Genomic DNA, 72089 nt, shown 5'->3' with positions numbered 1-72089 from the left:
GCTGAATTTTTTTAAAAAATGTTGAAGTTTATAGTAGTTCACTTATTTTACAACTTTTACAAACAATTTTTGTAAAAACTATTCCTTGTCGTGTGGGCTTAATGAAATTTATGTTCCCTCAGCTCATGTGGAGCCAATGTATTTACAGAGATTTCTTCTAATATTAGGAGCTTGCAGTTGAGAAAAATCAGATTGGATTTGTGCTGGGTCAAATCTTCATGAATTAGCTAGGTTTGCTCTGGGCCTCGACATCAGCTTGAGGGTGAAAGCTCCAGGTCTTCTCAGGGCTTTTCTGAACATCCATTTTTCTCGTGTGCGCAGGCAACGTGGATGGCTTTCTAAGTGACTCCATATATGTATCTTCTTTTGGATATCCTAATTTACCAATGGGTTTCATTCTAGCCTTTCCTCTGGTTCTTAGATGGTCTATTGTAGGTCTCCATCTGGAATCTCTTGCCTCTGCATCTGTGGGCTTGCAGTTCCCCAATAGCTTAATAAACAGTGCTAGCTGCTTTACCTATCTGCATTCCTGGTTAAACAAGAGATAAACAAAACAGTCCTTCAAGTGCCTCACATCCAGATTTGAACAGAAATGTACAATAAGGTGTACTCTGCTTTCTCCCTCCAGTCAAAGGGGGTACTTGGAGCCAGGTTGCTTCTACTTAAGACCTAGGCTGGTAGCATGCTGTGTAGGTGGTGAGGTGAGGGTAAGCAACACCCCACAACTCTTTCCTGCCATTTGATAATGACTTTTTCTTTATTGAATGTTTCCTCAGGTGCTTTAAATGTTTATTTGTTTGTAATATCTCCTACAAACACAGTTAGTTCAGACAGTTTCTGTTTTTTTTAATGTTTATTTATTTATTTTTGAGAGAGTGAGAGAGAGAGAGAGAGAGAATGACAATTCCAAGTAGGCTTCATGTTGTCAACACAGAGCCTGATGCAGGGCTCAATCTCACAGTGAGATCATAACCCGAGCTGAAATCAAGAGTTGGACGCTTAACTCACTGAACCACCCATGTGCCTCCCACTTCTTTTTTAAAAATGTTCTCATGGGGGACAAAGAAATTGGTGGTTTCTCTATTTTGCTCATGTGACTCTGCGAAGATAAACTCTTTTATCATTATCTCTAATAGTTTGTGTGTGTGAAAAAATATTTCACTAATTGTTTTTAAAATGTTAAGCCAAACTTGCATCCTCACAAAAATCTCACTTATCCATGTTTATAATCCTCTTTATATATTCCTGGACTCAGTTTCTAAGGATTGTGTTAAGGACCCTGTGTGTGTGTGTGTGTGTGTGTGTGTGTGTGTGTGTGTATGTATATGTGTATATATACATATATATGTTTATATACACACACACACACATATAGAGAGAGAGAAGTGATTTCTTTGGGTTTGGGTTTAATCTCAATATATATTGGCTTCATACAATGAATTGGAAAAAATATCCCTTCCTATTCTATTTTTTTTAAAGAGCTTGTGAAAGATTGGTGTTAGCTCTTCTTTTAGTGTTTGGGAGAATACACTAGTGAGGCCATCTGGGCTGGGACTTTCCTTTGTGGAAAGTTTTGAAATTATTATTTCTATTTTTAACTTGAAGTTCTATCCAGAATGTATATTTCTTCTTGAGTTAGTTTTGGAAATTTGTTTCTTTCTTGGAAAGTGTCCATCCCATCAAGATCATTTAAGTTTTTAGCATGCAGTTCTTTACATTATTCTCATAATTTTTAAAATTTCTGTCAGGTTGAGAGTAATATCTCTTCTTTCTTTCTTGATATTAGGAACTTGAATTTTTTTCTTGCTCAGTCTAACTAAAGGTTTGTCAACTTGGTTGATATTTCCAAAGAAACAGCTACTGACTTATAGATACTCTCTATTTTCCTATATTATATTTCATTTATTTCCATTCTAATTTTTATTAGATATTCCTCTTAATTTTACCCTTTCTATTTGTTTTGGTTTCAGTTTGTATTCCTTTCTCTAGTTTATTAAGGTGCATAATTAGATTATCAATTGGAGGTCTTTCTTAATTTTTTAATTATAGGAATTATGACTGAAAACATTGCTTTATTAGCATCTAATAGTATTTGGTATATTGTATTTTTGTTTTCATTCATCTCAAAGTATTTCCTAACTTATCTAGTGCTCTCTTCTTTGTCCATTACTTAAGAGTGTTGTTCAATTTTCACAAGTTTGTGTTTTTCACAAATGTCCTTTTTGTGTTGATTTCTAATTTCAATCCATGGTGGTCAGAGGTTATATTTCACATGATTTCAGTTATCTCAAACTTATTGGAACTTGTTTTATATCCTAACATTTGGTCTATACTAAGAATGTTTCATATGAACTTGTGTGTATTCTGTTCTTGTTGACTAGAGTGTTCTATACATGTGTGCTACATTTTGGTGTAATATACTGTTCAATTCTTATTCCCTTGATTATCTTCTGTATAGTTCTGTGTTGAAAGTGAGGTACTGATATCCCCAACTATAATTGCTAAATTATGTATTTCTCCCTTAAATTCTGTATATATCTATTATCTATCTATTATCTCTCTCTCATCTATTATCTATCTATCATCTATCTATCTACCTATCATCTATGTATGTATGTATGTATGTATGTATCTATCTCTCATCTATCTCTCATCTATTTGTTTATCAATCAACCTATATGTTTAGTTATTATGGGTTTCAGGGCTCTGTTTTAGGTACATATATATTTATAATTGTGTATTCTTGATGAATTCACATTTTATCATTAAAGAATGTCTTTCTTTGTCCGTAGTGACATTTATGTATAAAGTATGTTTTGTCTGATATTAGTATTAGCCACTCCATCTCTCTTAGTTGCATGGCATATAATTTTTCATTCCTTTAATTTCAATCTATTTGAGTCTTTTAGTCTAAGTTATAACGCTTATAGACATATAATTAAGCCAAGGTTTCTGTAAACTCTTTTTATTGGTGTTTCTAATCCATATACATTTGAAGTTATATACCTTAATTAAGGTATATCCATTTTGTTATTTATTCTTATATGTCATCTTTTTTCCATCTTCTCTTCATTATTTTTTTTTCTTTTGGTTAAATAGATATTTGACAGTGAACAATATTTTTCTATATTTTTTGAGTTATTTACTTAGAGATTTCCCTGGTCTTAAAATTTTCATTGTACACATTTTTTACCTCCTTAGTTAAATGTATTCCTAGGTATTTTACTTTTTTGATATCATTTGTAAATGGCATTGTTTTCTTTGTTTCTTTTTCAGATAGTTCATTGTTAGTGTGTAGGAACACAATAGTTTTCTAAGTGTTGGTTTTACACCCTGCAACTTTACTGAATTTAGTAGTTGTAAAGTGTTTTTAAATTTATGTAGAAATGTATTTATTTATTAAATTTATTGAGGTATAATTGAAATACAACATAATATTAGTTTCGGTTGTACAATAGAGTGATTTGATATCTGTATGCATTGTGAAATGATAACCACCATAAGCCTAGTTTCCTCCCATTTGCTACATGAAGTCACATAATATACACTCCAACAACATTGCCTATAGTCATCATGCTGCACATCTTAATAACTTATTTTATGACTAGATGTTTATACCCTTGACCCCCATTTCCCATTTTGTCCTCTGTCTCCTCCCTCAACCACTAATCTGTTCTCTGAGTCTATGAATTCAGTTTTGTTTGTCTTTTTTTTTAGATTCCATATATATACATATATATGTATATATATTCATACAGAATTTGTTTTTCTCTGTATGACATAAGGCACTTAAGGTCCAACTATGTTGCCACAAAAGGGAAACTTTTGTTATTTTTTATGGCTGAATAGTATTCCTTTGTCTATATATACACCATATCTTCTTTATTTATTCATCTTTTGATGGGAACTGGTTGTTTCCATATCTTTGCTATTGTGGTTAGTGCTACAATAAATATAGGGGTTAATATATCTTTTCAAAATAGTGTCTTCATTTTCTTCAGAAAAATACCCAGGGATTGGATTCCTAGATCATATAGTAGTTCTATTTTTAGTTTTTAAAGGAACCTCTATACTGTTTCCCTAGTGGCTGCACCAATTTGCCTTCTCAACAAGTGCATGTGTGTACCCCTTTCTCCACACTATCACCAACACTTGTTATATTGTATTTCTTTGATAATAGCCATTCTGACAGGTGTGAGGTAATATCTCATTGCAGCTTTGATTTGCATTTCCCTGATGATTAGTAGTGTTGAGCATGTTTTCATTTGCCTATTGGTCATGTGCATGTCTTCTTTGGAAAAATGTCTAATTAGGTCCTATGCCCAATTTTCACTGAAATTTGTTTTTTGTTATCGAGTTGCATAAGTACTTTATATATTTTGGATATTACTTCTTATCAGATATATCATTTTCAAATATCTTATCCCAAATATCTTCTTATTTTGTTGACGATTTCCTTTGCTGTGCAGACCTTTTTAGTTTGACATAGTCCCACTTGTTTATTTTTGCTTTTTGAGTCAGATCTAAAAATAATTACCAAAAATAATATCAAAGAGCTTACCACTGTCTTGTTTTATGATTTCTGTTGCTACATTCATTTTGAGTTAATTTTTTGTATGGTGCAAGGTAGTAGTCCAGTTTCATTATTTTGCATGTGACTGTCCAGTTTTCCCAACACCATTTATGAGTGAGACTGTCCTCTCCCCATTGAATATTCTTGCATCCTTTGTTGTATATTAATTGAACATATATGTGTGGGTTTATTTCTGGGCTCTCTACTCTAACCCATTGATTTATGAGTCTTTTTTTATGCCAATACTTTACTGTTTGGATTACTGAAGCATTAAGATATAGTTTGAAATGAGGGAGTGTGATGTCTCCCTCCCGCTTTTTATTTTTCACTATTGCTTTGGTTATTTGGGATCTTTTGTGGTTCCACTGAATTATACAATAAATTGTTATGTTTCTGTGAGAAATGCCATCAGAATTTTGATAAAGATTGCACTGAATCTAAAGATTGCTTTGGATAGTACAGAAGTTTTAAAAATATCAATTTGTCAAATCCATGAACATGAACTATCTTTCCATTTATTTGTGTTTTTTTTCTAATTTCTTTAATCACTGTTTTGTACTTTTCAGCATACAGATCTTTTACCTACTTGATTAAATTTACAACTATGTATTTTATTCTTTTTGATGTAATTGTAATTGGGATGGCTTTCTTAATTTCTCTTTCTGATAGTTCATTGTTTATCATAAAAATACAACAAACTTTTGTATATTGATTTTGAATTCTGTCACTATACCGAATTCATTTATGCTAACAGGTGTAATCTTTTTTGATGTAATCTAGGATTTTTCAATTTACAAAATCATGTTGTCCACAAATAGTGACAGTTTTCCTTTTTTTACTTCCAATTTGGAAGTATTTTTTTTTTAATTTCTTTTATTTTATTTCTTTTTATTTTATTTTTTTTTCTTTTTCTTGACTAATTGCTTGAGTTAGGACTTTTTTTTCTTTTTATTTCTTTTTATTGACTAATTTTATTTCTTTTTCTTGACTAATTGCTTGAGTTAGGACTTCCAATATTATGCTGAATGAAAGTGGTGGGAACTAATCTTATTTCTTTTTCTTGACTAATTGCTTGAGTTAGGACTTCCAATATTATGCTGAATGAAAGTGGTGGGAACTAATCTTAGAGGAAAATTTTTCAGCTTTTCACCATTTGAATATGATGTTAATTGTGGACTCGTCATACATGGCTTTTATGTTGAGATATGTTCTTTCTATGCACAATTTTGTAAATTCATAAATGGGCATTGAATTTTGTCAAATGCTTTTTCTGCATTTATTGAGATGATCATATAATTTTTATCCTTCATTTTGTTAATGTGGTGGATTAAATTAATTGATTTGTTGAAGTTGAATCATTCTTTCATTTCTTGAATAAATCCCATTTGATCCTGGTATATAATTTTTCTAATGAATTGTTAAATTTGGTTGGCTAATTTTTTTTGAGGATTTTTGCATGTATGTCCATCAGGAATAAGACTGTAATTCTGTGTGTGTGTGTGTGTGTGTGTGTGTGTGTGTGTGTTTGTGAATGCAGTGTCCTGGTTTTGGTGAATGTAATGTTGGCCTTGTAAAATGAGTTTGGAAGAATTCCCTTCATTCATATTTTTGGAAGAGTTTGGGAAGGATAGCTATTATATATTTTTGAAACGTTATGTAGAATTTAAGGGTGAAACCATCTGGTCCTGAACTTATGTTGAATGGAGGCTTATGATTATTGAATCACCCTCCTTGCTGGTAATCAATCTTAAGATTTTCTATTTATTTATTTAATCTTTTAATTAGATTTTTTTTAAATTTACATCCAAATTAGCATATAGTGCAACAAAGATTTCAGGAGTAGATTCTTAATGTCCCTTACCCATTTAGCCCATCCCCCCTCCCACACCCCTCCAGTAACCCTCTGTTTGTTCTCCATATTTAAGAGTCTTTTATGTTTTGTCCCCCTCCATGTTTTATATTATTTTTCCTTCCCTTCCCTTATGTTCATCTGTTCTGTGTCCTAAAGTCCTCATATGAGTGAAGTCACATGATATTTATCGTTTTCTTACTAATTTTGCTTAGCATAATACCCTCTAGTTCCATCCACGTAGTTGCAAATGGCAAGATTTCATTCATTTTGCTTGCTGAGTAATACTCCATTGTGTGTGGATATATATATATATATATATATATATATATATACCACATCTCCTTTATCCATTCATCCATAGATGGAAATTTGGGTTCTTTCCATACTTTGGCTATTGTTGATGGTGCTGCTATTAACATTGGGGTGCATGCACCCTTTTGAAAGAGCACACTTGTATCCCTTGGATAAATACCTAGTAGTGCAATTGCTGGGTTGTAGGGTAGTTCCATTTTTAGTTTTTTGAGGAACCTCCATACTGTTTTCCAGAGTGGCTGCACCGGCTTACATTCCCGCCAGCAGTGCAGAAGAGATCCTCTTTCTCTGCATCCTTGCCAAAATCTGTTGCCTGAATTGTTAATGTTAGCCATTCTGACAGGTGTAAGGTGGTATCTCATTGTGGTTTTGATTTGTATGTCCCTGATGATGAGTGATGTTGAGCATTTTTTTTCATGTGTTGGTCAGCCATCTGGATGTCTTTGGAGAAGTGTCTATTCATGTCTTTTGCCCATTTCTTCACTGGATTATTTGTTTTTTTGGGTGTTGAGTTTGATAAGTTCTTTATAGATTTTGGATACTGACCCTTTATCTGATACGTCGTTTGCAAATATCTTCTCCCATTCTGTTGGCTGAATTTAAGCTTTGCTGATTGTTTCCTTTGCTGCGCAGAAGGTTTTTATTTTGATGAGGTCCCAGTAGTTCACTTTTGCTTTTGTTTCCCTTGCCTCCAGAGACGTGTTGAGTAAGAAGTTGCCACAGCCAAGGTCAAAGAGGTTTTTGCCTGCTTTCTCCTCAAGGATTTTGATGGCTTCCTGTCTTACATTGAGGTCTTTCATCCACTTTGAGTTTATTTCTGTGTATGGTGTAAGAAAGTGGTCCAGGTTCATTCTTCTGCATATCGCTGTCCAGTTTTCCCAGCACCACTTGCTAAAGAGACTGTCTTTATGCCATTGGATATTCTTTCCTGCTTTGTCAAAGATTAGCTGGCCATACGTTTGTGGGTCCAATTCTGGGTTCTCTATTCTGTTTCATTTATCTGAGTGTCTGTTTTCCTGCCGGTACCATACTGTCTTGATGATTACAGCTTTGTAGTACAGCTTGAAGTCTGGGATTGTGATGCCTCCTGCTTTGGTTTTCTTTTTAAGATTGCTTTGGCTATTTGGGGTCTTTTCTGGTTCCATAAAAATTTTAGGATTATTTGTTCTAGCTCTGTGAAGAATACTGGTGTTATTTTGGTAGGGGTTGCATTGAATATGTAGTCAATCTTCAGATTTTCTATGTCATCATGATTTAGTCTTGGAAGATTGCATTTTCAAGATTTTTTTTCATGTTCATTAGGTTGTCCAAATTGTTGGTATGTAATTGTTTTTTTTTATTTAAATTCAAGTTAGTTAACATATAGTGTAATAATAGTTTCACGAATGGAATTTAGTGATTCATCACTTACATATAACACCCAGTGCTCATCCCAACAAGTCCCCTCATGAATGCCTCCCTCTCTGTTTTTATCTTATTTTTCCTTCCCTTCCCCTATGTTCAACTGTTTTGTTTCTTAAATTCCATGTATGAGTGAAATCATACGGTGTTTATCTTTCTCTGGCTGACTTATTTCACTTAGCATAGTACATTCTGGTTCCATCCACATTGTTACAAATGGCAAGACTTGATTCTTTTAGATCACAGAGTAGTATTCCATTACATATATATGCATATACACATACATACATACATACATACATATCACATCTTCTTTATCAATTTACAGTCAATGGACATTTGGACTCTTTCCATAATCTGGCTATTATTGATAGCACTATTATAAACATTGGGGTGCATGTGCACCTTCAAATAGCATTTTTGTATCTTTTGGATAAATACCTAGTAGTGTAATTGCTGGGTCATAGGGTAGTTCTATTTTTAGGTTTTCGAGGAACCTTTTTTTTTTTTTTTTTTTTTAATTTTTTTTAACGTTTATTTATTTTTGAGACAGAGAGAGACAGAGCATGAACGGGGGAGGGTCAGAGAGAGAGGGGGACACAGAATCTGAAACAGGCTCCAGGCTCTGAGCGGTCAGCACAGAGCCCAACACGGGGCTCGAACTCACGGACCGCGAGATCATGACCTGAGCTGAAGTCAGACGTTTAACCAACTGAGCCACCCAGGCGCCCCTCGAGGAGCCTTTATACTGTTTTCCAGATTGGCTGTACCAGTTTGAATTCCAACCCACAGTTCAAAAGTGTTTCCTTTTCTCTGTGTTTCCTTTTCCTTTTCTCATCACCACATCTGTTGTTTCCTGAGTTGTTCACTTTAGTCATTCTGACAGGTGTGAGGTGGTACCTATTGTGGTTTTGATTTGATTTCCCTGATGATGAGTGATGGTGAGCATCTTTTCATGTCTGTTAGCGACCTGGAGGTCTTCTTTGAAAAAGTGTCTATTAATGTCTTCTGCCCATTTATTAACTGTATTATTTGTTTTATGGGTGTTGAGCTTGGTAAGTTCTTTACAGATTTTGTGTACTAACCCTTTATCCAATATGTCACTTGCAAATATCTTCCCCCATTCTATCGGTGCCTTATAGTTTTGTTAATTGTTTCTTTCACTGTGCAGATGGTTTTTACCTTGGTAAGGTCCCAATAGTTCATTTTTTCTAGTTCCTTTAGGTGTGAAGTTAGATTGTTTATTTGAGATTTTCTTGTCATCTTGTGGTTTGCATGTATCACTATAAACTTTCTTATTAGAAGTGCTTTCGGTGTACTCCATAGATTTTGGAATATTATATTTTTATTTTCATTCGTTTCAAGTTTTTTTTTTTATATTTTTTTCCATCAATTTCTCTGTTGGTCTTTGGTTGTGCTGTAGCATGTTGTTTAACCTTCACATATTTGTGATTTTTCCAGTTTTCTTTCTAAGACGACTGATTTACAGTTTCATACCATTGTGGTCTGAAAAAGTGTTGGTGATTTCAATATTCTTAAATTTATTAAAACTTGTTTTTTGGCCTAATACATGGTCTGTTTTTTGTGCACTTGAAAATAATGTGTACTCTGCTTTTAGATAGAATATTTTGTATATATCTATCAAGTCCATCTGGTCTAATGTGTTGGTTAAGGCTATGCTTCCTTTTATTTTCTGTCTGGATAAACTATCCATTGATGTAAGTCAGGATAAGTCCCCCACTAACATTGTATTGCTGTCAATTTCCTTCTTTAGTTTTGTTAATATTTGCTTTATATATTTAGGTTCTCCTATGTTGGGTGCATACATATTTACAAATGTTATATCTTCTTGCTGGTTTGACTCCTTTTCATTATGCAATGCTCATCTTTGTCTTTTTAAAATAATTTTTAAATGAAATTTATTGTCAAATTAGTTTCCATACAACACCCAGTGCTCATCCCAACAGGTGCCCTCCTCAATGCCCATCACCCACTTTCCCCTCCTTCCCACCCCCTATCAACTCTCAGTTTATTCTCAGTTTTTAAGAGTCTCTTATGATTTGGCTTCCTCCCTCTCTAACTTTTTTTTTTCCCTCCCCTCCCCCATGGTCTTCTGATAAGTCATCTTTGTCTTTTATTACAGTTTTTATTTTAAAGATCATTTTGTCTGATATGAGTACAGCTACACCAGATTTCTTTTCATTTTCACTTATATGAAACAACTTTTTCGTTCCTTTACTTTCATTTTATGTGTGTCCTCGCAATATCTTGTAGGCACTGTATTGATTCATCTTTTATTATTATTATTGTTGTTATTATTATTATCATTATTATTATTAAATCCACTTAACTATCCTCTGTTTTGATTGGATTAAAAAGGCCCTCAACAGCCAAACAATCTTGAGAAAAAAGAACAAAGCTGAAAGTATTACAATCCCATATTTAAAGATACATTACAAAACTCTAGTAATTAAAACAGTATAGTACTAGCACAAACATAGACACACAGATCAATAGAACAGAACAGAGAGCCCAGGAATAAACCTATGCTTATATGGTCAATATGTATATGACAAAGGAAGAAAGAATATACAATGAGGAAAAATATCACTTCAACAAATGGTGTTGGGACAACTGACCACTTTCTTAAAAACACTTTCTTAAAACATGCACAAAAAGAAACCTGAAATGGATTAAAGACTTAAATTTTGACCTGAAGTCATAAAACCCCAAGGAGAAAACAAAGGCAGTAATCTCTTTGACATCAGACATAGCAACATTTTTCTAGATATGTCTCCTCAGGTAAGGGAAATAAAAGCAAAATTAAACTGACAATACATCAAAATAAAATGCTTTTGCACAGCGAAGGAAACCAGCAACAAAACAAAAATACAACCATTGAACGGGAGAAGATATTTTCAAATGATATATCGGTAAGAGGTTTATATCCAAAATACATGAAAAATGTATGAAACTCAACACCAAAGGGAGAAAAACAAGGCAGAGGACTTGAATGTACATTTTTCAGAAGAAGACATACACATGGCTAATAGACATATGAAAAGATGCTCAACATTATTCATCATAAAAAATGAAAACAAAAAACAATGAGATATCATCTCACACTAGTCAGAATGGCTATAATCAAAAAAGCAAGAAATAAATGTTGGCAAGGATGTGGAGAAAAAGGAATCCTCATGCACTGTTGGTGGGAATGCATACTGGTGCAGCCACCATAGAAAGCAGTATAGAGGTTCTGCAAAAAATTAAAAATAATATTACCATGTGATTCAGTCATTCCACTACTATTTACCCAAAGAATATGAAAACACTAATTCAATAGATATATGCTTTCCTATATTTATTGCATCATTGTTTACAATAACCAAGATATGGAAACAATCCAAGTATCCACCAATAGATGAATGGATAAAGATGTGGTATATTTAGAGACAATGGAATATTACTCAGCCATAAATATGAATGAAATATTGCCATTCACAACAAATCTGATGGACATAGAAGGTAAAATGCTAAGTAAAATAAGTCAGACAGAGAAAAATACCATATAATTCCAGTCATATGTAGAATTTAAGAAGGAAACGAAATGAACAAAGAAAAAAAAGATAAACTAAAAACCACACTTAAATACAGAGAACTGGTGGACGCTAAAGGGGAGGTGAATGGGGGAATGGATAAAATAGATAAAGGGAATTAAGAGTACTGTTATCATGATGAGCACTGGGTAATGTATAGAATTCTTGAATCATTATATTGTATACCTGAAACTAATATAACACTGTATGTTAATTATACTTCAATAATATAAATAAATAAATAAATACATACATACATACATAAAATCTAGAAAAAAAATAGGTGGGTTGTTTTTCAGTCTGCTGTCTTTGCAATGTCCTGGGGTGGTAGCTTTTCAAGAACACTTTCTCCCATTGGGCCCAGAAGCACAAGCTGGCCACCAGTGCCAGGTGTTTAAAGTATACCTGTTGTGTGGACTACATTCACTTACTATATTTTGTGGGGCCATGGAGTGCTTTGGGTCAGGACAGAGCTGCAAAGTAGTGCTGAGCTGCATAACATCTGCCAGCCAGTCTTGGTGGGGTCGGGCTTCAGGGAAACTATGCTAGGGCACAGTCTCCTGCTGGGTTTGATAGGAGTGAGGCAACACAGAGAGTACAGGAGTGAGGCAGACAACACAAGGTAGAGGGAGAGCACAAAAAGTGGCCATTGCCAGTTCTCCCATCCCCAGAGAGAGTTCCAATAGATTCCAGCCCCTCTGGCAGATGCTTTAACTTTAACCAATAAATCTTTTTTGTATATGGTTTAAGCACTTTTCCACCTGCTGCTTTTGAGCTGAATATTGGGGTGACTTGGTGCATGAGCTCCAGAGGGGAAGTCTCAGTTTCCTACAGTTTTTCTTTCTCTTTGACATAAGCTCTATTAGTTACCAAGCCAGAGTTTTTTGGGGCTTATCTCTCCAGTGTGCTTGGTGTGGAGCTTGAATCCCTGTTCCTTGGGAATGTACTCTGTATCTGTGAGATCCTTCCACTTGTGGATTAATTCACTAAACGTGAGCTAATGTGGAAGAGCTCAGGAATTAAGAAGTTCAGCTAGTTTTCAGGTCTTTTTCAGAGAGGACTGTTCTGTATGCAGTTACAGATTTGGTGTGTCTGTGGGAGTAGATAAAATCAGGGTCTTCTTTACTGACATCTTGAACTGCCACCTCTTAACAGGTGTTTTCTTTATTTTTCTTTTAGTGGAGTCTTTGGGGTCTTCTATATATATATATATATATAAGATTATATCATCAGCAGTTATAATTTTACTTTTTCCTTTAGTGTTTAAATAGTTCTTACCTCTTTTCTTACTTTATTGCTGTGGCTAGAACTTCTAGTACTGTGTTGAATAGTAGTGGTGACAGTGAGAATATTACCTTGTTTCTGATCTTAGAGGACAAGCTTTCAAATTCTCATTATGGAATATAATGTTAGGTGTAGGGTTATATATAGCTTTCATTATATTGAAGTACATTCCTTTTATATACAATTTCTTGAGAATTTTATCATAAAAGGATATTGAATTTGTTAAATGGATTTTCTGCATCTATGAAGAATATTATATAGGTTTTATCTTTCATTTTATTAATATGGTTTATCACTTTATTGATTTGTAAATGTTGAACCATCTCTGCATCCCAGGGATGAATCCTACTTGATCATGGGGTATAATTGTTTTAATATGCTGTCAAATTCAATTTGCTTGTATTTTACTGAGAATTTTTGCATCTATATTCATCAGGAATATTGGCCTATAGTTTTATTTTCTTGCTTTTTCTTTATCTGTTTTTGGTATCAGGATAATGCTTGGCCTTGTAAAATGAATTTAGGAATGCTTTCTCCTCCTCAATTTCTTGGAAGAGTTTGAAAAAAACTGGTGGTTAATTCTTTAAATGTTTGTTAGAATTCACCAGTAAAATCATTAGATTCTTCCCCTCTTTCTTTCGTCTTTCTTTCTTTCTTTCTTTCTTTCTTTCTTTTTCTTTTCTAATTGTATATCTATATATATTTGTATAATTACTGACCTTTTTATGGTTCCATACAAGCTTTAAGATTGTTCTAGTTCTGTGAAAAATGCTGTTGGTATTTTGATAAGGGTTGCATTAAATGTGTAGATTGCTTTGGGTAGTATAGACATTTTGACAATATTTCTTCTTCCAATTCGTGAGAATAGAATGTTTTTCCATTTCTTTGTGTCCTCTTCATTTTTTTAAATCATTTTTTTGTAGTTTCAGAGTACAGATCTTTTACCTGTTTGTAAAGGTTTATTCCTAGGTATCTTATGGTTTTTGGTGCAATTATGGGTTTTGTGAAATTGTAATGGGATTATTTTCTTAATTTCCCTTTCTGTTGTTTCATAATTAGTATACAGAAATGCAACAGACTCTATATATGAATTTTGTATCCTGAGACTTTACTGAACTCATTTGAGATACCATTTTCATCTACTTAATTGTTCAAAAAATTAATTGGTTATTTTAATGATGAGAGTGTGGGACATTCCATACTCCTTAAACTTTTTTAAAAAAGTTTACTTATTCATTTTTGAGAGAGAGAGAGAGAGAGAGAGAGAGAGAGGTGGGGAGAGAGAGAGCAGGAGAGGTGTAGAGAGGTAGGGACACACAGAATCCAAACAGGCTCTGTCCTGTCAGTGAAAAGTCCAAGTGGGGCTCAAACTCATGAAATGTGTGATTATGACCTGAGCTCAAATCAAGACTTAGACGCTGAATTGACTGAGCCACCCATGTGCCCCTCCATATTACTTAAACTTTTAATGAGAATAAAAATTCTTATAACCCATTATGGAAAAAAGTATACTATTTATAACCTACATTGCTAGTTCTAAGAATTTATGTACAGGTACATGTGTGTGAAAACATATGTATAAAATATTAATTTAAACAATGTTTAGCAGCAAAAAATTATAAACAAAATGATAGGATATTCCTATAACAGTATATCATGCAGATATTAAAAAGAATAAAGTGAACTTTTGTGTTTCAATGTCCTGACATATATAAGGAAATAAAAATGGAGATCAATGTGAATATCATCGAACTAATAATGTAGGAAAAGTAAAAGGGAGAGAGAGAGAGAGAGAGAATCTAACATCTATATCTGGAAGAATGTCAACAAGTTGATCATGGTGTCACTTTTATGGAAGAGAATTACGGATAGAAAATCAACTCAATAGGAAAGCACTAAATTCCATTATACATTTAGTTTTGGTTTTTTTGATCATATGCATGAATTACTTTAACATTTTTAAATGGAAAAAAAATAGAGATTCAAGTACTGCATGGAAACATAGGTTGACCTCATTAGCATGCAAAGAAAAAAAATTCTTAGCATTTGTAAAATCCAGTGTGAATTAGTAAAGTACTGTGGTTGTTAAAAATGGATAAAATCTAGATTTCCTTAATAGAAATATCACTTTTATACATATAAGATCATGGGAGGAAGTTTCTTGGCTTTACTTTGTTAGGAGAGCTATGTTCATTTCTGATATATAATGAGAAAAGGAACAGCATAAACATTTCTTAAACCTGGAAACTCATGAAGAGCTACATATACATTTTCTCATTTAATCTGCCCAACAGATTTAGTGGTGAGTACTATTATTTTTATTTTTAAAACGTAGAAATTGTGACACTGAAAATTTAAACAACTTGTTCAAATTCAAAAAGCCAAAGAATGAGGGTTTCTAACCACTTTGCCACACTACCTCCAGAAGATATTGACAAATACTAGTTTTCCAGATGATTGCACTGGAAATAGTGAAGGCTTGGAACCCAGAAATGGTAGTAATGCCATAACGACCTCCTTTTGAATATTGCAAAGGTCATCCTTTGATAGTTGGGCTACATATGCTCTGCTAGATCAAGGGGACAGAATTGGTGCTCATGGGACCCATAGAAATTTTACTGAGATAGAGGACCCCTGAGTTTTGTCAGATTTATCCCTTACCCTCTGATATGCAAATATCTTACCAATAAATCGAGAGAACTTGCAACTTGTTGCTTGTTGGGTCTAATGATCATAATGTAATTAATGTAATGGACCAGTGTGATATCTTGTGGAAGAGAAAGGTGATCAAGATTCTTGCAGAAGAAATTATGGCAAAAGGCTAAAGAGTTGACATATGCCTGACATCAGACAGTGAAGGTGTATTTCTAGTTTGGGCATCTGAAAGCAAACTACTTCCAGTGGTCTATATTAACAGATTTGGAGGAGAAAAAAGCATTTGTCAGAAACAATAGCTGTATACCAAGTATGAGGGGTTGTGTTAATTTGCTCAAGCAATGAAAACACACCTAGTACAGCTGCTGCAATTGGAGTCACCACCTGGTTAAGCTTATGATAATCCACTTTCACTCTCCAAGATCTATTTGTTTTCTGCATGGGTCACATAGGTGAGTTGAATGGGGATGTGGTGAGAATAAAAATTCCTGCATCCTTTAAGTCCTTGATGGTGGCACTAATCTCTGAATCCCTATAGAAATATATTATTGCTTTTGGTTTATTATCTGGTTTATTTGTCCTAGGTAAAGACAAGTTCTAGCAGTTTCTACTTGTTTTATCTTAATAGCCCTCACTCCACAGGTTATAGAACCACAATAGTGATTCAGCCAGTTGCTGAATATGTCTCTTCCAATCAGACATTCTGGAACTGAGACAATAACCACAGGATGGGTCTGAGGACCTACTGGACCAAGTGAAATAGACCTGAGTTAAATTTAAATTGATCACATGACCTCCATAAGTCTATACTCTGATTGGCGGATCACAATAACATTTTGAGTCTCCTAAAATTAGTGTCAATACAGAGCCATTGTCTTATAATACCCCCAAAGTATGGTTATTTCATTTCCCTCAATGCAGTCACCCTGGAAAAAGGCTGAACGAAAAATTAATAGTATAAATTTCTGTAGGAGTCTGAGGATCCTTCCTCAAGGGGATGCAGCCTGTCTTTATTCAAGGTGTTCTGGATCAGGAAACTGGCACACTTCTGGGAACAGACTGAGGGATTGTGACTCTGCTTTTCTAATTCAAATTAGACTTCAGTTTGCTTGACCTGGAACTCTTCTACTTATATGGTTCAAGTAAGAATTACTAGACTGCCATACTTTTACTTCTAAGGACACTACAATCATCTAGCCAATGCCATAAATCTGTGAGTCAGACTCTTCTGAATACTGCTTTGACTCTGCTGTCCTTAACAGTAACCATGCCCATCTTTCCTTTAAGTGCTATCACTTGGCCCCTGACACCCTGGGATTCAATTTCCATAATTTCAAGGTTTCTCAATTCAGTTAGCAGCAATTCTCACTCTACTTTCTAGCCTATGGACAAGAACAACCACAGAACCCTTCAAAGATTCTAGGACTCTACTCACAATTTTTTTTCTTATAGTCATGGTGAAGGGTGTGTCCTCTGGACCACCTTGGAGTGAGAATGTCTTAAATGATAAATCCATTCTACCTTTAAGATATCCAAGCCTTTGAATCCTTTCTTTGACCTTATACCAAGTCAAGTCACAAGTCAACTTCATTTAGTATAGGCTACCTTTTGGTCTATGTTTTTGTCAATGAACCAAATTACTGGATATTTTCTAACTTCCCAAACTGCAGTATTAATCCAGAATCTCTGCTTAGTGGGTTCATATATGAAAATTTGGCCTGATCTAACTTTATGTTCCTTCTACAATTTCCTCACACTCGTTTTTTTATAAATTCTTTTGGAGTATAGCTGATACGCAATGTTACATTAGTTTCAAGTGTACGACATAGTGATTCAACATCTCTATACTTTATGTTATGTTCCCCACCAGCATAGCTACCATCTGTCACCATAAAATACTATTTAATATCATTGACTATACTGTTCCTTTATTCCTGTTACTTATTTCTTCCCAAACTGGAAACCTGTACCTCTCATACCTCTTTACCCATTTTGCCTGTCTTACCATCCTATTTCCCCTGGAAACTATCTGTTCTCTGTATTTATGGGTCTGAATCTGCTTTTTGTTTATTTGTTTCTTTTATTTCATATGGTGTTTGTCTTTCTCTAACTTATTTCAGTTAGCATAATACCCTCTAGGTCCATTGATGTTGCAAATGGCAAGATCTTATCCTTTTTTTTTTTAATAATTTTTTTAACGTTTTTTATTTTTGAGACAGAGAGAGACAGAGCATGAACAAGAGAGAGGCAGAGAGAGAGGGAGACACAGAATCGGAAGCAGGCTCCAGGCTCTGAGCCATCAGCCCAGAGCCCAACGCGGGGCTCGAAATCACGGACCGCGAGATAGTGACCTGAGCTGAAGTCGGACGCTTAACCGACTGAGCCACCCAGGCGCCCCAAGATCTTATCCTTTTTTATGGCTATGTAATATTACACACACACACACACACACACACACACACACACACATCTTTTTTACCCATTCATCTATCAAAAGATGCTTAGGTTGCTTTCATACCCTGGCTATTATAAATGCTACAAAAAAACATGGGGAAGCATATTTTTTGAATTAGTGCTTTTATTTTCTTTGGGGGAAATGCCCATTATTAGAATCAATCAATCATATAGTATTTCTGTTTTTAATTTTTCTGAGGAACCTCCATACAGTTTCCCACAATGGCTGTACCAATTTACCTTTCCACCAATAGTGCATAAGAGTTACTTTCTCCTCACATCCTCACCAATACTTTTTATTACTTGTCTTTTTGATTTTAGCCATTTTGATAGGTATAAGGTCATGTCTCATTGTGGTTTTGATTTGCATTTCCCTGATGATTAGTGATGTTGAATATCTTTTCATGTGTCTATTGGCCATTTCTATGTCTTTGGAAAAATGTCTATTCAGTTCCTCTGCCCATTTGTGTGTGTGTGTGTGTGTGTGTGTGTGTGTTGAGTTGTTTTGGCTGTTTATATGTTTGTTTATTAAACTCTTATTGGATATATAATTTGGAAATATCTTCTGTCGTTCAGTAGTTTGCCTTTTTGGTTTTTTTTTTATGGTTTCTTTTACTGTGCAAAATCTTTTTAATACTAAAATTTGTATGGAACCACAAAATACCCTGAATAGCCAAAGCACTCTTGAAAAAGAAGAACAAACTGGAGGTATCACAATCTGATTTCATGATATGCTACAAACATGTGGTAATCAAAACAGTATGTGACTGACACAAGATAGACACATAGATCAATGGCATAGAATAGAGAGTCTAGAAATAAACCCATGCTTATACGGCCAGTCAATCTATGACAAAGGAGGCAAGAATATACAATGGCAAAAGAGTCTCATCAATAAATGGTATTGGGAAAACTGGACAGCTACATGCAAAAGTATTAAACTGGACCACTTTCTAATATCATACAGAAAAATAAACTCAAAATGGATTAAAGATCTATATGTGAGATATGAAGCCATAAAAATCCTAGCAGAAAACATAGGCAGTAATATCTTTTATATCAGTCATAGCAACATTTTTCTAGATATGTCTTCTAAGGCAAGGGAAACAAAAGCAAAAATAAACTATTGAGACTACATTTACCCATGATTTTCCCCTATTTCCCCTATTTCTTCTGGTATAAATTGGAAATGTCATGTACTTCTTTTGGAATGTGGTGTTCTCTCTTCGTTGACCACACTTTTTACCTCACTTTTTGGAGCCTGTTGTGACTTAAGTCTAGTCTTAGATGTAGAACCAAAAATGAGGGGGAGTGGATGGTTTTTGGGGAGAACCATCAGTGTCTTGTAAGCCAACTATCTCAGGGGAGCCATTACAGTTTCCTCAGGCAAAGCAGGCTTAATCTCTTCAGACAGGGGTGGAGAGGCTGCTCTTACTGGCAAAGTAGACACATTAGAATTTACAGACTCTGTGTCTCCAACTACATCATTCTTCCCACATGTCCTCATTCCAACTCTCAGGATTCCGATATTTCCCAATGTCCTCATTTTAAGAGGAGATATCCAGAGAGTTGGAAATTTAATTTGTGTTATAATTTAGCCACTTGCAGGATGAAACACTTGGTTTGATTTTCAGCACTGCCGTCTCTGCGGCTGCAGATGAGTTTCTTTCAGGGTATACATAGAAGCTTTCAGTCATTTATGTGTTGCTTCAGCTGGGAATTTGAATCCCTGAACTTACACTCTTCATTTATTACTATACCTAGTTCAGTTAGGGGCAGCCAATCAATGTCACTATACTTGTTAGTTTGACAAAATTTTTCTAAGTTACCAAATACATGGTTACTCAAAGTCTTGCCTCTCAAGAGTATGTGATTAAGGTTGTCCAATAGTATTTTGTTCATTTTTCTTAGAGCTCCTGTTTCCTTTATTCATGACCTATTTTTTTTTAACCAACATGTAGATTTTAATGAAGATGTTACTTGAAAGAAGTTCATTTCAACACAGTGTAGGTTTATTTTTTTTAACGTTTATTTATTTTTGAGACAGAGAGAGACAAAGCATGAACGGGGGAGGGTCAGAGAGAGAGGGAGACACAGAATCTGAAACAGGCTCCAGGCTCTGAACAGTCAGCACAGAGCCTGATGCGGGGCTCGAACTCACGGACCGCAAGATTGTGACCCGAGCTGAAGTCGGACGCTTAACCGACTGCGCCACCCAGGCGCCCAAGAGTAGATTTCTTAATGCTCTTTACCCATTTAGCCCATTCTCCCTCCCACAACCCCTCCAGCAACCCTCAGTTTGTTTTCCATATTTATGAGTCCCTTTTGTTTTGTCCCCATCCCTGTTTATATTATTTTTGTTTCCCTTCCCTTATGTTCATCTGTTTTGTCTCTTAAAGTCCTCATATGAGTGAAGTCATATGATTTTTGTCTTTCTCTGACTGACTAATTTCACTTAGCATAATACCCTCCAGTTCCATCCATGTAGTTGCAAATGGCAAGATTTCATTCTTTTTGATTGCTGATTCCATTGTATCTATGTACCACATCTTCTTTATCCATTCATCCATCAATGGACATTTGGGCTCTTTCCATACATTGGCTATTGTTGATAGTGCTGCTATAAATATGGGGGTGCATGTGTCCCTTTAAAACAGCACACCTGTATCTCTTGGATAAATGCCTAGTAGTGCAATTGCTGGGTCGTAGGGTAGTTCTACTTTTAGTTTTTTTTTTTTTTTAAAGTTTTTTTTTTAACATTTTATTTATTTTTGAGACAGGGAGAGACAGAGCATGAACAGGGGAGGGTCAGAGAGAGGGAGACACAGAATCCAAAACAGGCTCCAGGCTCTGAGCTGTCAGCACAGAGCCCGACGCGGGGCTCGAACTCACGGACCGCGAGATCATGACCTGAGCCGAAGTCGGCCGCTTAACCGACTGACCCACCCAGGCGCCCCTAGTTTTAGTTTTTTGAGAAATGTCCACACTGTTTTTCAGAGCGGCTGCACCAGCTTGCATTCCCGCCAACAATGCAAAAGAGATCCTCTTTTCCACATCCTTGCCAACATCTGTTGTTGCCTGAGTTGTTACTGTTAACCATTCTGACAGGTGTAAGGTGATATCTCATTGTGGTTTTTATTTGTATTTCCCTGATGATGAGTGATGTTGAGCATTTTTCCATGTGTTGGTTGGCCATGTCTTCTTTGGAGAAGTGTCTATTCATGTCTTTTGCCCATTTATTCACTGCATTATTTGTTTTTTTGGGTGTTGTGTTTGATAAGTTCTTTGTAGATTTTGGATACTAACCCTTTATGTGATACGTCGTTTGTAAATATCTTCTCCCATTCTGTCGGTTGCCTTTTAGTTTTGCTGATTGTTTCCTTTGCTGTGCAGAAGCTTTTTATTTTGATGAGGTCCCAGTCATTCATTTTTGCTTTTGTTTCCCTTGCCTCCAGAGATGTGTTGAGTAAGAAGTTGCCACGGCCAAGGCCAAATAGGTTTTTGCCTGCTTTCTCTTCGAGGATTTTGATGGCTTCCTGTCTTACCTTGAGGTCTTTCATTCACTTTGAGTTTATTTCTGTGTATGGTGTAAGAAAGTGGTCCAGGTTCATTCTTATGCATGTCACTGTCCATTTTTCCCAGCACCACTTGCTGAAGAGACTGTCTTTATGCCATTAGATATTCTTTCCTGTTTTGTCAAAGATTAGTTGGCCATACGTTTGTGGGTCCAATTCTGGGTTCTCTATTCTATTCCATTGTTCTGAGTGTCTGTTCCTGTGCCAGTACCATACTGTCTTGATGATTACAGCTTTGTAGTATGGCTTGAAGTCCAGGATTGTGATGCCTCCTGCTTTGATTTTCTTTTTCAAGATTACTTTGGCTATTTGGGGTCTTTTCTGGTTCCATACAAATTTTAGGATTATTTGTTCTAGCTCTGTGAAGAACGCTGGTGTTACTTTGATAGGGTTTGCATTGAATATGTAGATTGCTTTGGATAATATATACATTTTAATAATATTTGTTCTTCCTATCCAGGAGCATGGGATCTTTTCCAATTTCCTTGTATCTTCTTCATTTTCTTTAATTAGCTTTCTATAGTTTTCAGTGTATAGATTTTTCACCTCTTTGGTTAGATTTATTCCTAGGTATTTTATGGTTTTTGGTGCAACTGTAAATGGGATTGGTTCCTTGATTTTTCTTTCTGTCGCTTCATTGTTGGCAAATAGGAATGCAACCGATTTCTGTGCACTGATTTTATATCCTGCAACTTTGCTAAATTCATGAATCGGTTCTAGCAGTGTTTTGGTGTAAACTTTTGGGTTTTCCACATAGAGTATCATGTCATCTGTGAAGAGTGAAAGTTTGACCTTCTCCTGGACGATTTGGATGCCTTTTATTTCTTTGTGTTGTCTGATTGCAGAGGCTAAGAATTCCAATATTATGTTGAATAACAGTGGTGAGAGTGGACATCCCTGTCTTCTTCCTGACCTTAGGGGGAAAGTTCTTAGTTTTTCCCCATTTAGGATGATATTAGCGTTGGGTTGCTTGTATATGGCTTTTATCATCTCGAGGTATGCTCCTTCTATCCCTACTTTCTTGAGGGTTTTATATCAAGAAAGGATGCTGTATTTTGTCAAATGCTTTCTCTGCATCTATTGAGAGGATCATATGGTTCTTGTCCTATATTTTATTGATGTGATGAATCACATTAATTTTTTTGTGGACATTGAACCAGCCCTGCATCCCAGGCATAAATCCCACTTGGTCGTGGTGACTAATTTTTTTAATGTATTGTTGGATCCGGTTGGCTAATATCTTGTTGAGGATTTTTGCATCCATATTCATCAGGGAAATTGGTCTACAATTCTCCTTTTTTAGTGGGGTCTCTGTCTGGTTTTGGAAACAGGGTAATGCTGGCTTTATAGAAAGAGTTTGGAGGTTTTCCTTCTATTTCTATTTTTTTTTTTTTTGGAAGAGTTTCAATAGAATAGGTGTTAACCCTTCCTTAAATGTTTGGTTGAATTCCTCTGGAAATCCATCTGGCCCTGGACTCTTGTTTTTTGGCAGATTTTTGATTACTAATTCGATTTCCTTACTGGTTATGGGTCTGTTCAAATTTTCTATTTCTTCCTGATATTTCAGTTTTGGTAGTGTATATGTTTCTAGGAATTTGTCCATTTCTTCCAGATTGCCCATTTTGTTGGCATATAACTGCTCATAATATTCTCTTATTATTGTTTTTATTTCTGTTGTTTTGGTTGTGATTTCTCCTTTTTCATTCTTGATTTTACTTATTTGGGTCCTTTCCTTTTTCTTCTTGATCAAACTGGCTAGTGGTTTTTCAATTTTGTTAATTCTTTCAAAGAACCAGCTTCTGGTTTCATTGATCTGTTCTGTTTGCTTGTTTTTTTTTTGTTTCGATAACACTAATTTCTGCTATAATCTTTATTATTTCCTGTCTTCTGCTGGTTTTGGGTTTTATTTGCTGTTCTTTTTCCAGCTCCTTAAGGCATAAGGTTAGGTTGTGTATCTGAGATCTTTCTTCCTTCTTTAGGAAGGCCTGGATTGCTATATACTTTCCTCTTATGGCCACCTTTGCTGCATCCCAGAGGTTTTGGGTTGTGGTGCTATCATTTTCATTGACTTCTATATACTTTTTATTTTCTTCTTTAACTGCTTGGTTAGCCCATTCATTCTTTAGTAGGATGTTCTTCAGTCTCCAAGTATTTGTTACCTTTCCAAATTTTTTCTTGTGGTTGATTTCAAGTTTCATAGCATTGTGATGTGAAAATATGCACAGTATGATCTCAATCTTTTTGTACTTAGGGCCGATCTGTGTCCCAATATCTGGTCTATTCTGGAGAACATTCCATGTGCACTGGAGAAGAATGCATATTCTGCTGCTTTAGGATGAAATGTCCTGAATATATCTGTTAACTCCATCTGGTCCAATGTGTCATTCAGAGCCATTGTTTCCTTGTTGATTTTTTGATTAGATGATCTGTCCATCGCTATGAGTGTGGTGTTGAAGTCTCCTAGTATTATGGTATTACTATCGATGAGTTTCTTGATGTTTGTGATTAATTGATTTATATATTTGGGTGCTCCACATTTGGTGCATAAATGTTTACAATTGTTAGATCTTCTTGGTCTATAGACGCCTTGATTATGCTATAATGTCTTTCTACATCTCTTGATACTGTCTTTATTTTAAAGTCTAGATTGTCTGATATAAGTATGGCCACTCTGGCTTTCTTTTGTTGACCATTAGCATGATAGATGGTTCTCCATCCCCTTATTTTTGATCTGTAGGTGTCTTTAGGTCTAAAGTGGGTCTCTTGTAAACACCATATAGATGGGTCTTGTTTTCTTATCCATTCTGTTACCCTATTTCTTTTGATTGGAGCATTGAGTCCATTGACATTTAGAGTGAGTACTGAAACATATGAATTTATTGTCATTATGATGCTTGTAGAGATGGATTTTCTGGTGGTGTTCTCTGGTCCTTTCTAATCTTTTGTTGCTTTGTGTGTGTGTGTGTGTGTGTATTCATCTTTTCTTCCCTCAGGAAGTCCTCCTAAAATTTCTTGCAAAGCTGGTTTAGTGGTCGCAAACTCCTTTAATTTTTGTTTGTCTGGGAAACTTTTTCTGTCTCCTTCTATTTTGAATGACAGCCCTGCTGGGTAAAGAATTCTTGGCTGCATATTTTTCTTATTCAGCATACTGAATATATCCTGCCACTCCTTTCTGGCCTACCAAGTTTCTGTAGATAGGTCTGCTGCAAACCTGACCCGGCTTCCCTTGTAGGTTAAGCGTTTTTTTTTTCCCTTGTTGCTTCCATGATTCTCTCCTTGCCTGAGTATTTTGTGAATTTGACTATGATATGCCTTGTTGATGGTCGGTTTTTGTTGAATCTAATGAGGGTCTGTGCTTCCTGGATTTTGATGTCTGTTTCTTTCCCCAGGTTAGGAGATTTTTCTGCTATGATTTCCTCACATAACCCTTCTACCCCTATTTCTCTCTCTTCCTCCTCTGGGACCCCTATGATTCTGATGTTGTTCCTTGTTAATGAGTCACTGATTTATCTAATTCTTAAATTGTGCTCTTTTGCCTTAATCTCCCTCTTTTTTTCTGCTTTGTTATTCTCTATAAGTTTGTCTTCTATATCACTGATTCTCTCTTCTGTCTTGTCCATCCTTGACACCACTGGATCTTTGCATGATTGCAGCTTAGTTAATGCACTTTTAATTTCATTCTATTTTTTACTTCTTTTATCTCTGCAGAAAGGGATTCTAATCTATTTTCAACTCCAACTAGTATTCTTACTGTCGTGATTCTAAATTCTGGTTCAGACATCTTGCTTTTATCTGTGTTGGTTAAACCCCTGGGTGTCGTTTCTTTGTGCTCTTTCTTTTGGGGTGAATTCCTTCGTTTTGTCATTTGGAAGGGAGAAAAGGAATTAATGAGGTAGAAAAGTTGAAATTAAAAAAATTTAAAATTAAAAAAATATTAAAATTAAAAATTAAACACACACACACTCACAAATTGCATAGATGATGTTAGATCCTAGGTGTGTTTTGGTCTGGGTGTAGAAAGTGGTTGGACAGATTAGAGAAACAAACAAACAAGGAATCAGAAAAAAAGGGGGGAGGAGAGAAAAAAAAGAAATTGTTTGAGAATTTCAAGAAATGAATACACTAAAGTAGAGTAAAATACACAAAAGTAGAAAATATAGTAGAAAAAAATTATAGAAAAATATTTTCAATAAAAATTTAAAAAATATATGAATTTTTTCATTTTCTGTATTTAAGAAAAAAGAAAAGAAATGAAAAAGAAATAAAAGATAAAAAAGAAAAGACAAAAAAATAAATCGTTTGAAAATTTGAAAAAGTGAATACACTGTAGTAGACTAAAATAAAATGATGGGAGTAAGATAGAATTTGAAAAAAATTACATAAAAGGAAAAAATATAGTAATAAAAATTAAATAAAAATATTTTAAAAAGAAATTGAAAGTAAAAATGAAGTTTTTCTCTTTCTGAATTCAAGAAAATGACAAGAAATGAAAAAGAGAAAAAAATAAAAAGAAAGAAAAAAAGGAAATTGTTTGAAAATTTGAAAAGGTGAGTACACTGAAGTAGACTAAAATAAAATGATGGAAGTAAAGTAGAATTTGAAAAAATGTACACAAAAGTAAAACATACATAATAAAAATTAAAGACAGATATTTTTAATAGAAATTGAAAATAAAAATGAGCTTTTTCTCTCTCTGTATTCAAGAAAAATTAAAGAATTGTAAAAGAGTAAAAGGAAAAAGAGAGAGAAAAAAATTGAATGATGAATCTGCTAACAGATTGAAGTAGGACTGAAATTGCTTACTTTTCCCCTAGAGGTCAGTCCATGTAGCTCTTTATAGTCCATAAATTAAGCCGGCAGTGAGGTTGTGTTCCTGAAGAGTGAAGTTGGCCCAGTTGAGCAGGGTTCAGTGTAACAGCTCCGGTCTCCACTAGACGGTGCTGCTAGCCTATTGGGGTGGATTGTTGTGGTGCTTGTCAGTGTGCATGCGCAGGAGCAGTGAAAAATGGAGCCACCCAGCCACCCAGTCTGTTCTTCTGGATCAGCAATCGCTCACGGGTCCTCCATCTTCAGCTCTCGTCCACTCCCCACTTTTCCACTCTCCATGACCAGGCCCCAGGCAGTACCTCTCTCCCAAGTTTAGTCTCAGATATGGCTGTTTTCCCTGGACGCTTACTTCTGAAGGACTGCAGTTTTGACCTACTCCACCCCTTTGCAGGGCGGGGGGGAGGGTTTCACTGAGCAATGGCCGAATGAGCAATGGCTGAATGTCAGCTGCACCTAGGAACACCTGCTGGACCCTGCTGTTGCCGGTGCCCCAAGGACTGCGGCCAGGTGCCAGCCTGCCTCCAAAAAAGATTGCGAGACAGTGTAGCGTCGGCATTTTAGGGACCACGGAAAATCGGAACACACATATGGCCCCAGGCTTCACCCTCAACAAGCTTGCCCCAGCACCAGTGAATGTGGCTGCCTTCCAGGGTCTGCTGGGAGCAGGTGGCTTCAACAGTCTCTACTAAATGTCCTTCCAGCAGTGGAACTGCTTTTCCCTGTGTGGCCGGAGAACCTCCCGGACCCCACTCTGTTCCTGGGGATTCACCTTTCCCAGCAGAGTACTACCAGGTATGGAGCTGCGGAGTTGCAGCCTTTGAGCTCCCCTTGTTTACAGTCTTAATGGAATTTAAACCCTCTCCTTTCTCCTTTCTCCCTTTTCAGTTTAGCCCCTGAGGCTGTTTCCAATTTTCCACTTTCTTTCCAGCTGCTTTTGGGGAGGGGTGCTTTTCCCGTATGCTCTCCCCCTCTCCCATCTCCATCATCTCTCCTCCCACAAAAGGGGTTCCCTACCCTTCGGGGCTTCTTGCTCCCTAAGTTCAGCTCTTTGTGTTGCACACCTGCTGAATTCTGTGGTTCAGGTTGTGTAGATTGTTGTGTTAATCTTCCAATTGGTTTTCTAGGTGTGTAGGATGGTTTAGTGTTGGCCTGGCTGTATTTTATGGACGCGAGACACACACAAAGCTTCAATACTGTTCCACCATCTTGGCTCCTCCCCTTCAAATTTGAATTTAAATTTCAGTTAGTTAACAAGCAGTATTTGTTTCTGGCATAGAATTTAGTGATTCGTCACTTACATATGACACCTGGTGCTCATCACAAGTGTACCGCTTAATCTCCATCACCTATTTAACTCATCCCCTCAACCTGACTCCCCTCTGGTAACCATAAGTTTGTTCTCTATAGTTAAGAGTCTATTTCTTGATTTGCCTCTCTTGTTTTTTCCTCTGTTTTTTTTGTTTGTTTCTTAAATTCCATATATGAGTGAAATCATATTGTATTTGTCTTTCTTTGACTGACTTATTTTGCTTAGCATTATATTCTCTAGCTTCATCCACATCATTGCAATTGCACTACTAGGTATTTGCCCAAAGAATACAAAAATACTGAGTTGAAGGGACACATGCCCCCCAGGGTTTATAGCAGTATTATCAACAATAGCCACATTATAGAAAGAGCACAAATGTGTGTATATATATATTACATATATATGTAAAATATATATATAATATATCCTATATATAGAATAGAATATTACCCATAAAAAAAAAGAATGAAATTTTGTCATGAGCTTTTAATCTTCATGGTTCATACTCAGTATAAAATAAGTAATGATCTATTATTTCTCCACAGAATTTTTTCCCCCAAAATCTTTTACCTCCCAGTTACTTTATAAGTTTAAGGCACATAGCATAATGGTTTGATTTATATATATTGTGAAATAATTACCACAGTAGATTCAAATAACATTTATCTTCTCATATACATACAATAGAAATAAAAGAAAGAATAAAATAATAAAGAAAAACATTTCTTTCCATGATGAGAACATTTGGTACTCACTGTCTTCACAACTTTCCTATATATCATACAGTAGTATTCACGGTAGTCATCATGTTTTATAGTACATTCATGGTACTTATTTATCTTATAACTGAAAGTTTGTACTTTTGATCCTACAATTTCCCCTTTCCTTACTGCCTCCTAGGGTAACCATAAGCCCAATCCTCTTTTCTAAGTGTTGTTTTTTCTTCATCAAGATTCTATAGTTAAGTGAGATGATACAGTACCTGTCTTTCTCTCTCTGGCTTATTTCACTTAGCATAATACATTCAAGGTCCATTCATGTTGTCACAAATAATAGGATTTCATTTTTTAAAAAATGACTGAATAACATTCCATTGTGTGCATGTGTTCCTTATCCATTACCATCATTAGTGGACACTTAGATTGTTTTCAGATCTGGATATTGTACATAATGCTGTCATGATACGTGGGTGCACATTAATGTTGATTAATGTTTCCTTTGGATAAATACTCAGAAGTGGAATTGCTGGATCATACGGTAGTTATATTTTCTATGTTTAAAAGGAGTGGTGAGAGTGGGTACCCTTGTCTTGTTCCTGATCTTAGAAGAAAAGTTTTCATTCTTTCACCACTGAGTATGATGTTGGCTATGTATTTGTCATTTAAGGCTTTATTATACTGTGATATGTTCCTTCTATAACTAATTTGTTAAAACTTTTAATCATGAATAAATGTTGAATTTTGTGAAATGCTTTCCCTCCATTTATTAAGATGATTATATAATTCCATTCTATTAGTGTGATAAATCACATTGATTTACATATGATGCACCATCCTTACATCCCAGGAATGAATTCTACTTGATGATGGTGAATGGTTCTTTTAATGAGATGCTGAAATTGCCTTGCTAGTATTTTATCAAGAATTTTTGCATGTATATTTATTGGGATATTGGCCTGTAGTTTTCCTTTCTAGTAGTTTACTTTTCTGATTTTGTTATCAGGTAAATCTGGCCTCATAAAATGAGTTTGGTAGTGTTCTGTCCTCTTTGACTTTTTAGGAGAGTTTAGGAATGATTGGTATTAATTCTTATTTAAATGTTTGGTAAAATTTACCAGTGAAGCCATATGGTTTTGGGGTTTTCTTCATTGGGAGGTTTTTCATTACTGATTTGATATCCTTATAGTAACTGATCTGTTCAGAGTTTCTTTTTCTTTCTTAATTAGTCTTCTTAAATTGTATGTTTCTAATAATTTTTTCAAGGTTGTCCAATTTGTTGTATAGTTATTCATAGATTTCTATGATCCTTTTTATTTTATTTTATCCTATTTTATTTGTGTTATCTGTTGTAATGTCTCATTTTTCACTTATATTTTTGTTGATTTGGGTCTTCCCTGTTTTTTCCTTTCCTCTTTTTTAGTCTATCTAAAAGTTTGTCATTTTTTTTTACCTTTTAAAAGAACCAACTCTTATCTTGGTTAATTTTTTCTACTGGTTTTCTGTTCTCATCTAACTTAATTTTATTTAATTAATTATTTATTTTATTTTATTTATGGTCTAATCTTTATCATTTCTTTTCTTGTGCTAACTTTGGACTCAGTTAATTCTTCTTTTTCTAGTTCCTTAAGGTATAGACTTAGCTTGTTTATTTGGGATCTTTATTGCTTCTTAATGTAGGTGTTTACTGTTATGAACTTCCCTCATAGAACTGCTTTTAATGCATCCCCTAATTTCTCATATGTTGTGTTTCCATTTTCATTTATCTAAAAAGTCTTTTTAATTTCCCCTTTAAATTTCTTCTTTGATCAATTTGTTGTTGAGAAGAGTGTTACTTAAGTTCTGTGTGAATTTCAAGTTTTCCTCATGTTATTTATTTCTGGTTTTATACTATTGTGTTCAGAGATGATACTTGGTATAATTTAATCTTGAATATTGTTTTTACCTGTTTTGTGGCATAACATATGGCCTATTCTACAAATGTTCCAAATGTGCTTGAAAATGTGTATTTTGCTGTTGTTGGATAGAATGTTCTGCATATGTTTGTTAGGTCCATTTGAGCCAGATAGTGTTGTTCAAATCTGCTGCTTCCTGATTGATTTTCTGGATAACCTATTCGTTGTTGAGAGTTGTGTATTAAAGTCCCCAACTACTATTGTATTATTGTTTATTTCTCCATGTGTTTTTCCTTTATATAGTTGAGTGTTAAATGCTTGGCAAACAAATGTTCACAATTGTTATATCTTCTTGATTTATTGACCCTTTTATCATATATAATGACCTGTGTCCCTTTACCATTTTATTTTAAAGTCTCTTTTTTCTGCCATAAATATAGCTACACTTACTTTTTTGGGGGAGCGGTTTACCATTTACTTAAAATGTCCTTTTATATAGAGAATAAACTGAGAGTTGATGGAGGGAAGTAGGTAGGAAATGGGCTAAATGGGTGATGAATATTAAGGAGGGCACTTGTTATGATGAGAACTGGTGTTGTATGTAAGTGATGAATCACTGAATTCTACTCCTGAAACCAGTATTGCAGTATGTTAATTAACTAGAATTTAAATAAAAATTTTAAAAAGTTCCTCAGAATTTGTTGGATCTTGTTTTGTATTTATTCGCTCAGCCATTCTATTTCTTTTGATTGAAGAATTTAATTCTTTTATGTTTAAAGTAACTACTGGTAGCTAAGGACTTACTATTTCCATTTTGTTAATTGTTTTCTGGTTATTTTGTAGGTCCATTTTCTTTATTATCCTACTGTCTTATTTTAGGTTTTCTTTTTTTCTTTTTTTAATGTTTATTTATTTTTAAGATGGATAGAGCGTGAGTAGGGGAAGGACAGAGAGAGAGGGAGACACAGAATCCAAAGCAGGCTCCAGGCTCTGAGCTATCAGCACAGAGGTTAACACAGGGCTCAAGCCCATGAACCATGGGATCATGACCTGAGCTGAAGTCGGGTGCTCAACCAACTGAGCCACTCAGGCACCCCAATTTTTTGGGGGGGAAGTTTCAATGTCTTTTGGTGTCAGTATGTTTTAACTTTTTTATCATGTTGTTTTGTGTAATTACTGCAAGATTTTCCCTTGTGGTTACCATAAGCCTTACATTAAATATTTTAAACTTATATAATACCTTATTTTAAACTGATAAAAACAACTTTAATAGAATTCACATGCTTTATACTTTTATTTCCTTACCCCCTCACATTTAGGTAATTACTGTTACAATTTATATATTTTTTATCTTGTGTAACTAGTAACAGATTGTTGTATTTATGGTTATTTTTGCTAACATTATTTTTTTAACTTTTACAATAAATTTAAGTGAGTTATACACTACTATTACCATATTGCAGAATCTAACTATTACTATATATTTACCATTACCACTGAGATTTATGTTACCTTTTTATGTTTTCATTATGTTAATTAGTGTCCTTTAATTTCCTCTCAAAGAATTTCTTTTAACTTTTCCTGTAAGAAATGTTTAGTGGCAATGAATTTCTTTAGCTTTTGTTTGTTCAGGAAAATTTATTTCTCCTTCATTTTCAAATGTTCACTGTGTATAGAATTCTTGGTTGAAAGTTCTTTTCTTCCAATATGTTGAGTATGTTTTCCCATTCGTTCTTTGTCTGAAAAGTTTCTGTTAAGAAATATGCTGATCATCTAATGGGGTTTCCTTTGTATATTATTTCTCTCTTTTAGTTCTTTTAAAATGCTTTGTCTTTGGGGCGCCTGGGTGGCGCAGTCGGTTAAGCGTCCGACTTCAGCCAGGTCACGATCTCGCGGTCTGTGAGTTCGAGCCCCGCATCAGGCTCTGGGCTGATGGCTCGGAGCCTGGAGCCTGTTTCCGATTCTGTGTCTCCCTCTCTCTCTGTCCCTCCCCTGTTCGTGCTCTGTCTCTCTCTGTCCCAAAAATAAATAAAAAACGTTGAAAAAAAATTTAAAAAAATGCTTTGTCTTTGACTTTTGATAATTTAATTATATTGTGTTTTAGTGTAGCCCTATTCAGTTCAATTTATTTGAAGTCCTTTGTGTCTCCTGGATCTTCAAATTCATGTCTATGCCTGGGCTCAGGAAGTTTTCAGCTGTTATTGCTTCAAATGTACCTTTTGTTCCCTTCTCTTTCTTCTCCTTCTGGAATTTCCATATGAATATTTCTTTTTATTATGTCTCATACTTCCTGTAGGCTTTTGTTGTTCTTTTCATTCTTTTTTTCTTTTTATTTTTCTGACTGAGTGACTCCTTCAGGTCACTGATTCTTCTGCATGGTCAAATCTATTTTTTAAACTCTCTATTGAATTCTTTAGTTCAGTTATTACATGTTTCAACTCTGTTTCTGATTTTTTTCTATTTCCTTGTCAAATTTCTTTTCTTCTTCAAGCATTGTTTTCTTAATTTTGTTTAGTTGTCTTTCTTGATTCCTCATAGTTTCCTAATTTCCTTAAGAGAATTATTCTGAATTTTTTGTCTGACAGTTCACAGAGCTCCATTTTTTTTAACATCAGTTAGTTGAACTTTAATTAGTTCATTTGGTAGTGTCATATGGACCTGGTTTTTGTGATTTTAATTCCTTATGCTGGTATCTGTGCATTTGAATAATAGGTCCTTTTCCAGGCTTTGCAGGTTTCTTTGGAAGAAACAGTTCTTGACCAGTCAGCTCAGTTTGGGTTCCTGGGTATGTTTGATGGCAATTTCCTTAGACAGGTGAGGCCTATTATTATGGTCTATTTTGAGGTAAGGCAACTGTTTGAGCTCTTAGGATGGTGATGGGGGTGTGCCACTGGCTGAGAACTGTTGGATCAGACTAACTGATGTGGGTGTGCCACTGGCTTTGTTCTCTACCCAAATGAGACTGTAGGATGGACTCAGTGGTTGCCTAAATTCTCTCTGGTTAGGCTTACTAGGTATTCTGGACTGGGCATTATTTTTAGTAATAGATGAGGCTATTATTTAGCTTCCTTGTCCTGACCAGGTGGCAGGCCAAAACCCAGGGAGTGGGCAGCTCATTGTTTGGGGGCCCAAATAAAGTCTGAGTGTGCACTAAATTCTTTGGTCAAGTAGGCCACCAGTTTTGCACTGTAGATGGGTGAAGCCATGGGATATGATCTTTGTTCAATAGCTATTGTACCCAGGACTGTTAAATGGGCTACACAGCTTCCTGTGTGCTCTGGTTAGGTTCTCTGGTCAGACAGGCTGAAGACTGCATTCAACAATGAGTAGGAATTACAAAATAGATTCCCTGCCCAGACAATGGGATAAACAGTTCTAAAACCAGTAAAGCCCTTTGTTGTCCTAAACTAACCCACACTCCAAGCTGCCTGGCTAACCAGAGTCATTGGCTTTGCTCTGAAAACTATCTGCTATGTCTGTTTTTTGCTGTGCTCAAATACTGCTGGTCGACACAGCTTTCAGGTATTTTTACCAGCTCTTGTAGTCAGATGGGGCTAGAAGATACTCTCCACAGCAGGTAGAGCTATATCTCAGCTCCCTTGCCTGAGATAAAGAAGGAATGACCACTCAAGGCTACTTTCAATTTCCCAAATAGGCTTTCCAGTTTGGAGGGGTTGGGAACTGCTCTTAGCTTTGTAAATTAGCTTAGCTCTGTAAATTAATCTTCCTGCCTCTACATAGCATGGAAAGCCTCCACACATAGTAATGACTTTACTCTGGAGACAATCAGCTCTGCCTTCCAACCTCTTAGCTCAAACACCACTGGGCTGCATTGCTTCCAGGAGTTATTGCCAACCCTTCTGGTCAGATGGGGTTGGAGGGCATAGTGGGTGGATCTGTGACTCAGCATATTGCCTGGGCATGGACAAGCTGGTGTCTAGGGTCAGCATAAATTCTTGAGGATTTAAATCATGCAGATATGTGCCCCACTGAGTTCACTGGTCAGAGTGTTCTCCTGACTTCCTTCTGTAGAATGAAAGACACAGGTTGGGATTTACTACTTTGGTACTGTGGGTATAAAGTCAGTCTTTCAGGATCTGTGTGCTGGTTGTCACAAGTCCATCCCCACTTTTCTGTCACAGAAATATTTCCAGTGTCTGGGTCCTATAGATTTCTCTGTAGTACCTGTGGTACAAGATCAGAGGAGGGGCTCCCATAAAGCCAACACATTGTTAGGGGAGGCTGGTTTCCCCCTTTGGGTTTTCTTTTCCCACTGGGGAAATCAGAAGCTCAGGAGAGTTATAACCATTGGTGCTGTGCTGGCCTGGGGATAGGCAATGTGGTCAACATTTATCTGCTTCTCTTTTGTTCTTTGTTCTCCCTGATCCTAGTTCTTCTTGTTAGGAGAAATAAAGTTAGGAATAACCTATGTTGTCATTTTGGTGACATTACTCTATTTTTTGCATTTCTATTGCCACATTACACCTTGGATTATTAGTGCTCTCTTTACTACTGGAAAGAGATTAATCGATCTCTTTAAATCTAATTAAATTAGAAAACCAACTCTAGGAGCCCTAGAACCAATCAAAACAATTTAGCCTTAAGATTCTGTTCTTCCAGAACCACTCGCTGTTCTAAAATTTGTAGTAGTCAAGATTGTCTAAATAAACATAACCAACAGGGGATATATGTGTATCTATGTATGTATGTATGTATGTATGTATGTATGTATTTATGTATCTATCTATCTATCTATCTATCTATAATCTAGTTAATCTTTTTTTGTTCCTTTCTCCCTCTGTCTCTCTGTTTCTGTCTCTATTTTAAGGAATTGGCTCATGCAGTTGTGGGAAACGTGAAATCTAAAATCTACAGAGCAGGCCCATGGGCTTGAGAATTAGGTGAAGTTGATGTTTCAGTCTTTAATCTAAATTCCACAGGGCAGGAACCTGGAAAATCATGAAGGGCTTCTATGTTATGGTCTTGAGGGGAATTCAGGAAGCCTCAGTCTTTGCTCTTAAGGCCTTCAAGACCCACCCACATTATAAAGGATAATCTGCTTTTCTCAAAGTTTACCAATATTAATGCTAATTGCATCTAAAAAATACCATTTTAGCAAGATCTGGACTGATGTTTGACCTGATAATTGGGCACCAGAGACTAGTCAAGTTGATACATAAAATTAACCACCACAGAGAGGAAACTGTATGTTTGTTATCTTTCCACTTGAAAAGTGTCTGGAAGTAGTACATATGAAAGAAATATTTGTTGTTAATTAAGAAATAATCTGTTGCTTATTAATTTAATGATAACCTTTCAAGGTTAAGTCCCTTGTTGTTTTTGTTTTGAGTGACCATTTTACTAGAACATCGTAAAAGAGATCATGTGTGTTCTGTTGCAATACTCAGTTTCTATAATTATGAAACGAGAGCTTGAGCACATTTTATCTTTAGAAAAAAGTTTGTGACCCCTGGAAACTAGATTATGAAGAACTTCAATTCTTTGTGGGATATGATAAGACTTCTTTCTCCCCTTCATTCCTTATGTGCCAAAAACTTAAAAATCTTTATTAGAAAAGAGTGTGAAGGAAGATGAAATAGAAAACAAATTTAGAAGCTAATGACAAGTTGATCTCAAACCCCTCACCTGTCTAACTTCTTTTCTTAAGCTATCATATGTTCCCTGTGGGAGCATATGCATGCAGTGTATGTCTTTTTCTCTCCCTGTACTTTATTTGAAAACCTGTCCAGAAGGGATGTTGGAATAGCAATGAGGAAGGAGCTGCCAAATGTGGTGATTCATTTCTATATAGCCTGAGGCCATTTGTATCTCCAGGAGCCCACATCATTTATGGCTGTTTCTTCATTTCTGTGCAGCCTTGCCTCCAGGAAACAGATCCAGGAAAAATTTGGTGGAAACATATGGAAAGGTAAGAGTATAAGGAATGCAAGTCTCCTTTTCTTTTCCTTCTCATCCTCCTCGAGGAAAACACACACACACACACACACACACACACACACAAAAAAAACACTATATCCTGGTAAAGCAAATCAGTTATTACAGGTTTTGTGAAAACTCTTGTAATCCTGAAAATTTTGTAGCCAAATCCCCCCCACCCAAATACCGAAAGATGTTGGCAAGACAGTTTGTAACTGTGTGAGTGGAAGATGGAGAGAACTATAAGCACATGGATCAAAGACTTCCTTGGCTGGCTTGAAAAGAGGGGAAATTCTCTTGTGTGTGTGTGTGTGTGTTTTGGGGAAGAATGAATTGGCTACAGTCAAGGAGTTGAAATGGTGGGATTTAAGAGCTTATTAGCAGACAGAGAAGGCATAATAGTATATAAAAGTTGTAGCCTCTGGAATCATGTTTTCCAGACAGAAATGACACCTAATTACACAAAAATAAAAAAAAAAAGTTTATTTACTTTTGAGAGAGAGAGAGAGAGGGAGAGAGAGAGAGAGAGAGAGAGAGAGAAGGGGAGAAGCAGAGAGAGATTGAAACACAGAATCCAAACCAGGCTCCAGGCCCTGAGCTGTCAGCAGAGAGCCCGATGCAGGCTTGAACCCACGAACTCTGAGATCATGACCTGAGCCAAGTTGGGCATTTAACTGACTGAGCCACCCAGGGATCCCAAAATTACACCTAATTTTGAACCAGAGTTCCCTCTTCCATCTAACTTCTTGATCATGAAGTGGACTATGGGAAACATCCATGAGCTATAAATCCATGTTCCTGGTTTCTAATTTGAGTTCTAACAGGAAATCACTGTGAAACATGGCAAGGTGGTAAGAATAGGGGGGATGGGTTTTGGTTCTCTCTGGTCCTGGAGAAACTAGAGACCCTCTACCCCTCAGATTTTTCAGTTTCAAAGTTAGTCGCTGAGACCACATGAGTTTCCAGACCCCATGGAATAGATCTCATCTGTGTCTATGATTCAACATTTAGAAGAGTCAGGTGTCAGGATGCTAGACACTATGTGTTGGCCCTTCAGGATCCATTATTCACCCTTTTCTAGTCTTCACTTGGTTGGACAGAACTTTGAATGATCCTAAATAATTCCAACCTCCTGTGTCATTGTGTAATTTTCTCCACTTGCTTCTAACCAAAAAAAGTATGGCAAAGGTTATGGATGCTTCTTTCAATGAGTGTGTTATGTTGTATAAGACTCCACCTTATCAGAATGGAGCTAGAAACACCCCCTTGCTGGCCTTGGAAAAATACATTGCCATGTGGCAGTAGGGCCTGTGAAATCCATATAGGAGAGAACTCTATTAGCTAAGACTTGACATTGGCCAACACCCAGCAAAATCTCAGGGATTTAAATCTTACACGATAGGAAAGTAATTCAGCCAACAACCTGAAGGAAGTAAATATTTCACCAGTTGAACCTTTGATGACAGCCTAGTCTTCACTGACAACTTGATGGCAGTGTGATGAGACTATGAACCAGAGGACTCAGCTAACCTATGCTTAGGCCTGTGACCTACAGAAAGTGTGAGGTAACAAGTGTGTATTAAGTTGTTGATGTTGTGTTAATTTCTTATACAGCAAAACATTCCAATACAATCAGTTTATGCCTCACTTGGAATGGGCTCCCTTATCTCTGGCTTCCAATTGGGTTCATTCAGTCAACGGGAGACACCAGGATATCAGAGGATATCAGGTGAGTGAAGTTGAGGTATTCAGCATTCTGACTCTCCACTTCATACAGAGCAAGCAGCCCTCATCATATGGCCACCCTCTTGGATTCAAGAACTGTTTGCACTGTCAGGCTCACCTGACTGTTATTACTGCCCACAGAGTACCTTACTATTCTTTGTGCTTTCCTTATACCATGACCATACCTTTGTAAATAGTCCCTTTACTAACATTCCTCCAAATAATCCAATAGATGAGTCATCTTTCTGATAGGACTGGACTGGTATAAGACGCCTTCAAGACCAATCACTGCATGAGATTCTTCTCTGGCCCTCAACAAATTCAATGAGGAAAAATGAAATTAAAATATCTATAAAAGATAGTCTTTGTGCTTATATACTGGTGGATAATAAACTACTTTTTATGGACAACTCTGAAAAATTTACTTGGGATTTGAAAAGTAGAGGTCTGTGTCTTCCTAAAATGGAGACCAAATTGGGCCACTCCTGCAAGAGAATCAAAGACATAGAGACTTTTAAATTAAAGTGTCATTTATACTTGTGTAGTGAAAACTGGATACATGGGAAGTTTAGACAGCTTTAAGAAAAAGGGAAGAAGCTGACACTCACGGATTCTGCTTGGTAATTTGTGAGAAATGAGCTCATTCTATGCCTGCCATTGTGATACGATGTCTCATATTGTATTATCTTGGTTACAGCTGTCACTTATTGAACATCAGTAGTGCATACATAGCGTGACACTACAGTACCTATTTAGTCCTCACACAGGTCTGTAGAGATGAGGTGGCTGAAGTTCAGAGAGGTGATATAATATGTTCAAATTCACAAAGTGAGTATTTGACAAAACCTCAATTTGAATTGCTTGTCTGACTCATACCTTGTGCTCAGTACCCTGAACCAATTCACATTGTTACAGATTTCATCCGAAGTGAGGGCTTAAATTAGGTCTTGCCTCATGAAATGGAAGGATATTATTTATTCATAAAGGCAATGGTTTTAAGCCCTGCAGAAGCAATTTGAAACAAATAATGTTCCTTTGATATAGAAGTGTAAATAGAACCTTTCTTTATGAACATGCACACCCATCATTATTTCCTGTTTCCTGAAATAAGCTGAGATATGTATGTCCTTTAGGCCTGTCATGTACATTAACAAAAAACATGCATTGAGCCCATTTTGTGTCCTTTTATCATGATGCTTTTTGACTCAAGGAAGAAATGTTGCCTATTAAGTTTTACATTAATTAGAAACCAATAACATACTAAGAAATGATTTAGTTTTGCCACTGCTTTCAATGGCAGAGGGTGTTTTACTGTTATTTTTGCAAAGTTATTTTATTTTTCCCCCAATTGGATATTTACAATAAAATAAAGCCTCTGAACTCTTTCATATTGAGGCTGAGAAAGACACAGCCCATATTAACATCTCATCATGAGTACTCTGAGATTTTAGGATATATGCCTAATTGTGGTGGTAAACAGATTATCCTACACTCATTCTAAATCCAAGCAAGATTGTAAATGGAATGATTATGTTATTTCAGTTATTCTTCTCCCCTTCCTTTTTATATCTCCAAAGAATGAGGTCCAATGGCATTGGTGTCATTTTTGACATGGGTGACTAATGTTTACTCAGTGATGGGTGTTTGTCCCAACATGTATCAAGTGGATCCTGGGAGAATCTGTGGAATAACTCTCTGGGAAAAGGGCATACTGACTCCTGGCTCCCAGGGGAGTTTCATCAAGGAATTTAGGGACTATGCTGTCCTAGAGCACTGAGGACAAAAACATGTATAGGGTTCCCTATGAGATTTACAATATGACTTTCTGTAAAAGGTAGACTAGTTTAAATTAGTTTATCAAAGTACATCCATCAACCTCCAGGGAAGATGGCAGAGTTGGAGGAGCCTAGGCTCACTTTTTCCCATTGATATAACTAGAGAACACTCAGAAAATGACCTGAAGACTGCCAAGATAAACTCCACAACTAAATGTAGAGAAGAGGCGAATCAAAAAGGGTAGGAGAGACAGAGACACTGTTGGGACATAAATGGAGTGGCAGGACTGTCTTCAGGTGAGAGGAACACCATGAGCATGGAAAATGGGGTGAAACAGATCCCCACACCAAGGAGCCCACAGGGGACCACAAATCCCCATAACATTTGGCTTTGAAAACCAGAGGGGCTTGATTTCATAAGTTCTTATAACCAGCAGGATTTAAAACCTGGAATTTATAAACATTAATGGGCTCAGCTCTGGGAGAGCCAGTGGGTGAGAGGAAACAGTCCCTACTTATAAGGAGGCAGTGTAAAAAAACAGCCCATGGAGATACAGTACATAAGCAGCAGTTTGAAAGGGTGCCAGGGGCATACTGGGAGGGAAAGTTATTTATTCATCTCAAGCCTGTCCCAGAGGGGCAGAAATCACTGGGAAACTCTTTGAAGAACAAAGGAACTGGCAAGCACCATTTCCCTCCCCAACCTCAGAGCATATACACAGTATCTGAGGGACTGTCTACCTAACTTGCTAGCACAGCTTCTCTGTCCCCACATGCTGTGCTTCCTGATCTATCCTTCTCAGTGGCCTGCCTCAGTCCCTTGTGGCAGGACCTCTCCTATAGAGGACAGTGCACAAACCTTACTAACAATGCCACCTACCACCCAACCCTCTCTCATGTATAACAACCCCCTCTTACTGTGTTTTTGCAGAGCCTGACTGTTCCAGTCCTGGTGCTACAAGACCCCTTCTAAATAGACCTGGGATGTGCAAAGCTTGCTTGCACTGTCACCCCAAGCCCCTGTACTGTGCTTCCAAAGATCCACCCCACTGAGAAGTTCCCTCAGTCCTGGTGCTGCAGGACCCCTCCCTTAGCACCCAAAGAATTCTAGCACAGCTGCCCCTCTGCACCACCCCTGCACCAAGTGCTTTGGGAAATCCACCATCTCAAATACACCTTTGGTCAGAGCCCATATAGCACAGTGCTATAGGACTGGCAGTATGATAGCAGCTCCCACAGTGGCCAGCAGCACTCCACTATCATAGAGAGGGAAAGATAACCACACACACCAGTCAGACAGAGACCCCAGCAATGAGTTGGAAGCAGACAACTGGTCTGACTACAGGCCACACCCACCAATGGAAATTTCTCAGGGGACAACACAGGGAAGTTACCCTGCAGTTTGTTGCTACTCTATCTATGGCAAATGCCTGGTCTGATTCAACTCAAGCCCAGGCATTCCCAGACTGTCCCACTGATACCACAGGGACAAAACATTGCCTACAATAGGCAAAGAGAGCCATTGCAGACAAATGGATTTTGAAGGAAAAAGCAGTTCAGCCACAAAAGCAGGGCACATGCATCACACATGGGAGACACCCCTGAAGCACCAGATCTGGTGAACAGGGACACTACACCATAGGGCATTACAGGACCTCTTCTTCATAAGGTCACTACTTTCCAGTGCATGAGACATCACTGTCTTTCTTAACACAGAGAAACAGACAAAGAGGTAGATAAAATAAGGACACAAGGAATATGTACCAAATAAAAGAACAATAAAAACCAAAGCAAGAGACCTAAATGATATGGATATAAGAAGTATACCTGATAGAGAATATAAAGTAATGATCATAAAGATACTGGACTTGTGAAAAGAGTAGAGAGCAACAGTAGGACCCTTAACAAAGAGATGGAAAACATAAAAAATCAGAGATTAAGAACACAATAAATTAGATTAAAAATATACTTGATTGAATAAATAACAAGGTGGAGCAGGTAGAGGAACAAATTAATGACCTGGAAGACAGAGTAATGGAAATAAATCAAGCTGATCAAATGAGAGAAAAAAGGGTGTACAAAATGAGAATAGACTAGGGAGTCAGTGATTCTGTCAAACATAATAACATTCACTTTATAAGGATCCCAAAAGAAGAGATTGAGAGAAAAGGGGACAATTTATTTGAATAAACAATGGCTGAAAACTTCCCTAAACTGGAGAAGGAAATAGATATCCAGATCCAGGTGGCACAGAGATCCCTCAACAAAATCAGTCTAAGACCACACCAAGATAAATAGTGGTTAAAGTGGCAAAAAATAGTGATAAATATTTTTAAAGCAGCAAGACAAAAAAAGACAGTTACATATGAAAGAAACCATAAGGCTATCAGCAGATTTTTCAGCAGAAACATTGCAAGCCAGAAGAGAGAGTCATGGAGCTAGAGAGTGTACTGCTAAGCGAAATAAGCCAGTTAGATAATGTAAAATATCATATGATTTCACTCAGATGGGTAATTTAAGAAACAATACAAACAAATAAAGGGGAAAAAGAGAGTGAGGAGCAAACCAAGAAACATACTCTTATCTATACAGAACAAATTGATGGTTACCAGAAAGACAGTGAGTGGGGTGCTGGGTGAAATAGACGTTGGGATTAAGAAGTCACTTGTGATGACACAGAGTGATGTATGGAATTGTTGAATCACTACATAGTATACCTGGAACAAATATGACACTGTTGACTATACCAGAATTAAAATAAAAATTTATAGAAAAAGGAGTTTCAGAAAATAAATAGAAAAAAAGACACAAAAGAAAACGAAGAAACAAAAAAAAATCAATCCATTGAATAGGAAATTCATAACATTTACTAACTCTACCAATGTTCTAAAAACTTTTTTCTTTCAACTACTTATGATTTTCTTTATCCAGCAGGACTGTCATTTAAAATAGGTGAGATAAAGAGTTTCCCAGATAAATAAAACTAAAAGAGTTCATGACCACTAAAACAGCCCTGTCAGAAATTTTAAGGGGGACTCTATGAACGGAGAAACAACAAAACAAAACCAAAAAAAGACCAAAAGCAACAAAGACTAGAAAGGACCAGAGAACATCACCAGAAACATCAACACTGCAGGTGGCACAGTGGCACTAAATTAATATCTTTCAATAATCACTATAAATGTAAATGGGCTAAATGCTCCAATCAAAAGACTTGGGGATCAGAATGAATAAGAAAACAAGACCCATCTATATGCTGCCTACAAGAGACTCATTTTAGACCTAAAGACACTTGCAGATTAAAAGTAAGGGGATGAAGAACCATCCACCATGCTAATGGATGTCAAAAGAAAGCTGGAGTAGCCATACTTATACTAGACAAACTAGATTAAAATTACTGTAACAAGATATGAAAAGGGGTATTATATATTAATTAAGGAGTCTATGCACCAAGAAGATCTAATCAATTAATCAGAAACATAAAGAAACTCACAGATAATAATATCATAATAGTAGGAGACTTCAACACTACACTTACAGCAATGCATAGATCATGTAAGCAGAAAATCAACAAGGAAACAATGGCTTTGAATGACACACTGGACTGGATGGACTTAACAGATATATTCAGAACATTAATCTTCTTGAGTGCACATGGAACTTTCTCCAGAATAGATCACATACTGGGTAACAAATCAGCTCTCAACGAGTACAAAAAGATTGAGATCATACCATGCATATTTTCAGACCACAACACTATGAAACTTCAAATAAGCCACAAAATTTTTTTTGGAAAGACCATGGACACTTGGAGATTAAAGAACTTCCTATTAAAGAGTGAATGGATTAACCAAGAAAATAAAAAGGTAATTAAAAAGTACATGGAAACCAATAAAAATGAAAACATGACAGCCTAAAACCTGAGGGATGAGCAAGGTGGTCATAAGAGGGAAGTATATAGCAATTCAGGCCTTCCTAAAGAAGGAAGAAAGGTATCAAATACATAAACTAACTTTACACCTAAAGGAGTTGGGAAAAGAACAGCAAATAAAGCCAAAAACCAGCAGAAGAAGGGAAATAACAAAGAGTAGAGGAGAAATCAATGATATTGAAAAAAAAAAAAAAAAACAACACCAGTAGAACAGATAAACAAAACCAGGGGCTGGTTCTTTGAAAGAATTAACAAAATTGATAAACCCCTAGCCAGATTTATCAAAAAGAAAAAGGAAAGGGCCCAAGTAAATAAAATCACAAATGAAAGAGGAGAGATCACAATCAACAATAAGAAAATATTATGAGCAATAGTATTACCAGTAAACAGACCCATTACCAGTAAAGAACTTGAATTAGTAATAAAAATATCTCCCAACAAACAAGAGTCCAGGGCCAGAAGGCTTTTCAGGGGAATTCTACCAAACATCTAAAAAAGAGTCAACACCTATTCTTTTGAAGCTGTTCCAAAAAATAGAAATGGAAGAAAAACTTCCAAATTAATTCTATGAGGCCAGCATTACCTTGATTCCCAAACCAGATGACCCCATTAAAAGGAGAACTACAGACCAGTTTCCCTGATGAACCTGGATACAAAAATTCTCCACAAGATACTAGCAAGTCGAATCCAATATTACATTAAAAGAATTATTCACCACAATCAAGTGGGATTTATTTCTGGGCTGCCAGGTTGGTTCAATATCTGCAAATCAATGAATGTGATACGTCACATTAATAAAAGAAAGGATGAGAATCATATGATCCTCTCAATAAATGCAGAAAAGTCATTTCACAAAATACAAAATCCTTTCTTAATAAAAACAACCAAGAAAGTAGGGATAGAAAAAACAACCCCAAGATCATAACGGCCATATACAAAAGACCCATAGCTAATATCATCTTCAGTGAGGAAAAACAAAACTTTCCCCCCAAGGTCAGGAACACAAGGCTGTCCATGCTCACCATTGTTGTTCAACATAGTGTTGGAAGTGTTCTATAGTGTTCCATAGTGTTGGAAGTCCTAGCCTCAGCAATCAAACAACAGAAAAATAAATGAAAGACCTTCAAATTGACAAGGAAGAAGTCAAACTTTCATTCTTTGCACACTATATGATATTCTATGTGGAAAATCCAAAAGACTACCAAAAATCAGCTTGGACTAATTCATGAATTCAGAAAAATTTGTTGGATATAAAATCAATGTACAGAAATCTGTGGCATTTCTATATACCAATAATGAAACAGCAGAAAGAGAAATCAAGGAATCGATCCCATTTACAAATGCACTGAAATCCATAAAATACCTACGAATAAACTTAAGCAAAGAGGTTAAAACATCTATACGCTGAAAACCATAGAAGGCTTATGAAAGAAATTAAAGAAGACACAAAGAAATGGAAAAACATCTCATGCTCATGGATTGGAAGAAAAAACATTGTTAAAATGTCAATACTAACCAAAACAATCTACTTATTCAATGCAATCCCTCTCAAAATAACACCAGCATTCTTCACAGAGCTAGAGCAAACAACTCTGAAATTTGTATTGAACCACAAAAGACCATGAATAGCCAAACTGATGTTAAAAAAGAAAACCAAAGGTGGAGGCATCACAATTCCAGGCTTCAAACTGTATTACAAAGCTGTAATCATCAAGACAGAACGGTACTGGCACAAAAACAGACACATAAGTCAATGGAACAAAATAGACAAACCAGAAATGGACCCACAAAGGTGTGGCCAACTAATCTTTGACAAAGCAGGAAAGAGCATCCAATGGAAAAAAAAAAAACCTGTATCTTCATCAAATGGTGTTGGGAAAACTGGACAGCGACATACAGAAGAATGAACCTGGAACACTTTCTTACACCATACACAAAAAGAAACTAAAATGGATAAAAGACCTAAATGTAAGACAGAAAGCCATGAAAATCCTAGAGGAGACAACAGGCAACAACCTCTTTGACCTTGGCTGCAGCAACTTCTTACTAGACATGTCTCTGGAGACAAGGGAAACAAAAGCAAAAATGAACTATTGGGACTTCATCAAAATGAAAAGCTTATGCACAGCAAAAGAAACAATCACAAAACTAAAACACAACCAACAGAATCGGAGAAGACATTTGCAAATGACATATCAGATAAAATGTTAGTATCCAAAATCTATAAAGAACTTGTCAAACTCAATAGCCCCCAAACAAATAATCCAGTGAAGAAATGTGCAAAAGACATGAAGAGACAACTTTCCAAAGAATATATCCAGATGGCTAACAGACACATGAAAAAAAGTCCAACATCACTCATCATCAGGGAAATACAAATCAAAACAAGGATATACCACCTCACACCTGTCAGAATGGGTAAAATTAACAACTCAGTAAACAACAGATGGTGGTGAGGATTTGGAGAAAGGGGATCAGTTTTGCAGTGCTTCTGGGAATAAACTGGAATAAACTAGCCCCTCTGGAAAACAGTATGGAGGTTCCTCAAAAAATTAAAAATAGGACTACCCTAGTTATGACTCAAAGGGGCACATATATCCCAATATTTATAGAAGTGTTATCAACAATAGCCAAATTATGAAAAGAGCCCAAATTTCCATTGACTGACGAATGTATAAAGAAGATGTGATACACACACACACACACACACACACACACACACACACACACTGCAATATTACTCAGTGATCAAAAATAATGAAATCTTGCCATTTGGAAAAACGTGGAAGGAACTAGAATGTATTATGCTAAGCAAAATAAGTCAGAGAAAGATAAATATCATATGATTTCACTCATATGTGGAATTTAAGAAACACAACAGATGAACATAGAGGAAGTGCAGAAAAATAAGTTAAAAACAGAGAGCGAGGTAAACCATAAGACACTCTTAAATACAGAGAACAAACTGAGGGTTTCTGGAGGATTGTTGGGTGGGGGAATGGGCTCAATGGGTGATGGGCATTCAGGAGGGTACTTGTTGGGATGAGCATGGGGTGTTATATGTAAGTGATGAATCTCTAAATTCTACTCCTGAAAAAAAATGATATCCCTCAAAACTGTAAAAAAAACTACTTTTGAATTTAACATGAACTCACATTGGATGAATTGGTAAAATCCAATAGGGTGTGGGTTCTAGGGCTCCCAAGTGTGTGCACATACACAGTTTTCCCTTGACTCCTATTTTCACATTTCTGTCCCATGCCCTGACCCTAAGTTTCTCTTGTCTGGCTCTCAGTTCCCTTTTTTTAATACTTAAATTTCTTCTCTTTCTGTCATTTATACACCCCTCTCCCTATATGATTTCCAGGATCTGTTTCCACTATTCACTGATTTGCCAGAGTGGATTGTAGACTGGTATAGGTATCTTCTTAATAGTACATGGGAATCATTTTCATTACCTACTTTGGAAAATAGATTTGATTTAGCCTCTGTGCTAATTTCCAGGCAAGAGTCTTAATATAATTACAAAGTTCTCCTTATTGCATTTAAAATTATACTTAGAAGGGGATGCTTGACCAACAGTCTTGTTAAAAATCATGAATGATAAGCAAATGGAAAGACTAGAGTTGTTCTATTACCAGATATAATGATTTATAACAATTACAAAAAAAAGACTTTTATCTTCTTAAAACATTTATTAGGTAGGATGCTTTGAGTTCCAAGGAATAGAAATGTGATTCATAAGGGTGCCTGGGTGGCTCAGTTAGTTATGTGTCTGACTGTTGATTTTGGCTTAGGTCATGATCTCACAGTTGTGAGCTCAAGCCCCCCATCAGGCTCTGCACTGGGTGTGGAGCTTGCTTAAGGTTCTCTACCTCTGCCCATCCCCCCATGCACACATTCTCTCTGAAATAAATGTGGTTCCTGTTGGATTGATTAATAGGGGTTTCATTAGTTCATAGACCTAGAAATATAGTAATAGGTTGGAGTTTATGTACAACTTGATCATGGTAACTTTTTTAGTTCTGCTTTTCCCAGTTGGGATTCTTCCTTTTGTGGTTTTAGATGGCTGAAGCAGTATCCAAGAGGCCCAAACTTTCTGATCTATCCAAAAAATTCTGTCCTGAGAGTAAGGGAATTCCTCTCCTGAAGCCGCTGACAAACCTTTCCTTCCTTTCACTGAATCAAATTTGCATATGCGTTTCCATCTCTGTATCTAAATGGCAAGGCAGATGGGTAGAGTTACCTGCTGTAGGCTGATCAGGCTGATCACTTCTGGAGTTGGCATTCATTTCTTCAGACTTAGTTATTGCTATGCAATGGGGGTTAGTAAAATAGATTTGGGTGAGTCATACACAATATCCCTACAAATATTCCCTAGCAATGCCCCATATCCTACACGATTAAGTACAAACACTTATTATGTCATTCATAGCCATTCATGACATGACCCCAGATTCACCCTTTAGCTTTACCTCCCTCATCTCAACTCTTTTATCTCTTCCACAGTTATTGCTTTCCATTTGCCTACTATATGCATCCCTTTCTTTGTTTGATGCCTCATTATTATTTTTTTTAATATGGATGACTTTATCGTAATGGTCAAAGAGAATGATTAGGTGATCATAAACAAGAAGATTCATTGATTATACACATTTTCTTTTGTGATAATACACATGTAAAATACAAGGTTTTTCTTTTGTGGTTAAGTTCAGACTTAGATGTTATGTTTTCTTTTATTTTTGCTTTTAAATATTTTTAATTTTTGGAATATAGTTTCATAGAAAATCTGAAAACAGAGAACAAAAAGATTCTATATATCTCATATCCAATTACTCTTTTTATCATTATTATTGTTATTATTATTATTTTACATTTGTGTGGTACATTTGTCACAATTAATGAATCAATATCAATATATAATTATTTACTAATATTCATACTTTATTTAGATCTTAGTTTTTGCCAAGTGTCTTTTTTTTATGTTTCAAAATCCCTTTCAGGATAACACATTATATTTAATTGTCTGCTAAGGCTCCTTTTTCACTGTGACAGGTTCTTAGACTTTTCATAGTGTTTGATGATCTTGACCGTTTTAGGAAGTACTGGTCAGGTATTTTCTATAATGTCCTTCAACTGGGATTTGTCTGATGTGTGTGTGTGTGTGTGATTAGACTAGTGTTATAATTTTGGGGGAGGAAAACCACAGAGGTAAGTGTTAGTGTCAGGCGTCGGGCGGGGTAAAGATAGGAGTTAGAGTCAAAAAGAATTTTTGCAGTTTAACGCTTTATTGGGAACTAAGGTTCTGGGCGAGGTTCTGTGACTCAAGGAGTGAAAGGAGTCAGGGAAGTCACGCCGGGGTATGGTGGGGTAGGGTTTTTAAGCTGCAGCAGTTCCGGGTTTAGGTTCGGGTGGGTCTTTCTCTCTTGCCAGGTTGTGCTGTTGCTCGGTAATTGGTTGACCTTCAGTTTGTTCTGGAGAGCTGCTCGGGGCCATCCCCTTCCAGGGACATCCTAACAGTAGGGCCATTTCATCACATTGTATAAAAGACACATGCTATCATGTGACTTATTACTGTGGATGTTAACCTTGATCATTTTACTGAGGTAGTGTTTGTTAGATTTCTCCACTTCCCCCTATCCACACTATACCTTTTGGAAGAAATTTGTTCTATGCAGCCTACACTTAAAGGAGGTTATACTCAATATCCTAGGGGACAGAGTATCATCATAAATTGTTTGGAATTCTGTTGTATAAGAAATTTTTTTATTGCCTCTATTTTATTCTATTGGACTGAATTGTGCTCCCCTATTCATATTTTGAAGCCCTAATATCTAATGTGGTAGTATTTAGAGATGGGGTCTTTGGGAGGTAATTAGGTTTAGATGGGTCATGAGGGTGGGGCTGTCATAATAACATTAGTTTTCTTGTGAGTAAGAACAACCTGAGAGATTCCTCTCTCTGCCATGTAACAACATAGCAAGAAGGTGGCCATTTGAAAACCAGGGCAAGACTTTACCAGAACCTGACTCTACTGGCATGCTGACCCTGGACTTCCCAGCACCAGAACTGTAGGAAATAAGTTTCTGTCCTTCAAGCCACCCAGTTTACAGTATTTTGTTATGGCAGCTAAGTTGACTAAGACCTTTGTATAAGGAGGGGTTCATGGATAAGTATTTTGTACTTTGCATTATAATCTAGTAATATTTTATTTTATTCTTCACATTGTTCCTGCTTTAGTCATTAGACGCTTTCGTTTGGCTCCTTTGTCTTTTTCATGTGTCCCTATATTATTTCTATGTATGCTTCCTCACTTTTTGGCACTACAAGGTGCTTGAGGCTCATTTTGTATATTTCTGCTCTAGTCCTATAGTCAGCCATTTTTATAAGGAAGTTGGTTTCTTTTATTGGAGATTTATATTAGAAACCAAGATTCAGACACTAGGTGTGTTTGTTGCTATTGTTGAGATTTGTCATTTGTTTTAGGCTTTCTCAGCTGACCTCTGTATACCTACAAGAAGTGTGTATATGTATACTAACCCATGTATTTACACCCATGTATTTACACTTATCTATAAATATTTCTAAGTGTACCCATCTGTGTCTATATTAAATTAAACCCAACTTCATATCAATTTTCTAACTCGAATCCATTACCTGATACATTATTCTATTCCTCTCCATTGCTTATTTTTAAACTCCTACTCTAACAGTGAGAAGCCTGGCTCTTATGATCAGCCATTTATTTACTTAATTATTTAATTTTACTATACATACATAGCAGTTTCAGAATCATTAAGCTGTGTCTTCACTGGAAACAACTTTACATGCTAGACCGGGTGCTATGTTCAGTTTCTTTTGTCTTTAATCTTACAGATTCCATTAATTTCCAAAGTGACTCAAGTTAGCATTTTATATCACCCACCAGAGTGAGGATGTTTTAAATATATGTAATAAAGCTAGAATCCTTTGTTACAGTTGGCATTCTATCCTGGGGTTCCTAGAATTCCAAAAAGTTTTTTTTTTTTAATTTGCATGCATTCAAGTTCATTCTTTCTCTTTTAAAGTTCCATGGATTTTGACAGCTGCAGCCATAAAAAAATTCTACTTTTCACTAAAATGTCATACAACATACTTTCAGTTTCTTGGAAATTCTCCTATGCTTTGCATATTTATCCCCATCTCCTGAATTCTGGCAATTGCTGATCTATTTGTTTTGTGTTTTGCAGAATGTCATATCATTAGAATCATACATCTTTTTCAGACTAGCTTCTTTCACTTAAAAATATATATTTAAGATTCATCCACATCTTTGCACAATTTAATAACTAATTCCTTTTTATTACTGAATAGCATTCCATTTTATAGACAGATTATAGTTTTCTTATTTAGTCACCTGTTGAAGGACACTTCTATTTCTCCTACTTTTTAGCAACAGGAAAGCTGCTATAAATAGTTGCATGCAAGATTTTTTGTGAGGGCCTACATTTTAAATCAGTTGGATGCATAACGGGTAGTGCTAGATAGTATAGTAACATTGTTCTTAGCTTTGCAAGAATCTATAAATCTATCCTTTGAAGTGGCTGTACAGTTTTTCATTCCCACCAGTAAGTGACAGTTCCTATTGTGCTACATTCTCACCAGCAATTGGTGTTGTCAGGTTTTAATAGTTTAGGTATTCTAATATGTGTGTAGTGGTATATACTTGGCAAATGATATTTCACATCTTTAGTATGATTATTTACCATGTTTAAAATCCTCTTGGTTGAGGTATATGTTTAAATCTGTTGTAAATTTTTAATCTTGTTGTTAATTTTGTCATTGTTGAGTTCTAACATTTTTTTGGAGGTATAACTGGCATACAATATTTTATTAGTTTCAGATGTACAACATAATTATTCTGTATCTGTATATATTATGAAATATTCACCACAATGAGTCTAGTTAACATCTGTCATCATAGGTAGTTCCAGATATTTTTGTGTGATGAGAAATTTTTAAATGTCCTCTTTTAATAACTTTCAAATTTGCAATGCAGTATTATAACTATAATTACCATGCTGTGTATTACATCCCCATGACTTATTCATTTTATAACTGGAATTTTATATCTTTTGACCCTCTTCATTCATTTTGTCTACCCAAACTCCCCTACTATTGTTTTATTGCTGTTAATTTCCCCCTTTATCTCTTAATATTTGCTTTATATATTTCAGTGCTTTCATGTGGGTGCATAGATATTTGCAAATGTTATATCATCTTATTGGATTGGCTACTTTATCATTATGTAATGAATTTTTTTGTCTTTTATTACAGTTTTTATTTTAAAGTGTATTTTGACTGATAAGAGTATAGCTACCTCAGCTGTCTTTCAGTTTCCATTTGCATGGAACATCTTTCCCATTCCTTCACTCTCAGTCTGTGTGTCCTTAGGTCTGAAGTTAATCTCCTGGAGGAAGCTTATAGATAGGTGTTGTATTTTTTTATACATTCAGCCACTATCTATTTTGATTGGAGAATTTCATCCATTTATTTTTTATTATTTTTATGAATATATTTTATTGCCAAATTGGCTTACATATAACACCCAGTGCTCATCCCAACAATGCCATCCTCAATGCCCATCACCCATTTTCCCCTCTCCCCCAATCCACATCCACCCTCAGTTTGTTCTCTGTATTTAAAAGTCTCTTGTGTCTGTTACCATGTGAATGTCTTCCTTGGAAAAAGTGTCTACGTGTGTCTTGCCCATTTCTTCATGGGATTATTTGTTTTGAGGGTGTTGAGTTTGATAAGTTCTTTATATTTTTAGATCTTTCCATGCACTTTTAAACTTTCTCCTCCTCCTCCTCCCCCCCCCTTCCTCTTCCTCTTCTTCTTCATCTCAGTGTTTTCTTTTGCTTTTTTTGAACAGTTAGAGAAAAAAAATAGGTATTGACTCTTTAAATTTCTGGTAGAATTTCCCTGTTAATCCATCTGGTACTGGACTTTTAATTTTTGTTAGTTTTTTTTTGATTATCAACTCAATTTTGTTACTTATAATCAGTCTGTTCAGATTTTCTATTTCTTCCGGGTTCAGCTTTGGAAGTTTGTATTTCTGGGAATTTATATATTTATTCTAGGTTGTCTAGTTTGTTGGCATATAATTTTAGTATCATTCTCTTATAATCCTTTGTATTTTGGTAGTGTGAGTTGTTCTCTTCTCTTATTCCCAGTTTATTTATTTGGGTCATTTTTCTTTTTTTCTTGATGAATCTAAGGGTTTGTCATTTTTTTTAAATCTTTTCAAAGAACTAGCTCTTATTTTCATTGATTTTTTTTCTTTTTGTCTGTATGTCATTTATTTCTGCTCTCATTTTTTTTTTTTATTATTTCATTTCTTCTACTCACTTTAGGCTTTGTTGTTCTTTTTACAGTTATTTTAAGTGTAAGATTAGATTGTTTATTTGCAATTTTTCTTGTTTCTGGAGGTAGGCCTGTATCACTATATACTTCCCTCTTAGGACTGCTTTCACTGTGTCCCAAAGATTTTGGATTGTTGAGTTTGTATTTTCATTTGTCTACATGTATTTTTTATTCACTCTTTAATTGCTTCATTGGTCCATACATTGTTTAGTATCATATTGTTTAGTCTCCACATGTTTGCATTTTTTTTTGGTCCTTTTTTCTTGGTACTTTGTTTTAGTTTTACACTGCTGTGATTGCAAAAGATGCATGGTATGATTTCCATCTTCTTAAATTTATCGAAACTTGATTTATCACCTATTATGTAATCTAATCTGGAAAATGTTCCATGTTCACTTGAAAATAATGTGTATTATGTTGTCTTGAAATGGAATGTTCTGTACATATCTATTATGTCCATCTAGTCCAATGTGTCACTCAAAGACACTATTTCCTTATTGATTATCTGTCAAATGACCTACTCATTGATGTAAGTGGAGTGTTAAAGTTACCTACTATTATTGTATTACCATCAATTTCTCTCTCTCTCTCTCTCTCTCTCTCTTTTAAAATGTTTTTAATGTTTAGCTTTGAGAAATACAGAGAGAGAGAGAGAGAGACAGACAGACAGACAGACTGTAAGTTGGGGAGGGACAGAGAAAGAGGGAGACACAGAATCTGAAGCTGGCTCCAGTCTCCAAGCTGTCAGCACAGAGACCGATGTGAGGTTCAAACTCATGAACTGTGAGATCATGACCTGAGCCAATGTCGGACGCTCAACCAATTGAGCCACACAGGCATCCCTCAATTTCTCTCTTTATTTCCATTCATATTTCCTTTATGTATTCAGATGCTTCATGTGTAGATATTTATAATTGTTATATCCTCTTGTATCAATCTCTTTGTCACTATGTATTGCCCTTATTTGTCTTTTGCTACAATCTCTGTTTTAAGGTATTTTGTCTAAATATTGCTACTCTGGCTTTTTTCTTTTTTTTTCACTTCAATTTGCATGGTAAATATTCTTTTCCATCCCTTTGCTTTCAGTCTATATGTGTCCTTAGGTCTGAGGTGAGTCTCTTGTAGGCTGCATATAGATGGGTCTTGTTTTTTCTTTTTATCCCAAGAAAGACCAATAGGTCTTGGTGTTTTTGTTTTTGTTTTTGTTTTTTTTTTTTTATCCAAACATCATGTCTTTTTTTGTTTTGTTTTTGTTTTAATTGTTATTAGTTAACACTGTGTTATATTAGTTTCAGGTTTACCATAGTGATTCAACAATTCCATACATCACCTATTGCTCATCATGGCAAGTGCACTCCTTAATCCCGATCATCTATTTCACCCATTCCCCCACCACCAACCTCCCTTCTGATAACCATCAGTTTGTTCTCTATAGCTAAGAGTCTGTTTCTTGGTTTGCCTCTCTCTCTCTCTCTTTTTTTTTCCTTTGCTTTCTTGTTTTGTTTTTGAAATTCCAGATATGCATGAAATCATATAGTATTTAAAAATTTTTTAAACTATTTATTTATTTTTGAGAGAGGGATAGAGTGTGAGTGGAGGAGGCACAGAGAGAGAGACACACACAGAATCTGAAGCAGGCTTCAGACTCTGAGCTATCAGGACAGATCCAAATGCAGGGCTTGAACCCACAAACCGTGAGATTATGACCCGAGCTAAACTCTGACACCTAACCAACTGAGCCACCCAGGCACCCTGAAATAATATGCTCTATTTATTTCTCTGACTAACTTATTTTGCTTAGCATTATACTGTCTAGTTCCAAACATGTCATTGCAAATGAGAAGATTTCATTTTTTTTCTTTTTTTCTATTTTTATGGCTGAAGAACATTCCACTGTACATATCTGCTACATCTTCTTTATCCATTTATCAATTAATGGACACTTGGGCAAACACTATGCCCTTTGATTGATGCATTTAGGCCATTTACATTTTAAGTAATTATTGATAGGTGTGTACTTATTGCCATTTTTCAAAATTTGTTTTCTGGCTGTTTTTGTAGTTATTTATTCCTTTCTTCTTGCTCTCTTTCTTTGTGATTAATGAGTTTCTATAGTGTTATGTTTGGCTTTCTTTATTTTTTGTGTATCTGTCATAGGTTTTAAGATTGTCATTACTCTAGGTTTATATATAACTTCCTAAGTAAATAACAGTCTATATTAATTTGATGGTCATTTAAGTTTAAACACATTCTAAAAGAAATAAGAACAAACTTCTTTCATTTTTTTCTCTCCCTTCTCTTCCTTTTGTGCTCCTTTTTTCCAGGTATTATGTATATGTTATCATATTTTATTGTCATATTAATAGGTATAATTTTGTGTGTTCTGTGGAGGGGGTGAGTTCAGGTTGGTACTTCATGGGAACTGGAACTCTCACCATATTTGCTTTTTAATCCATGATAATTTTAGTAGATTATTTATTGTCTTGTAGATAATTATCTTGTAGATCATTGTGTAACCTGAATAAAGATAATTTTATTTTTCCCATTGTTGTCTGCATATCTCCATTTCTTTTTGTTATTTTACTCCATGGGCTAGAACTTCAAGTAGGATGTTAAATAAGAACAGTAAGAGGGAACGTTCTTACTTTATTCCCAATCTTAATATTTTTTTTAATTGTGGTAAGAACACTTAACATTAGATCTACTCTGTATTTTTTTAAAGTTTTACTATTTTTATTTTTTAAATATAAAAAATTTTTAAATAAAAATATTTTAAATAAAAAATTTTATTAAAAATTGTTTGAATGTTTATTTTATTTTTGAGACAGAGAGAGAAAGAGAGAGAGAGAGAGAAGGGGGGGGAGGAGCAAAGATAGAGAGGGAGACACCACATCTGAAGTAGGCTCCCGGCTCTGGGCAGTCAGCACAGAGCCCAATGTGGGGTTTGAACTCATGACCTAAGCTGAAGTTGGATGCCTAAGTGACTGAGCCACCCCAGTGCCTGCCAACAGATTTTTAAGTGTATGATACAGTATTGCTAACTGTAGTCACAATATTATACAGCATATCTCTAGAACTTATTCATCTTGCATAATTGAATTTTTATACCCATCAATTTGCAACTCCCCATTTCCCCTTTCCACCAGTCCCTGGCAACCACTATTCTGCTCTCTGCTTTTATGAATTTGATTCATATGAATATGAATTTATTTTAGATACCTCATATAAATAAAATCATGCAATATTTGTTCTTCAGTAACTGGCTTATTTCACTTAACATAATGTTATCAAGCTTCATCCATGTTGTATATCACAGGAGTCTCTTCTTTTAAAGGTTAAGTAACATTCCATCATCTGTATATAGACATATTTTCTTTATCCATTTGTGTGTTGATAGACATTTAGGATATTACCACATCTTGGTTTTTGTAAATAGTGCTTAAATGGACATAGGAGTGCTAATATCTCTTTGAGGTCATGATTTCAATTATTTTGCATAAATATCAAGAAGTGGGAACCTGGATCATATGGTAGTTGTTTATTTTGTGGGTTTTTTGGGTAGTTATATTTTTAATATATTTTTAATCTCGGGATTATTTTCATACTTTTTTCCACAGTTGACACACCATTTTGTACTATTGCTAATAGTACACTCAATTTCTCCACATCTTTGTCAAAACTGTTGGTTTGTTTTTATATAATAGCCATTCTAGCAAGTGTGACATGATATCTCATTGTGGTTTTGATTTGCATTTCTCTGATTATTAGTAACATTGAGAATTTTTTAATATACTTGTTGGCCATTTGTATATATTCTTTGGGGAATGTCTATTCAAGCCTGTAGCTCATTTTTTTAATCAGGTCATTAGTTTTTATTGTTGTTTTGTTTGTTTGTTTGTTTTTTGCTATTGAGTTGTAGGAGTTTCGTATATATTTTAGAAATTGACTCCTTATCAGATATATGGCTTACAAATATTTTCTCCTGGAGCACAGATTGATTTTTCACACTGCTGATTTTTTCATTTACCATGCAGAGCTTTACCGTGCAAGCTTATTGGCTTGTCTGTTTTGTTTTAGTTGCTTGTGCTTTTGGTGTAATATCCATAAAATCATTGCTGAGACCAATGTCATGAAGCTTTTGCCCTGTTTTTTTCTAGTAGTTTTATAGTTTTAGGTCTTATGATGAAGTTTTTATTTGTGTTGATTTTTATGTGTGGTGTAGCAAAACTGTCCAATTTCATTCTTTTGTGTGTAGATATTCAGTTTTCCCAGCTCTATTTGTTGATGAGCCCATCCTTTCTCTATTGTATGTTCTTAGCAATCTTGTTGAAGATCAGCTGATTGTATATGTGTGGATTTTTTCCCCTTTTTTGGGCTTTCTATTCTGCTCCATTGGCCTATATGTCTGTCCTTATGCCAATACCATACTGTTTTAATTACTGCAACTTTGTAATATGATTTGAAATCAGGAATTGTGATGCCTCCAGCTTTCTTAGTCTTTCTCAAAAATGTTTTGGAACTTCTTCTCAATATTAAAGGAAGCATGATTACAGGGCTGTGTGATTTCAAAGACTTTGACTTTAATCTTGGGCTCTAGATACATGAACAGACATTGGTGTGCACCTACGAAATGCTTGCACATATTGGATAAGAACCCTTGGCCAAGAGTATTGAATGTGAACAACATTAGGTGAGGGACACTAGTCAGATTCACTCATTCAAAATGTTTACAGAGTGATAGCCATTATATCAGATGCTGAGCAAGCAGCAGTGAATAAGATATGCCTTTGCTCTCAACAAGTTTACAGTCTAAGGGTACCTTTGGGGAATGGGCTGAAGGAAGAGTCTAGGCTGATTTTCCCAGGGTTTCAGCTTGGGTGGAAGCATCATTTACTAATACAGACAATCCTAGAGCAATTTGAAAGGGGAAGACATGAGTCTGATTTTATATATGTGGAATGCGTGGCTCTTGTGGATACTGAGATACAAAAGCAAGGTTTTGATGGAGCAATGTGGGTATTCTTGGTATAAGAGAAGTCATTGAGTCTGTGAGAGTAGATTGCATTAATGCAGTGGTACATGGATGACACAAAGACTGAAGTAGGAGAATGCCTCCTAAGCAGTCCAAGACATTGTACTGATAGAGAAGCAGGCTTTGAAAAGAATCAAAGAAAAATAAAATGCCAAAGATGCAATGTGGGTGTTTAATGGACAGACCTGGCACATGTGCACGCCATAGGATTTTCTATTAAGATCATGTAATCTAAAAATAAAGACACTTTTATTTCTTCCATTCTAAATTTGATGAATTTTATCATTTTTCTTTCTTACTCAATTACTCTGGCTAGACATCCAGTGTAGTGTTGAGTAGAAATGATGAAAGGGGACACTATTACTTTCGTTCCATTCTTAGTTCTAGGTTTTTCTAGCCCTTTTTTAGAATGAAGAAGTTCCTTTCTACTCTTAGTTTGTTGAATTTTGTGTTGTTAAATCTCAAAAGGATGTTAGATTTTGTCAAATGTTTTCATGCATCTATTTAGATAAACATATGGATTATGTCCTCTATTCCATTAATACCATTTTTCCATTAATTAGTTTTCAGATGTTACATTAATTTGCATTTCTTGGATAAATTACACCTTTTAAATTATTGAAATATAGTTACATCTAATGTTACATTGGTTTCATGTGTACAATGTAGTGATTCAGCAAGTCTATACATTATGCTATCTGACACTATAGACTGACATTGACTATGTTACTTTTATCATTGTGATTTATTTATTTCATATCTGAAAGCCTATATCCCCCACTTCCTTTCAACCATTTTTGCCCTTCCCCTCCCCCATCCTTTGGCAACTATCAGCTTATCCTCTTTATTTATGGATCTGTTTTGGCTTTTTGTTTGCTTATACATTTGCTTTGCTTCTAAGATTCCACAATTAAGTGAAATCAGATAGTATTTTTCTTTTTCTATCTGACTTATTTCAGTTAGCATAATACCCTCTAGGTCCATCCATGGTGTCACAAATGGCAATATCTCATCCTTTTTTTATGGTTGGGTAATATTTTTTATCCATTCATCTATCAGAGGACACTTGTTTGCTTCCATATCTTGGCCATTGTAAATAATGCTGCAGTAAACATAGGGATGCATATATATTTTTGAATTAGTTTTTTTTTTTGAGGGGATGGGGTCAATGCCCAGTATTGGAATAAGTAGATCATATGGTATTTCTATACTTATTTTTTTTAGGAACCCCCATACTGTTTTCCACAGTGGCTGTACCTATTTATATTCCCACCAACAGTGTATGAAGGTTTTCTTTTCACCACATGCTCACCAACACTTGTCTTTTTTATTCTAGCCATTTTGACATAGGTAAGATGATATTTCACTGTGGTTTTGATTTGAATTTCCTAATGATTAGTGATATTGAGCATCTCTTCATATGCTGACCATGTATATGTCTTCTTTGGAAAAGTGTTTATTCAGGTATTCTGCCATTTTAATCAGATTATTATTATTATTATTATTATTATTTTGTGGTGTGTGTGTGTGTGTGTGTGTGTGTGTGTGTGTGTGTGTTGAGTTGTATAAGTTCTTTATTTATTTTGGATATTAGCTCTTTGTGGGATATGTTATTTGTGATTATCTATTCCCATTTAGTATGTTGCCTTTTGTTTTGTTGATGGCTTCCTTCGCTGAAATTGAAGTTGGTTTTGATGTATAATCCTTTTTATATATTGCTGGATTTTTTCGGTTACTTATTTTCTTGAAGATATCTGCATTTATATTATACGAGACATTGGTGTATAGTCTTTTCTTGTGATGTCTTTGTGTTGTTTTCATATTGAAATAGTTCTGGTCTCATTTTCTCTCTACTTTTGTGCTATTATTGTTATACAAATTCATCATTATAGAGCCTAAATCAATACAACATTCTAATAATTGCTTTATGCTGTTGTCTTTTATAATAGATGGTAGAGTTACAAAAAATACGTTTATAATGTTTTGTATATTTACCCATGTAGCTGTCTTTACTGGTGCTCTTATTTCCTTTGTGAACATTTAGTTATTGCCTAATGTCTTTTCACTTCAACTTGAATGAATTTCTATGGTATTTGTTTGTAGGAAAAGTGGGCTAGTGACAAATTCCATTTTTTTTCTATCTGGGAGCATCTAAATTTCTTTTCCGTTTTTGAAACACAGGCTGTCTGGATAAACAGTTATTAGTTGACAGTTTGTCTTTTCAGCGGTTTGAATATATCTTTCCATTTACTTGTAGGCTTTATTTATTTTTTGATGATGAGACAGTTGTTAATCTTACTGAGGAAATCTTTTACATGATGAGTTTTTTTTTCCTCTTTCAAAATTTTCTTGACAGTTTTACTATGATGTGTTAAGGTATGGGTAGCCTTGAGTTTAATCTAATTGAAGTTCATCGAGGTTCTTGGACATGCAGATTAATGTTTGTCATTAAATTAGGAAGATTCCAGCAATTATTTCCTCAAATATTCTTTCTGCATCCCCCCTCCCTTTCTGTGATTCTCATTGTGTGTAAAATACTTGAAAGTATTCCAAAAGTCCCTGAGGTCTGTTCATCTCTCTTTACTCTTTTTTTCCTGCTCTTCAGATTGTTTAATTTCATGTGACTTATCTGCTAATTCACCAATTCTTTCTTTTGCAACTCAAATCTGCTGTTGAGCCCCTCTAGTAATTATTTCATTTCAGTCATGTACTCTTCACTCCAGAATTTCAATATGGTATATTAAAAATGATATCTATTTCTTCATAATTTGTGTATTTATTTGTGTCACATATTTTCCTTCTATTCTTTGCATATGGTTTTTTTGAAATTTTTGAGTATAATTGTAATAGCTGATTTAAAATATTTTTCTAGAAAGCTCAACATCTGCTTTCCCATGGAAAACTTCTATTGACTACTTTTATTTTTCCTTTAATAGACCATATGTTCATGTATTTGTATGTCTCATATATTTTTGCTAAAATTTGAATCATTTAGATATTAGAATGTGGAGATTCTGGGAATCAGACTTACCTTCCCACAATTGTTTGTTGTTGATGTTATTTTCTTTGTTTTATTTCTGTCATGCTGTTTATTTGTTCAGTGACTTTCCTGGATTAATTCTATAGAGTCTGAACTCCTTGTAATGTTCAGCCAGTGAGGCCTCTGCTCAGTTAGCTTTGTTGTCAGAGAGAGATTTTTAAATTCCTTGAATGAAAAGTCTTCCACCCTCTGCTGAGGGTGTAAGTGTGTAACTGTTATAGCACACATGAGATCATAAGATAGTTCACAACTTTACTGTTGCCTTAGCAATAGGTGAAAGAATACAGCCTTTCTCAGGTCTTACTTGGGTATGTTCACAGCCTTACTGGATCCTCAGCAATATATCAGAGCTTCTCAAAGCATACCCCCTTTGCCTTCTGGTATTTTGTTTCTTGGGTCTTCTTTTTAATGTCTTGGTTAGGGTTTCATTTGCCCTAATTGGTATCAAGCCTCAAGCAGCTGTGACATTAAACAATTGTCATTAGTGTTTTGATGAACGTCTTCAAATGGAATTTTTCCGCAGAGTTGAGGAATAAGCCAAATAGTGACAATGCTCTGGGAATGGGACTTTTTTGAGACGCTCCAAATCCAATTTTACTGATTTCTAATAGTTCCAATAGTTTACAATTTCTAATAGTTCTTAGGCTGCCATTTTCATAGCTAATGTAGTTGTGAAGCTCCCCATTTTCAGGCTACTGCTGAGCTCCAGAGAGGTGGGTTAGGGTGCAGCAAATTACAATCCATAAACTCCATTGTTTTTATTGAGTTTCAACAGTTTTCCTTGAATAAATTCTCAGATTGTTGCAATTGCTTTATTTCTGGAGTTTTGAAAAAATTTATTCAGACAAATTTTTAAAATTAATTATTTTTTAATTTTTATTTTCATTTTTTTTTTGAGAGAGAGAGCACTAGTAAGGGAGAGGCAGAGAGAGAGGGAGAGAGAGACGCTTAAGCAGGCTCCATGTCCAGCATAGAGCCTAATGCAGGGCTTAATCTCATGACTATGAGATCATGACCTGAGCCAAAATCAAGAGTCAGCCGCTTGACTAACTGAGTCACACAGGCATCCCTATTCAGACAATTTTTTTTGATAGACCTTTTGTTACTTTTAAGAGAGGTTAGATTTACATAGACTTCCAGTCTATCACCCTAGAATTCTTGCCTTTTTGGCCTTGTTTTCTTTTCATAGCAATGATGTTAGGTACATCTGATCATCATGTTGTTGATGAACATGTTGTGCCACAGAGTGTGCTCAAGATCACACAGCTAATGAATGATCTATCTTTCCTCCTTTAAACAAATGATCTTCCTTTCACAGGCAAGGAGAATCCTGTCCTTTATCCAAGAGTCACAGACATCCATTCAGATCCCTAATTCATTTTGCCTGCTTTGGTGCTTTTGGTGACTGTTAATCATGGAGAATTCTAGAAACAGTGGAACTGGCTCTTGTATTAGTGGTATTCATGCTGTCTGTCTGGTTCTAGTATTTTGGATGACTTTTCATTTTTTCCCCAATTACTGAACATGATGAAGTCAGTAGTCTAGTACAACCATGCCTACAGCTAAAGTTACAGAAATATTACCCACAACTCATGTAGTAAACACATATTTCATTTCACTCCTGACCTTTACCTCCCAGGTAACAAGATTTTAGCGATGCCATGTTGCATATTCAGTGGACTTCTGAGCTGTTCTCAGAGCCTGCCTGTTTTGTACTAATAAAATTGGTGGAATGATTCAATGTATTTGTGGCATTCTCCAGTGAAGTTCCTTTGCATCCTGCACTTAAGGTGCTTTCCTAAACTCCAGTTGGTCTGCTTTTCTTTTTGAGTGGCAAGACAGACATCCGTGGGCTTTAGACTTGTGATTTTAACTCTTGGTGAGAAGTTCCCTGACAAAAAGTGATTGTGATTTTGTGGAGGTACGCTAAGTGTGAACAGGGTGTTGGGAAGTGATTTGTTTGGCATCCAGAGCCCAGGCTGACTTCTCTGTGTCCACAGCTCAGCTTGTCTTTGCTGTGTTCTCCTCATTGTCAGGTGTGTCTGAACTCTGCTGATATTTAGCTTTATAGCAGCAGTGAAATTGGTATCATCTTCAGCAATGTCTAAGGATGAGGGGACATGTGAGGGTTTTGGCACCTATTCCTCTCAGTTCTGTTCTCTTATGGTAATCTGATCACCGATAGTAGACTGAAATTCCCTTGCTCTATTTTTATTTTATTTTATTTTATTTTATTTTATTTTATCATTTCATTTTATTCTATTCCAGTTAGTTAACATACAGTGTTATATTAGTTTCAGGTGTACAATATAATGATTCAACAGTTTCATATATTACTCATTGCTTATTAAGATAACTGTACTCTTAATCCCCTTCACCAATTTCACTCATTCCCTTCACCTACCTCCCCTTTGGTAACCATTTGTTTGTTCTCTATATTTAAGAATCTGTTTTGGTTAAAAAAAACACACACAAGAAACAACAAGTGTTGGCAAGAAAAAGGAACCCTCATGCACTATTGGTGGGAATGCAAAGTAGTGTAGCCACTGTGGAAAACAGTATGAAGGTTCCTCAAAAACGAAAAATGGAACTTATGATCCAGCAATCACACTACTAAGTACTAACCCAAAGAATACAAAAATACTAATTCAAAGGGATACATGCATCCTTATCTTTATAACAACATTATTTACAATAGCCAAGTTATGGAAACAGCCCAAGTGACCATCAATTGCTGAATGGATTAATACGTTGTGCTGTGTGTATACACACACACACACACACATATATATACATATATATATATATATATATATATATATATATATATATAATGGGATATTATTCAGCCATAAAAAAATGAAATCTTGCCATTTGCAACAATGTGGATGAAGCTAGAAGGTATTATGCTAAGCAAAGTCAGTCAGAGAAAACAAATACCATATGATTTCACTACTATGTAGAATTTAAAAAACAAAACAAGTGAACAAAGGGAAAAATATGAACCTCCCTTGTTCTGCTATACCACAAACCATGTGGCCTTAGCTTGTTTTAGCATTTGACCTCACAGGATCAACATTTATTAAAAGCAGCCACATCTTTCATTTCATGCTGTGAATCTAAGTTCAGGCCTCAGAGCCCATATTTCAGGGCTCTGCCATTTGGAGCAGAGTGTTCCACTCAGTGAACAGCTATCCTGCCTGCTTTGAGCCACCTACAAACCTGGCAAATTGCTTCATGGAGCCACTGACACACATTTGAGCAGGTCAGTGCTAAATCCAGAACTGCATGTGACCCCAGAGATTGCCTTCCACATTAGCACTGATGCTATGGTTAGAGTCTTTAGGTTGGTTAAAAATTCAAATATTTGAGGAGACCTCCAATCAAGGATATCAGGCATTTTGGTAACGTGTGTTGTCCTTCTTCCTTCCTCCCTGCTTCCCTCCCTTTCACCTGCTCTCCATTCTTCTCTTTTTCTGTCTTTGAATTTTGACTAATCATTGATTCTGTACAGGTCACTCTGCTAAATAATCAGGACACCAAGAATAGCAGAAGGACTGACATTAAGGAGCTCTTAGTCTCAGGGGAGAGACGAGAGATAGCTGATGGCAATGCAGTAGCATGGGGACATGAGCATTGTGAAGGTGGCCTAGTGTGAGACAGAGCATGAAAGTGAGGGGGGGGGGTCACACTTCATAGTCAGGGCCAGAGGGTACAGAGCCCTGGGAAAGACCTCAAGACCAACCCTTGAGGTGGGTCTGTAAGAAGGAAGAGAGTACATCATACAGGCAAAAGGATAAGTAAGAATTAAGGCAGAGAGAACAGTGAACTTACAAAGAAAAGCAAGAACATGTGTTTAGGGAGGTATTAAGGTGACAAGGTGACCCAGGATGGGCTTGGTGGGAAAAGTGGCCAAGATAAGGCCTAAGAGGTTGGGGTAACCACAGGCTGAAGAGGATGTATTTCACCTGACAGTCAGAAGTGCAGGGAAGAAGTGCACGGTGGAATGATCACCCTTTGGTAGTACACAGGGTTATGGGAAAAGTTACCCACATGGGTGCTAAAATCAAAGGAGCTATGCCAGCACAGCAGTGGTGGTGGATGCTGGGGACACTGATTAGCCAAGCAGGTGGAACAGGTCTCTTCAGTTTGGATCTGTTGCAACAACCCCTCATTGAACTGACAGCCAGTCTATTAACTTTGTGAGGGACAGGATGACCTCTGGTGAGCTTTGGTTTAGGGTGTGTGGGTGTGGAATAGAAAGGCAAACTTCTCAGGTAAGGAGGAATTCAATGTGTTTCCCTCTTTATTTATTTATTTATTTATTTATTTATTTAATTTATTTTTGGGACAGAGAGAGACAGAGCATGAACGGGGGAGGGGCAGAGAGAGAGGGAGACACAGAATCGGAAACAGGCTCCAGGCTCCGAGCCATCAGCCCAGAGCCTGACGCGGGGCTCGAACTCACGGACCGCGAGATCGTGACCTGGCTGAAGTCGGACGCTTAACCGACTGCGCCACCCAGGCGCCCCCAATGTGTTTCCCTCTTAACTGGAGTGGCTATTTTCCCCTTCTCTTCTGACCTGGGAGTGTAGCATTACCCCAGGCCTCTCTCTGCTCTTCTTTGGCCTCTCTCACATGCCACAGCCTCTATGAGGGCTCTTCTCCATGCAGAATTATCACTTTGTTTAGAAAACAGAACCAGGGTTTTGAGTACAAACACTACCAGTTCCTGCAGCTCAGTGAGTGCAAGGGAGAAGGGCCTCAACTTTTGTTTGAGTAAATGCCTGTACTAAATAGAATAGCCTAAACATGCTGAGGAATAAATTAAACCTGTCAATCTCTATGGCTTAACAAAACAATGGTTTATTTCTCATTCATTTAAATTCTGATGCTTGACCAGGCAATATTCCAGGCAAGCTGTCCTCCATGTAGTTACTTAGAGATACATTCTGCTCCATCTCACGGCCCTGCGATATGGACACACCCCTTCATTGTGGCAGCAGTGGGAGAGAGTATGTGGATACCTGTGTTCTGTTACTGCCCAGAAGTGATGCATGAGTGCTGAAATTGGTTCTCTTCTTGTTCTACCAGACAGAAGCAGTCACACAGTCCCACCCTGCAGCACAGCTAGGAGGAGGTAACCTCCCCACGTGCCTAGAAAGGAGAGGTAATCAGACACAGGTTAGCATGGAAGCCTAATCACACCATCTGAAGTTGGCCATTGCCTGTTCCCCTTTGCATTCACTGACTCAGCTCATAGTATCCATGGGATTTGGCATTGCTTCTGGGTTAGTTTTCTCCTGGGCATATTTTAGGCTATGTAAGGTTTCTCCCCTCTTATTTCTTTATCAGTATAATCCTTTCTGCTTAGTATCTTCCAGGAATCTTAAACAAGTTGATTCGCTAATGATTCCCTTATTTTTTGAGCAGTGTCATTGATTCAAGTAAAGCCAGCTGAGGGCCTTTTCTCTATTTTCTCATTTATGTTCTCATTTTTCAAGTGATTTAGGTAGAAATGGAAAGGAGTTCGTTATGTTCTATAATTGTGTTTTTATTTTGAGGATTGTTTAGTGCCATTGTTCTACTAAATTCTGTAAACTCCTAAGTGCATGGATCAGGTCCCTTTGACTCAATATTTAAGCAGGGCCTGACACAGTGCCTGGCACACAGCAGGCATATGATGTTTATCAGCTGAATGACAACAACATGTGTCAGGAGCATTCTGGAAGGATTCCAGGTAGAGACTGAGGAGCTATACATGACAGATCTGTGTGCACTTGATTCCAGTGCTTCATTGCTGAAATTATGAACTCTTTCTGCTTAAATAGAGAGCTATGCGCATAAATACCTAGTCATGTGCACAAAAAGTTTGGGTGGTCAACCTAGAAAGGGTTGGAGTTGAGAAGGAGTGACTGCATAACATATTGGACAAAGCACAAGCTCCAGTCTTGCCTCACTGGTCACGTGGCCTCCAGGACCTCAACTGATTTCTTTGTCCTCCATTGTCCCATTTGGGTAATGGGGGCACTAATACCTTTATGTCTATATTCACATGGGTATTCTGATGATCAAAGACTGAGTGTATTGGGGCAAGTTCCTTCACAACCTAGGATCTCTGAAAACATCCAAGCATCACAGGCAATCTAGATCTCTGCAAACATTAAGCCCACATACATGCTAGTTGGTTTTGGGGGAAATATTTTGTCATCAAGTCAACCTGCTGTCTATCTAAACTGCTGCCTGAATCAGAAAAGTAAAAGTGGTGTTTCTACAAAACTAGAATAAAGTAGAATTAACTGGATTAGTTGTCAGTTCAGTTTCATTTAGGCTCAGTTGAATGAAGCTTTTAATGAAATCAATTCTTATAGTCTTAACATCCCCTGCGGGCACTTAAGGAGTATTATTATTCCAAGCAGAACTATTTGGAATGAGGAATAGAACTGATGTCATTTTAGAGTTGTGGGGAATAACTAGCATTGGGAGACACTGAAAGAAAATCAAAGTAAACCCAGGCAGAGTAGTCTGGATGGGCTGGGAAGGGAGAGAAAATTTTGTGATTCTGAAAAGACTGGCAGCTCCAGGCCCAGGGAGTGGGTACAACAGTTAGGAAGGTCAGGACTGGTAGGCTCCAGATTATAATAACCTTCCTATTTAATGAAGTAAACTAGATCTCATGGGTTTTCTGAAAGGGGTTACTGAAAGGGCTTACTGTCCATTATGCCATTTAGCTGGGGCCTGAGCAGGGGGTCAGAGAGTGGGGGTGGTTTTGGGGTGGCCATCGGAGAATGAGTGCAGGTATCATTTTCCTTCATATTCACTGCAGGAGGTTCCCATCTCCTCTGCAGGCCCCATGTGCATATAGCCACCCTACTGAACCTCTGGAGGGTTCTCAAATGCACCTGCCACTTCACTGCCTGCTCAACAAGGAGCCCCCACTCTCACTGGGGATCTACTAAACACCTTCTTTTCTTTAATGCCCTGCTCAGCCATCCTGTTCCTTGCAAACGTTCCCCCAAGCCCCTTAGGCAGAGGGCTACCATGACTTCTGTGTCATTCCTTAGGTGAGGAGACAGCATCTCAAAGAAATGAAGTGACTTTCTGATATCTCAAAGCTCATTCTCACTGAGCAGGCATTCATACTGCACAAACTCTAATGGAATCTAAAACCTGTAATCTTGGCTATAGACCTGGATAAGGGTTGCCTTCTTGCATTTTTGGGGGATCCCACTTTGGCTTTGTTCCACCTCTGGCCTTGTCATGGGCCTAAGCGACTATAGGCTGTTAAAATCAACACTAATGGCCCCAAATGGAGTTGTTTATGTTAAGCCCTGTGTCACTGATAGGAGAAGATAGGATTCAGTAGGCAGAGAGGGAAAGATTAGGGCCTGAGGTCCCTGGGTAGGGAAAAACACCTATTTTGGAACAATGCTGGGAATGTCTGACCACAGGAAGCCCCCTTAGGCATAAGGTTCCTCTTATGAATGTAATAGATCCCATCTACTCCCCCTCAAGTATCCCCTCTGGGATTTGACAAAAGACCTAAGTATGGCCCTAAACCACCCCTCAAACAATACAAGTGAGCCAATCAGGAATGGACAACCCAGCACTTACAACTATCAAGCCAATAAGGGTAGAACCTGAGAAAGAACAAGGGGAAAGGAGTGGGGGGAGGGCTGATCAGAACCTTTTAAAACAAGGACCCTTGCTTATAGTCTTTGGGAATGTACTTTTGAATATCCTCTCTCTATAAAGAGAGCATTTCTACTATTCTTCCTTTCTAATCTTATATTCCAATAAACTTTCACCTTCTGCTTATTTTGTGTCCACCTCTTCATTCTTTGAAGCAGGAAGACAATGAATCCTGGGTATTGTGGTAAATAATCCTGCACCAACAACCTGAAGATCATGACCTGAGCTGAAGCTGGACGCTTAACCAACTGAACCACCCAGGTGCCCAATCAGCAGCCTTTCTTTTAAATGGGCTGTTTATCAACATGAATTCCTTGTCTGATTGCATGTGTACCGCATCTCTGTCAGGCCTGTGAGGGCCATGGCAGCATCCCTGGAGCAAAGCTTCACTGCACTAAGGTCTCCAGCAGTGTTTTTGAGAAGCAGGTAAATGCATACATACCTCAAAATAGCAGCTAAGTGGCCTAGAGATTTCTTCCTCTTGTACTATTATGTCATCAAAAATATCTTTAACCTATTAGCTGTTAACACAATGATCCAGTGTTAACACAATATATGTGTGTGTATATATATACATATATACATAAGTATATATAATTTTATATATATATGTAATTTTTAAAAATTTTCTGTATGGCAAGGGAGAGGAATTAACATGAGCTTTCAAGAGGCATAGGCTTCAAGAATTCACTGATAATTGAAACATGAAAACTAATAGAAGGAAAAAGTTCGAGAGAACTCAAGGCAAGGTATACAAATGTTCTGACACCAGTTAATGATTCTGCACCCAATTCAAATGTGTATATTGGTGAGAGGTTTCCCACATGATTTGAGCGTCCTATAATTAACTCAATTCCAGCACTATCTACCTGGAGATAGCATCAGATCCCAGTGGTTTAGAGCTCAGTCCCATAAGACTCCCCTACCTCCCTCCCCAACCCCCACACTGTCAACCTAAATAAAGATGTAAGCCAAGGAAAGCTCAAATTGCCAGAAATTAAGTTTATTTGGGGACAGCAGAGGAATTAAAGTCCGAGAAACATACGCTATAGCCAGCTATAGGTGAGCCTGTTGAGGGTTTGGGGCAGGCTGTACTTACTGGCAAGAAGCACAAACAAGGGAAAATCCAGCTAGACTCCAAGCAGTAAATTCATTGGCTTGAGGACAGAGATTTTTGGTGGATGATCAGTGGTCAGGAGATAAGTCTCAGTCTTCTGTAATTGAGGCATTTATGGGAAATCAGTCTCTCAGTTTTTAAGTTTTGTTCTTCTGTATATTGGTAATTGCATATGTGCAATTTCCATTTCATATCCTCCAGTTCTATTCTAGGTTGAAATCCTTTCAAAATACACGTATTTCAAATGCCAAGCGCAATACCTGTTATACTGATAAGCTAACTATAACACGTTCCTACAGTCCCGTCTTTGGGTTTGGTTAATTTGCTAGAGTGGCTCACAGAACTCAGAGAAACATTTTATTTGGGTTACTGGTTTATTACAAAAGGATATAACTCAGGAACAGACAAATGAGAGATAGATGAGGCATGGGGAGAAAGTGAGTAGCTTTCATGCCAGGTTATCATTTTCCCCAATCTCTACATGTCCACCAATGTAAAGCTCCCCAAACCCTCTTCTTTTGGGTTTTCATGGAGGCTTTGCTACATAAGCATAACTAATTAAATTATTGGCCATTGGTGATTCAACCTCCAGCTCTCTTCTCTCCCCAGTATCAGGAGGTAGGAATGAAAATTCCAATCCTCTATGTAAGTTTGGTTTCCCTGGAAACAAGCTCCCATCCCTTAGGGGTTTTCCAAAAGTCACCTCATTAACATAAGCCACCAGTTGTGGTGGAAAGGGACTTGTTATGAATAATAAGATACCAATTTCACCTTTATGACTCTGAAGCTTTTCAGGAACTAAGGACAGGAGACCAAATATTATAATAAAAGGTGGTCCCATTGCTCTTGTAACTGAGGAAATTCCAAAGGTTTTGGGAGCTGTGAGCAAAGAACTGTGGAGGAACACCAGATAAATATGGGAACTATATATTTCATCAACTGAATGACAAAATATATATTTCTTATAAATCACAATATTACAGTATGGCAGTAATTCAAAATGTGGATTCACTTGAATCCTGGTCTCACCTTTTATTTTTTTAAAGGTTTATTTATTTATTTTGAGAAAGAGAGTATGTAAGTAGGGAAGAGGGTTGAAGGGAGAGACACAGAATCGCAAGCAGGCTCTGTGATGTCAGCACAGGATTCCAACACAGGGCTCAATCTCAAGACCTGGGCCGAAATCAAGAATCAGATGCTTAGCCGACTGAGCTACCCAGAAGCCCCTGACCCCACCTTTTATTAATCATGTAACTTCAAGTGATATTCTTTAACCTTTCTGAGACTCTACTTTTTCTCCTGCATTAGGGGGGGTAATGGCAGGGCATATTGTTGTTGAAATAAAATTCAGCAACTGATATAAAGTTCTCAGCACTGGGCGTTAAACAGAGTGTGTGTGGCCACATGTGATAAACACAAAATTATTGTGACAAATATTAGATGGGAAAAACTACCAAGAAGTGTGCAGAAGAAGAAAAACGTCCCTCTGAAACTGCTTAAAAGCATAAAATTGAGCAAAAATCAAAATGGCTGCAGAAATGCTTCAGGGAAGCTAGATTTTAAAGTAACATTTCTCCTCTCTTCCAGAAACCTCCCCTCCTCCCTTCTTGGCCTTCTGTTTCAGAAACCCATGTCAACCAAAAGATATAACAAATGAGGCCTGCAGCAAGTACACAATTCCTGTCAAAACGCGCTAGAACCTATATTTCCTTATAACCCTCCTCAGCCCCTTCCTCCTGTGGGTTTGCAGGTTTTGAAAGCCATAGCCTGCTACAGCCTCCTTTGTCCAGCAAAGCAATAAAGCAATTGTTCCTCTTTATCCCAAACTCTGTCTTCACGTTACATTTTGGCTTCAATGTACAAAGGTTGGTTTTCAACACCTCCACCCTTCTAGGTTTTTGGCTGAGACCCCACCATCCTGTAATAAAAGATTAACAGGGGAGGGGTGCCTGGGTGGCTCAGTCAGTTAAACCTCTGACTTCATTT

This window comes from Panthera uncia (assembly GCF_023721935.1).
Source record: "Panthera uncia isolate 11264 chromosome C1 unlocalized genomic scaffold, Puncia_PCG_1.0 HiC_scaffold_3, whole genome shotgun sequence".
Taxonomy (NCBI): Eukaryota; Metazoa; Chordata; class Mammalia; order Carnivora; family Felidae; genus Panthera; species Panthera uncia.
Note: the sequence above shows the minus strand (reverse complement) of the source record.